General features: G+C 41.8%; 4 protein-coding genes and 1 long non-coding RNA gene across 8 annotated transcripts in view; 2 read left to right on the top strand and 3 right to left on the bottom strand.

Annotated features, from left to right (window-relative positions):
• The first annotated feature begins 12,988 nt into the window (after positions 1–12,988).
• On the top strand, positions 12,989–24,503 carry LOC117814146. Its single transcript, XM_034685288.1, has 3 exons — positions 12,989–13,170; positions 13,283–13,338; positions 21,925–24,503. The coding sequence occupies exons 1-3, from the start codon at positions 13,145–13,147 to the stop codon at positions 23,892–23,894; spliced, it is 2,052 nt and encodes a 683-aa protein (XP_034541179.1). The 5' UTR covers positions 12,989–13,144; the 3' UTR covers positions 23,895–24,503.
• Positions 14,037–16,791, top strand: LOC117814147. The gene is made up of 3 exons (XR_004631523.1): positions 14,037–14,310; positions 14,437–14,499; positions 16,677–16,791. It is a non-coding gene; the product is annotated as an uncharacterized LOC117814147 (long non-coding RNA).
• Positions 24,504–33,175: 8,672 nt separating the features above from the next.
• On the bottom strand, positions 33,176–34,969 carry LOC117814580 (interaptin-like). The gene is made up of 2 exons (XM_034685995.1): positions 34,447–34,969; positions 33,176–34,383 (listed from the first exon to the last, which is right to left on the bottom strand). Exons 1-2 carry the CDS (start codon positions 34,933–34,935, stop codon positions 33,250–33,252), a joined length of 1,623 nt encoding a protein of 540 aa, XP_034541886.1. The 5' UTR covers positions 34,936–34,969; the 3' UTR covers positions 33,176–33,249.
• Positions 34,970–40,283: 5,314 nt separating this feature from the next.
• Positions 40,284–58,620, bottom strand: LOC117813864 (NLR family CARD domain-containing protein 3-like). The gene is made up of 11 exons (XM_034684913.1): positions 57,275–58,620; positions 56,104–56,326; positions 51,432–51,551; positions 51,280–51,358; positions 50,915–51,143; positions 49,033–50,803; positions 48,766–48,939; positions 45,557–45,730; positions 45,200–45,373; positions 41,067–41,113; positions 40,284–40,959 (listed from the first exon to the last, which is right to left on the bottom strand). The coding sequence occupies exons 2-11, from the start codon at positions 56,316–56,318 to the stop codon at positions 40,361–40,363; spliced, it is 3,582 nt and encodes a 1,193-aa protein (XP_034540804.1). The 5' UTR covers positions 56,319–56,326; positions 57,275–58,620; the 3' UTR covers positions 40,284–40,360.
• An 11,696-nt stretch (positions 58,621–70,316) lies between these two features.
• Positions 70,317–71,915, bottom strand: part of LOC117813755 — a 10,964-nt gene continuing 9,365 nt past the window's right edge. For all 4 annotated transcript variants that reach the window (XR_004631444.1, XM_034684776.1, XM_034684777.1 and 1 more), the window contains 3 exons: positions 71,829–71,915; positions 71,550–71,645; positions 70,317–71,357 (listed from right to left, as the gene is read on the bottom strand). The exon at positions 71,829–71,915 is cut by the window's right edge and continues 72 nt beyond it. Coding sequence is in view for 3 of the 4 variants with exons in the window: in XM_034684776.1 (XP_034540667.1) it covers positions 71,055–71,357; positions 71,550–71,645; positions 71,829–71,915 (486 nt within the window). In the remaining variant the exon portion in view is untranslated. The remainder of the gene's footprint in view (positions 71,358–71,549; positions 71,646–71,828) is intronic.

Below are 71,915 nucleotides of genomic sequence, written 5' to 3'. Positions count from 1 at the left end.
GTCCAGCGTGTCCGTATCAGCTGGAGTCCAGATCGTCCACAGCAGGAGGACGTCTACGGCAGCTCAGAGGAATCTACGAGACAATGGAGCTCAGGGACTCCAGAAAGGTCTATGGTTAGTAACTTTAATGGGACAGGCAGAGTTAAAGTAAGTGATGAGGGGGTTGGGGGGAAGAAGGTGAGCTAGGATCCCAGTGTGTCAGTGTGCCAGTTCCCCCGGCAGTCTAGGCCTATAGCAGCATGACAAAAGCTGGTCCAAGCCTGATCCAGCTCTAACTATAAGCTTTATCAAAAAGGAAAGTTTTAAGTCTACTCTTAAAAGTATGTATGACGTTGTCGTATAATATGGAAAAAATCATTTCTATGTTTGAAATTACTTTGGGAAGATTTTGAAGGAAACTCAAAGTTTAATGTGCTAAAAATGTTGTTTTTCTATGTTTTAGTTTGTTTAAAAAAGAAGAAACTGAGTACAAAATGTACACCAAAATGCCTGATGTATCAAATATGAAACAAATTAAAACTCATATATAAAAATTGTTATTTCATGTTTTTTTTTATTTGTCAGAAGGTCCTATAAACACTCCATTTTCAAAGAATTAGAATTTTCTAGCAATTCTTTGATGGTTGTAAGGATGTGTGTAAGGATACTTACAGACCTCTATCATTAGATCTGCTCTATCAGTGTCTTGCTCAGACAGTTGGAGGGATGGGGGATGAAAGAGGCGCCTGCTGTGTGCCACAGGCCAGTGCACAAAAAGTTGGGATTAATGGAAATCTGCCTCTAGCAGCATTTTGAAGACTACAGAGCCCCTAAAGTGACATGGGCAAAAAAAAAAAATGTATTCCTGCGCACCAGAAACTAACTTCCCGCTTATGGAAAAATATCTTGTGATCACAAGACATTATAAGGTGCTCCTGAGAAAGTTTCCCATGCACACAAGATACCAGGTGCCCACCAGAGATCAACCAGTGCATTAATGTCATCCTGTGTAGATCTAAAAATGACATTACAGTAGTTACTTAAGCTTTAGATCAACCTTGGGCTTCATTATAAGGATATCACGGCTCTGCCTGCACATCATCACTGCTTTCTTGTCTCAGAACAGCATCTAAATCTCATTTTGAAGTGTTACGACCAAATTCCACCAAATCCGTGTCCGGTCCGTCTCTCGACCCGTCACAAGCACCAGATCTGATTGGTTTTTATTCTAGTCAATGTGTTAACTTCCACTGGATCCGCTCTGTTGCATTCTCCGAATCAGATACACAAGATGTATGCACCTGAAACTGGCCTGGCTCTGCAATTCGCAAGTCCCCTCCCAAGGGTCTGGGGGCTGCCTTTGCAGAGCCGGGCCTGGCCGATACCAGTATGCTGGCACCTACAGCTCCTCCCTCCACCATGCCCTCTCATCATCCGCAGTGGCACACTACAAGCTTTCTAGAGTCCACTTATAAATACCCTGTAAATACCCATCAAACTACAACATGCACATAAACATCAACACCCATATAACTGCACACACACATTCAGAATCCCTTCTCTAAAACCTCTCTTGTCCTTCTCAAAAGCAAGCATTTTTTCTCTTCTAGTCTTTATTTTCTCTTTCTATTGTGTTTTTTCTCTTTTCTCTTTCTTGACAATCCCCTCCATAACAGTCTACTCTCGTCTTGTTTGTTCTGTTTTGTTTTTGGTTTTTTTGTTGTTGTTTTTTTTTTTTTTTTGTTTGTTTGTTTTTTTTATGTTTGTTTTGTTTTTCTTCTAGTCTCTTTGTTTGTTTGTTTTTTTTTGGTTTGTTTTTTTTGTACTTTGTTCTATACTTGATGGCTTTGTTTGGTTGTTGCTCTCAAGTTCTATGGTTTGTTTTTCTTTTGTGTTCTGTTTGATGTCTAGCACTTTTGTGTCTGTTCCATATATTAAATAAATAAAAAAAAAAAAAAAAAAAAAAAAGATACACAAGATTACTATTTTAGCCGGATGACAGAGCACGATGCATCAATCTCAACAGAGCAGATGGAGCTGGACAGGAAGTCAGGTTTCACCAAAACAAAATGAAAACATCCGGTTAATTTTCAGAATAAATAATAATAATAATAATCAAAATAATAATAATAATAATAATAATAATAATAATAAATTTTATTTATATAGCGCTTTTCAAAAACTCAAAGACACTGTACAATTGTTAGCAAAAAAAACAAATAACAAATAACACAGATCAAACAAAACAACACAACAGTACAATCACAAATGAAAAGCTAACTTAAAAAGGTGAGTTTTTAAAAGAGATTTGAAAGCTAAAGGGTCAGAGCAGTTTTGGATATGGGAGGGGAGTGAGTTCCAGAGGGTGGGGGCGGCTACTGAGAAGGCTCTGTCCCCCCAGGTTCGGTGCTTTGGTTCTGTGAGGTGGGGACAGGAGGTTGGAGTGTGAGGAGTGCAGGTTACGGGAAGGAGTGTGATGGTGGAGGAGGTGAGTGAGGTAGGAAGGGGCCTGGTGGTGGAGGGCTTTGTGGGTGAGGAGGAGGATTTTAAACTGTATGCGGTAGGGGACGGGGAGCCAATGAAGATGTTGGAGGACGAGGGTGATGTGGTCACAGGAGCGGGTGCAGGTGAGGAGGCGTGCAGCAGAGTTTTGAATGAAACACACTATGTGTTATCACCAGATTGTATTTCACTTAACTACAACAACAAACCAAAGTCATGATGAGCGGAGCCAGGCCTGGAGTCAACAGGTCAGAGGTTTTCAGAGGACCAGAAAGACAACATGGATGAGGAGAGGAGGAGGAGGAGAATCCTTGATTCATGAGGAAACAATTAATTTTCATTGTTATGCTGATGACACTCAGTTATATTTAACAGTGAAGCCAGAAGAAACCAATCAGTTCTCTAAACTAGCAGCTTGATATAAGGCCTGGATGACAAGAAATTTCTTACTGCTAAACTCAGAAAAAACTGAAGTGATTGTTATTGGCCCCAAACACCTCAGAGAGACCTTTTCTAATAATATAAGTACCTTAGACGGCATTAGTCTGGCATCCAGCACCTCTGCTAGGAATCTAGGAGTCCTATTTGATCAAGATTTATCCTTCAGCTCCCAAATTCAGCAAATCTCAAGGTCAGCCTATTTTCACTTGTGCAATATTTCTAAAATTAGACACTTCCTATCTCAGAGAAAAACTAGTCCATGCATTTGTTACCTCCAGGTTAGATTAAATGGTAATGGACTTGTACTTATATAGCACTTTTTCTAGTTTGTCTGACCACTCAAAGCGCTTTTACATACTATTCGTCACATTCATCCATTCATACCCATTCACTCACTGATGGTAGAAGCTGCTAATGTAAGGAACCATCGGTACTAGCTGATCTCTCATTCGTTCACATTCACACACCGCTGAACAACAAAGGGAGCAATTCGGGGTTCAGTGTCTTGCTGAAGGACATTTCAACGTGTGACGGCCGGAGCTGGGATCGAACCGGCAACCTTCTGACTGTAAGACGACCGACTCTACCCACTGAGCCACAGCCGCCCACTTATTACTGTAATTCCCTTTTATCAGAGAGCACATCTCTCCAGTGTTAGCTTCTCTACACTTACTCCCCATAAAATCTAGACTAGAATTTAAAATCCTTCTTCTGACCTTCAAAGCTCTTAATGATCAGACACCTTCATATCTTAAAGAACTCATAGTGCCCTATTACCCCTCTAGAACACTACGCTCCGCACATGCAGACCTGCTGGTTGTACCTATGGTTGTACCATCTACCAGTCAGGGTCAGACACCCTCTCTACTTTTAAGAGTGATAAAGCTTATAGTTAGAGCTGGATCAGGCTTGGACCAGCTCTTAGCTATGCTGCTATAGGCTTAGACTGCCGGGGGAACTGGCGCACTGACACACTGGCATCCTATCCCCCCCATCACTTACTTTAACTCTGCCTGTCCCATTAAAGTTACTAAACATACACCTTTCTGGAGTCCCTGAGCTCCCTTGTCTCGTAGGTTCCTCTGAGCTGCCGTAGACGTCCTCCTGCTGTGGACGTTCCAGACTCCAGCTGATACAGACGTGCTGGACTCAAGCGGCAACAGCTACTACTACTCGTCTCATCACTATCACCGCTCCCTCTCTCTCTTATTCTCCTCTATCCCTCTTTCCAGACCCAACTGGGTTGAGGCAGATGGCTGTCTAACATGAGTCTGGTTCTGCTCGAGGTTTCTGCCTGTTAAAGGAAGTTTGTCCTATACAAATAAAGATTGATTGATTGATTGATACTATCATCATTGTTCTAGCGTAACACACACTCAGTCCCGCTCTCAGCTGTGCAGCTACTTGTGACGACTCTGCACATACATGAAGGCCCAAGTACTGGAGTGCCCAGAGGTACATACAAACAGCATTATTAGTAAGACAATAAGGCTGTAACCAGTGGAACAATTATCTGAAAAATCTTTTTCGTAAATATATAACAAATCTCAACAGAAACCACACAGCTAACATCCACACACAGCACGAGGAAAATGAAACACAATGAGGTATTGACTGGTTGGGACAGAGGCAAACAACATCATTCATCCGCAGCAGGATGACATAAAGCACAGAGGAATCAATCAGGAGCAGGTGAGGCGGGGAATACATAAACCAGGGAGAGTAAAGGCCAGACAAATGACTGCTGAGCACCAGTTAGCTGATGGAGATAAAGGGAACATCAAGAGCTTTAGTTGGACCTCCACTGCATCAAGACATAAAAAAGCTGCTTTATTCATCTCTTCATGAATGAACAGCTTGCTGTGAATCATGGTGTCAGTGTATCAGAGCCCCTTACACCTGTTCATCTCATGCATGGAAGTCTATTTCTGCAACAACAACAAACAAAGGAAAAGAAAAGAAAGGGTAGGCATTGTAATATCAGAGGAGTCAATATTCATCTTCACCAGCAGGCGTCACTGTTTAGAACTCTGCCTGTAAAGTTTGGCAGTGAGGAGTGAGTCAGAAAGCAGGAGGAACTTATTCACTTGAGATAATGTTCTGTTTACACACTGTTCTGTCTCTCATGGCTGATACTGGAGCAGGATGAGCAATAGAAAGGTTTCTGAGGAGGTATTGTTTCACACAGAGAGTACAACCAATGCTTTACTTGTTAACAGAGCCAAATGGCTGAGAACAGAAAACACAACCTGTTACCTGGATCCCGCCGTGAATTCATAGTTTTCACGTGACGTCACACACTTATGGAACGCCCCCCTGGAGGACAAAAAGAGGCTTCTTACTGCTACAGACTACTGGGGGGGGTGACCGGACTCTGCTGCCAACTACATGTTGAAACACTAATAAGTGCCAGACAGTTGTTTTTCAGTTATATGACGAGGAGACAAGCCCGGGTTCTGTTCCTTAAAGGGATATTTCATTGTTTTTGAAGTGGGTTTGTATGAGTTTTATGTCACTAATTATACTAGCCACACTGTGATTTGCAGGTATATTTTAATTCCCAAAAGTCTAGAGAAGAGGCCCTCAATATTTGTGGCCCTGAACTGTTATCCCTTCACTCTGTGTTTTGGTCAGGTCACCGCTTGTTTACCGGGACTTGTCTCCATGTCAGCGATATGCTGATAGGCTGTTACTGGGTCACTTACACAGGACTTCCACCAGATCCATGTCCGGTCCGTCTCCGATCCGCTGCGGTCCGGCTCCGTGCTCTCTCGTCCGTCAACACCCACCGGTTGCGTTTTTGGAATGCAGGACGGAGCAGGACCTCCTGACAGCTGGAGTCATGTGACCGAGGTTTTCCCGTGGTAATCACTGAATCAAGGATTCTCCTCCTCCTCTCCTCATCTATGTTGTCTTTCTGGTCCTCTGAAAACCTCTGACCTGTTGACTCCAGGCCTGGCTCCGCTCATCATGACGGTTTGTTGTTGTAGTTAAGTGAAATACGATCTGGTGATAACACAGAGTGTTTTATTCTGAAAATTAACTGGATATTTCATTTTGTTCATTTTTAGTGCCTGACTTCCTGTCCCGCTCCATCTGCTCTGTGCTGAATTAATCGTGCGTCGTGCTCCGGCATCTGGCAAAAAGAGATGTCTTGCGAATCTGATCCGGAGGACTCCAACCTGCCGGATCAGAGACGCAGCCAGAACGCAACGGAGCGGATCCAGTGGGGGTGAACAGATTGACTAAACTGTGTGCACAATTATTAGGCACGTGAGTATTTTTGTGAATATGTTAAAAACTACGTTAACAGCCATTTTCAAATTTGTCAACAAGTCAGATAGTGAATATATTTCTTCAACTGTGTGGTTAAAATGATGCTTTTCGGCTGTAATTTTAAATTAATGCAGAATCTGCAGAAATGAGTGTGCCAAATTATTATGCAAGTTGGTGATAAGAGCATATAACTTGTGAAAATGAAAAACTAGGCACCATTTTAAACGTTCTATTGATTGAAAATAATAATATTTACTACAAATATAGCAATATATAGTAATATAATATATTCAAACTTCAACGAAGACAACAGTTTTCTTCACATTTGTATACAAAATAAAACTGTTAATGTCTTTGAAACATTTCAAATCTAAAGTGTTTCTCTAATGTCCAATATAACCTCCTTTTCATTCAGTGAGGGTCAGAGGTCACTGTAAACTGATTTAATGAGGTTTCTGATGACTTCTCTGCAGACTCTGTGAGCTGTACCTTGTATGTCTTTCCAAAGAGGCTCTTTGAGCTGTATTTCTCACCATTACTGTAAATTATCTCCTTTATTATTGACCACAAGTTCTCAGCCGGGTTGAGATCGGGTGAGCAGGTAGGCCAGTTCATGAGGCGATCCTCTTTAAAGCCCTGAGATGTCATCCTGTCCTGGGAATAACGTGAGGCATGTGACGGTGCAATGTGTTAATGCACGAACACTAGCATCTTCTTCCCTTTAGCTCTTTTCCTCCATGCAGGAAAATACAAAAGAGGATCGCCTCATGAACTGGGCTGCCTGCTCACCCAATCTCAACCCGACTGAGAGCTTGATAATTTACAGTAATGGTGAGAAATACAGCTTAAAGAGCCTCTTTGAGCTATTATGCTCATATCACCAACTTGCATAATAATTTGGCACGCTCATTTCTGTAGATTCTGCATTTATTTAAAAATACAGCCAATGTAATTTCAAAAGCATCATTTTAACCACACAGTTGAAGAAATATATTCACAAAAATACTCACATGCCTAATAATTGTCAGATCCGGTGCTGTGACGGATTGGAGACAGAACGGACCTGGTGCAATTTGGCCTTTAGAGTCCAATGCTGCGAGTGCAATTTTTAACTTTCACTTTTGTAATGGAGCAGTTCGCATATTGGCACTTTGCCAGCTGTAGGACCCTAGAATGCACGAAAGCGGTGTGTTCCAAGTTTGCCACTCAAAGAAAAGTGGACTGTGAAAATCAGTGATTGAAAAAAGAGGGGGGAGATTGTCTACCCCCAAACTAAATTTAGTCCCTGGGTCCACCGGTCGAAACGCACGTATATGGCTGTCTAACATGAGTCTGGTTCTGCTCGAGGTTTCTGCCTGTTAAAGGAAGTTTGTCCTCTCCACTGTAACTAGCTAAATACTGTGAGGTGCAATGCTCATGGTGGATTAAGGTGGGGTCAGACTGAGTCTTATCCTGTCTTGGTGTTGGGTCTCTGTTCATAATTTGACATAGAGTGGTCTAGACCTGCTCTGTTTGTAAAAGAGTCTTGAGATAACGTTTGTTGTGATTTGGAGCTATACAAATAAAGATTGATTGATTGATTGATTGATTGATTGATTGATTGATTGATTGATTGATTGATTGATTGATTGATTGTTTATAAAGTTTTGTTGTTGTTGTTGTTACGTCATAGTAAATGATTTTATGTAGCTCCTCAGCAATTCATTCTGCAAACAGTTATACAGAATAATAATAAATAACAGAATAAAGAGAAGTAGTATTAAAAGAAGATCTGTATTCCATTCATTTGTTTCCACAACAAAAGCATGCTTTGGGAAGAGCAACATCTTTCTGACAGGAAGTTAACAAGCCTGAAGATGTTTGCACAATATGAAAAATCAGAACTCAGGAGGACAAAACTAAAGTCAGACACCTGAGGTGAGCAGTGCAGCTTTAAAAGCTTAGAGACTCAGCTTAACACGGTAAATGTTTGAGAGTGTGACCTGCTGTGTTAATGTATCAGCTCACCCTGACTTCACCAGGACATTTCGGCAGTCTGCCTAACATGAGCTCAGTTTAGCTGTTGCTTTCACACATGCAGCTTTCTAGGACAATGTTGGGATAATTCCATCTGTATGTGTGTGAAAGAGGGGCTCAGGAGACAGAGCTGAACTGTTTTGTCTAAGCCCTCTCTGTTCATCACAGTTTCTCTTCAGGGGGACTGGACTTCAGGCCCAGCCTGGCAGCTGTGAAAACAATTATGTGTTAGTTGAAATCAATCTCTTTAATCAAGCAAGTAGTCACCCCCGCATCATCACCGACCCCTCCGCCTCACACCCTTGGGAGTAAACAAACAAACATTAAATAAATAAATAAATAAAGAAGTGAACACCTTGAGGAGATCAATCTTCATTAGGCCAGAACGGGTAGTGCTCAGCTCACTGGAGTAGAAAAGCCTGACTGCCGGTTCAATCTTTAATGTTCCACTGGTGCGTAATGTTGTGACTAGTTTACCAAGCACAGTGTGTTAGACTAGCCTGCATGCTAATGCTGCTTTATGAGATCTCAAGGTATGAGGCTTTTAAATGCTTAAACGTTATTTCTTTTTAAAATGCAAACAAGTGGAAAACATGCAACCCGTCACTCTGAGAGTGATGTGAGAGAATGGAGCTGACAATATATTGAAGGGTTGAATAATACTTGGATCCTATACAAGCGGCAACCTCCTGTCTAAAAATATGAGTCCAATGCGGAAGTGGTAAAAACTACAGTTCATCGAAGATCCGCTTGAGGCTGGCTCCGGAAGTACCGGAAACCACATACACACCAATTCAAAGAAGATGATCTTTACAGCAGAAAGAAACATGTTTACAGTCTGGTTCAAAAGACCAGTGTAGTCTGGATAGATCATTTCTCCATCGGCACACACTGTGAGGGGGGGGGGTGAATTTTTTTCTAACGCAGAAAAGATATTGAGATTCCAAGTCTTCCAATGAGAGGCACAGCTGACTTGATTGACAGGCGGGAACACTGTAGCTGTTGGCTAGGAGGCTCAAAGCCCGCCTCTTTACGTCACACTGCTCGACAGCAGCAATATGGCTGCCACTGGTCTCAAAACAGAGCTTCAGAAACAGATGACTTTTCGTAAATGAAAAGTCCTCAGTGCAGGCCAGGGTTAGTCAGGGAGTTCCACAAGGATCAGTGCTAGGACCAATTCTTTTCACCTTATATATGCTTCCTCTAGGTAACATCATGAGGAAGCACTCTATTAATTTTCATTGTTATGCTGATGACACTCAGCTCTATCTATCAGTGAATCCAGAAGAAACCAATCAGTTATCTAAATGAGTTGCTTGTCTTAAAGACATTAAGACCTGGATGCCGAGACATTTCTTACTGCTAAACTCAGGAAAAACTGAAGTGATTGTTATCGGCCCCAAAAACCTCAGAGAGACCTTTTCTAATAATATAAGTACCGTAGACGGCATTAGTCTGGCATCCAGCACCTCGGCTAGGAATCTAGGAGTCCTATTTGATCAAGATTAATCCTTCAACTCCCAAATTCAGCAAATCTCAAGGTCAGCCTATTTTCACTTGCGCAATATTTCTAAAATTAGACACTTCCTATCTCAGAGCGACGCAGAAAAACTAGTCCATGCATTTGTTACCTCCAGGTTAGATTACTGTAACTCCCTCTTATCAGGCTGCCCCAATAAGTCTCTAAAGATTCTTCAGCTAGTTCAAAACGCCGCAGCTCGAGTATTGACTTGAACTAGGAAGAGGGAGCACATTTCTCCAGTGTTAGCTTCTCTACACTGACTCCCAATACAATGTAGAATAGAATTTAAAATCCTTCTTTTAACCTACAAAGCCCTTAAAAATCAGGCACCCTCGTATCTTAAAGAGCTCATAGTGCCCTATTACCCCTCTAGAACTCTACGCTCCCAACATGCAGGCTTGCTAGTTGTACCTAAAATCTCTAAAAGTAGTGTGGGAGGTAGAACCTTCAGTTATCAGGCCCCTCTCCTTTGGAATCATCTACCAGTCAGGGTCCGGGAGGCAGACACCCTCTCCACTTTTAAGAGTAGGCTTAAAACTTTCCTTTTTGATAAAGCTTATAGTTAGAGCTAGATCAGGCTTGGACCAGCTTTTGTCATGCTGCTATAGGCCTAGACTGCCGGGGGAACTGGCACACTGACACACTGGGATCCTAGCTCACCCTCTTACCCCCAACCCCCTCATCACTTACTTTAACTCTGCCTGTCCCATTAAAGTTACTAACCATAGACCTTTCTGGAGTCCCTGAGCTCCCTTGTCTCGTAGATTCCTCTGAGCTGCCGTAGACGTCCTCCTGCTGCGGACGATCTGGACTCCAGCTGATACGGACGTGCTGGACTCCAGCGGCAACAGCTTCTACGACTCGTCTCATCACTATCACTTCTCTCTCTTACTCCCCTCTATCTGTCTTTCCAGACCCAACTCAGTCGAGGCATGATGGCTGTCTAACATGAGTCTGGTTCTGCCTGAGGTTTCTGCCTGTTAAAGGAAGTTTGTCCTCTCCACTGTAACTAGCTAAATACTGTAAGGTGCAATGCTCATGGTGGATTAAGGTGGGGTCAGACTGAGTCTTATCCTGTCTTGGTGTTGGGTCTCTGTTCATAATTTGACATAGAGTGGTCTAGACCTGCTCTGTTTGTAAAAGCGTCTTGAGATAACGTTTGTTGTGATTTGGCGCTATACAAATAAAGATTGATTGATTGATTGATTGAGATGGGTGACGTCACAGATACTACGTCCATTATTTATACACTCTAAGGTGCTCTCACAGATAAATTCACCAGGCTTGACACAGAGTCTCCAAATAAAAGAGTCCAGGCTTTAAGTCCTGTTGTGGCATTTTTAAAAATATATTTAAAAACATGAATGAGATTTTTGAAATATATCAAGGTTAAAGCTTTCATTGCTGATGAATACTAAGCTCGTCACAAAGGAGGTAAAGAGCCAGGAAGAGAGGCAGAGCAGTATCTTCTGGCTTTAAAATATGAATGACATTAGAGAGCTGCAGAACTGGAGCCAGAAGTGATAAGTCACTTAAAACCAGTATCAATAAGGATCTGAATCATCCCGAGTGATATCGAGGGAAAGGTTTGTTTTCTGTCAACTGTTTGATCACATACTCAATCAATCAATCAATCAATCAATCAATCAATCAATCAATCAATCAATCAATCACTCACTCACTCACTCACTCACTCACTCACTCACTCACTCACTCACTCACTCACTCACTCACTCACTCACTCACTCACTCAATCACTCACTCACTCACTCACTCACTCACTCACTCACTCACTCACTCAATCAATAATCAATCAATCAATCAATCAATCAATCAATCAATCAATCAATTAATCAATCATTAATCAATCAATCAATCAGAATTTATTTGTAAAGCACTTTTCATACAATGATATTGTAACACAAAGTGCTGTTCATAAAATTAATAAAAATAGAATCAATTAAAAAATGAAATAATTAAATAAATGAAACATTTAAAATAATAATAACAATACAAAATTAACTGAACAAATAATATATGTGTCTATAATAATTTAATATTAAGTCAGTATATTTAACAAGTGACTAAAATTTGCACTAGATAATAAATACAGTAAGATGGAATAAGAATATTTAAGACTCAGTTAAACGCGGGAAACACACAATGACATGCATGAGACTAAATGAGTTTTATGTATCCATGGTGCCAGAAAAGTAACCAAGAGTCAGTCCAAAAAACAAGCGTTTACAGTTAAACAGGTGAAGAAAAAGCAGCTTGAAGATCTTTCAGCTCTATGAAATATGGTTCTTTATGGGGAAGTGACCAACAGTTGAAATGTAATATAGAAGTTTGTCTTACAAGAAGTCTTAGCTTGGTTCCCAAAGAATAAAATACTTAAAACAATAAGTAATTAGAGAGAGAGAGAGAGAGAGAGAGAGAGAGAGAGAGAGAGAGAGAGAGAGAGAGAGAGAGAGAGAGAGAGGGAGAGAGAGAGAGACAGACAGACAGACAGACAGACAGACAGACAGACAGAATGTGGGGAAATAGTGGCATGATGCATCAAATCATGCTGGCACCGTGAGTCATTCTCATTTCCAATGCAATGAAGACTAGCCGCTGTTCCTGTGGTTGGCTACTTCACCATTCTTAACCAACACCCCTTAAAAAGTGGTTATTGTTGAAAAATGTTAACTTCTCCTCAAAACATTCAAACTGATTTATTTTAGCTTGGTGGAAAACGTTTTTTTGTTTTTTAAAGCAGGCAAAGAGTTAAAATGCACAGTATTCAGCATTTAGCATGACTGTGTAAATAAATTTAGGTGCTATCACCACCTGAATGATAGACCTTCCCCAGATAGTGTGTAACAGAAGCCATGGCAAACATGAACTCAAAACAGCTCTTCCTATGGAAAATACAGATTTGGGTCTCTTTTTTTTTTAACTGTAAATAGAATGAAAAGGTACAGAAACATAGGAGAGTCAGCATGAATTGAAGTAGAGTAAACGGATTAGGGTAGTAAATGAAAGTGATTTTATTTGGGCTGCAAGTGTCCCGGTCCCTAGGAGTTTGGTTATAATCTAGAAGCAACAAAAAAAGCAGCATTTAAGTGAAACAGTAATTTCCTGGAATTAAGAAATAAGAATACAGATCACATCCTCTGTCAGGGACACAACTCTCTGCCACGACAATCACACCAAGTGATCTCACCTGTGTGAAGCGAGGTGTTGTCGGTGTCTCTCACCATAAGCGCCTCAGCTCCACACCTTGGCTGGAGCAACAGGTGTTTCAGCTTGCTCAATTAAGGGAGAATCTGCCTCTGAGACAGAGCAGCTCCTCTGGATCCAGATCTCACAGTGCAGGTCCAGCTCAGCCTCAGTGACTGACAGACTGTTGAAGCAGCTTTAGTCATGGTTCCTAAGCTCCTGTTAAGAAGGTAACTCATAATATGGCACCTGCATTTCAGGTGTTTTCAGTGTAAACTTTAGTTTGTATAGATCACTCTCATCTCTTATAAATATTTGATTCAAACTTTTGTGTTTTCACAGAGTTTTACTGGTTATCTTACTGACTGAGATGAACTCCTCTTCAGCTTTTCCAGGAGGTGAGTCTGAATCAGAAATTACTTCTTTTCTTTTCTTTTTGGTGGTTTGAAGATTTTTGAAGGGGTGTGGTGTTACACAGATCATTACTGAAAACTAAACATCCTTTATGATTAGAAAACAAGGATAGAAACCTTTTGAAATGTAAGCTCAGTCCTGAAAACCAGTTGGCTTTGAGTTTAACTTCAAAGCCTGTGGATGGAAAAGTGTGATTTGTCATTCACAAAGTTTTTTTTGTGACTGCTCAGACCTCTCCAGAATTTTAACAGCATGGAAAACTACATTGGAAAAAAATGTTGATTTGATCTAATTACTTTTAGTAGTTAACATGTGGATCTAGATATATTATTTAAGTTGACCAAACTTGATTTGTGTAAGTAATCTCAGATATTAGTATTTAAAGTAAACTATTTTAAGTAGAATATTCTAAAGTCAAGTACAATGGGCCTCATTCACCAACATCATCTTTAGTTTCTCTTAAAGTTACATTTTAGGTTCCTGAGAGACGTCTGCATCTGATTCATGACTTGTTCTTAAATCAATATATGGGCTGAAATTGAATAATAATATTGAATTTGAAAAGCATGATTTGAAATTAATGTTTTGAAACTGAATTTATTTGCTTGGAAATTGTATTTAACCTATTTGAAAATTCAACTCTATTTTCCTTTTTTAAATTCAAAAATTCAATTTCAGTTCAGTGAGGCACAACCATTACGTCACCTACGTCCATGAGGAAGAGTAATCGAGGGATCCGTTGTGGCTGCTACAATTACTAGTGACATGAAACTCAGCAAAACCCCACTTCAAAAACACTGAAATATCCCTTTAATATTCTGAGAAGTAAAACCCTGAGAGGAGGAGATGTGGATTCATTATATTACAGGCTCTGCTGTCCCTGCTGAGGGAACAAAACGTCTGTTTTCACAGCTGGAGTCTTTTATCCTGACAGTGTGGTGAAAAAGTGTTCTTAGGTAAGTTAAGGAGAAGGTTCATATTTATTGTTGAGGCTTGACAGTGACCTTTAGGAGGGAGAGAAGGTTTTACACATCTGAATGAATGGAAGCTGTAATGTTACTATGCTCTTTTTTGCCCTCCAGGCTGCTGCAGTGGTCACGTGACTGAAAACTATGATCTGTGCTTGATTACTCTTCCTCACGGACGTAGGTGACGTAATGGTTGTGCCACACTGAACTGGAATTTAACTTTTTATTTTTTTATTTAAAGGTGACATATCATGCAAAATTGACTTTTTAATGGTTCTCTACCTGAAATATGTTTCCCTGGCATGTCTACAAACCCCCCTGAGAATGAAAAAAATCCATTCTGCCCCTGTTTTGATTTCTCCACCTTTCTGTAAATGTGTGTGAAACCAGCCGTTTCAGACTTCCGTGTTTTTGTTACGTCACAACAATATCCGGTCTGTCACGGAGTCAGAGCTCGGAGCTTGTTCAGCCCATAGACTGTATAAAATACAACTCAACCCCTCCTCTGTTTTTCATTCCCTGCACACGTGTGCTAACAAGGAGCTTAGGAGGAGGCATGCTAGTTGTAGGCTGTCTTAATAAACACAAAGGTCGGTTTGACTCCCCACGTCTGCAGATCTAGTGGATGATTTTTATTTTTCATGGATAAGTGCTAGCGCTAGTTAGCATAGCCCCATAGCTGCGTGTTTGTAGCTGTGTACCAAGACACAAGTCGACATACTGATAAATAAAACAACAAGAAACACTAAATCTGTGATCAATCCTTCAGAAAGGTTGTAATGTTAGCTGGTGTAGGTGGAGAGAGCTAGCGGTCGGTCGTAGCAGGTAGCAGTTGACCCAAGATAGCGAGTAGCATCAGATGAAAGAGGACAGAGCGGGGATTTCCACACGGCAGTTTATTAAACAGAAACTAACAGTCGACCTTACAAAGCCAGGCCTCCATGGCACTATATTCGTCCAGCACACATGGCAAACAGAAAGATAGGCACAGCTTACACCAGCTTGTCACTAGAGGAGCAGACTTAGGCTGTTTCCGAAACGGCCTGCTACATACTACTTACTAATGTAGTAGTCAGTAGGTATTGCCTACTACATACTGCGTTTGAATTTAGTATGTAGTATGACTGTTCTGTCCGATCTGTCATGCAGCATGCTGAGCCAGACTTCGCTGGATTTCCGGTTTCGGAAAGCGGAAGTAAACAACGGCGAAGCCGATAAATAAAATGCTTATTTAGCATCCATTTATGATTTAAAAAGTTAGGAAGTGGTTTATATGTAATTTGATAACTTTCACAGCACCCAAAAACGGATTTCCTCCCGTCAAAAAATGAGGAAAAAGAAAAAGCAGAACGAGCGCTGTGCATTATGGGAAACAGTACGCGAGGCAGACTGGTCCGATGCACACTGAGATATTTTCCCGTATCAGTAGACATCCGGGGAGTTTTAGCATACTGCAGATTTTGCTCTTGTTCACATACTACTTACTACATACTGAATTTTGGACATATCAGTAAGTACTGCTAGTATAGTAGGCGATTTTGGAAACAGCCAGAGAGCACGGCTCTGTCTGACTATCATACAAAAACTCTGCGGGCTCAGGGGGAGAAACTTCTCTGTATGTAACCGGCAGACTCAGAAAGGTGGCGCCACCTTGTGGCGGTACCAGGTATAACAACATTCACACTCCGGCTGTTACAAGGTCGTGCTGCCTCTCTGGCAGAGGTCAGTTTTACTCCCCACGTCTGCAGATTTGAAGATCTAGTGGATGATTTTTATTTTTCATGGATAAGTCCTAGCGCTAGTTAGCATAGCTACATGTTCGTAGCTGTGTACCAAGACACACGTCAACATACTGACAAATAAAACAACAAGAAACACTAAATCTGTGACCAATGGTTCAGAAAGGTCCTGCTGCAGGCGCCTCTCCGTCAGGATCAGATTCTGGATCAGATTCAGAGGGTTGAAGTAACGCGGGTCTGTGAGCAGCCGTGTATATTCAGCCAACATGTAAACATTAGATCAATGTGCCGGAGAGCCGAGGCCACACCCACTTCCTGAGGGGGCGTGGTCAGAGAGAAAACAGCCTGTTCTGAGGAGGGCTGAAGAAGAGGGCTTTTCAGGCAGACCAAAATCTGATTTCAAAGTGTTTTTTTGAGCATAAACTTTAAAGACATGTTTTGGGGACCTCTTAGACCAATATATATTGATGAAAAAGAGCGTAATATGTCACCTTTAAGAAAAATAGAGAGCTGAATTTTCAAGTAGGTTAAATACAATTTAAATCAAATTCTGTTTCAAAACATTAATTTCAATTTCAAATCATGCTTTTCAAATTCAATATTATTAAATTTCAGTTTGCAGTGGCACAAATCTCAGCCCATAGATGAATGCCACGTCCTCGTAAGTTTGAAGCTTGAAGTTCCTAAGCATAGATATATGCCCCTTACATGCCCATATAAGGGCATGACACTGCAGGGCCACACACAAATCCAGAGAGAGGGAGAGAGGGAGAGAGAGGGAGAGAGAGAGAGGGGGAGAGAGAGGGAGAGAGAGGCAGAGAGAGAGGCAGAGAGAGCGAGAGGCAGAGAGAGGCAGAGAGAGAGAGAGAGAGAGAGAGAGAGGCAGAGAGAGGCAGAGAGAGGCAGAGAGAGAGAGAGAGATCGATCGATCAAATTCAATTAAACCGATCACACCAAGTGAAAAGTTGACGAGTTGATCTGAAATTGAGGCAGAGCCGGAATATAAATAAATATATTCTCTATCACTGGTTCAAAGATAATTTTCATCAGAAATGCTGTGACCAGAAAAGGACGCACAGCAGCTAAAGGAAAGTGTCCTGAAACAGACTTTACTTTCTGTCCAATAACTGAAACGATTAGAACATGACTTGTTCTAAAAGCTGTAAAATAATTGACGTGACAGATTAAATACCTGTGTGAAGGTAAGTTATTGTTGGGGAGATTACGTTTACCTTTCATCATATATCATTTAACCTGTATTATTGTCTTATCTCTTCTTGTACAACAACTTAATATGTAAGCTTTCATGTGTGTAAGTCTATACTGAAAATGATCTGGGGCCCCTTTCAGGAAGCATGTTTAACAAACAGTCAAAACCCGAACTCTAGGTTGAGGAACCCTGAGCTGTCAAACTCAGAATGTTCGGTTTCAGAACAGGTGAATTATTTCAATCAACTCTGAGTGAAGGTAACCCCGAGTGAAGCTCGTGCATCCGGATATAAAAAGCCCTCCTCAATGGAACACAGATAACATGATTCACCATGGCAACAAGCGAAAAAAACCCTCATTCCTCCTCCTTCTCCCTGGTGGACTTGGAGATACTAATGACTGCGTATGCAGAAAGTGAGCATGTTGTCTGATAAAAAGCAATACTGTGGCAGCAGCAAAAGAGCGAGAGCTCGGGTGGCAGAAAATGACTGACTGAGTGAATGTGTGAAAAAAGAAATGTTCTGTCCTGAGTGTTTCACTAATCCAGTGGTTCCCAAACATTTTCTGTGCCCCACCCCAACCATACATACACATATTTTCCATTTATACATACTATACTATACTATACTATAACTCTGAGTGAAGGTGACCCTGAGTGAAGCTCATGCATGAGGATATAAATAGCCCTCCTCAGTTTATTGCTCTTCTCTATCAGAAGTTGCAATCCCTTGATCAATATAGCATTGATAAAATCACCAGCACATGGGAGAAGGACCTCAAAGTCCAACCAAGTCCTAAAGAGTGGTCAAAGATATTCTCAATGTCAAATAAAATCTTTACATGTAATCGTCTAAAGGAAAGCCAGTACCGAATCCTCCATAGGATTCAACGCACACCTCAATTTCTAAATAAATGTAGCTCTAATATATCTCCACTCTGTAAGAAATGTCAGAAGTAGGTGGGAACTTACTTTCACTTAATATGGCAGTGCCCTATGATAGCACGGTTCTGGAAAAATGTTAGAAAAGAGGTACATACAATCTTAAACAAAAAAAATCAAACTTGAACCTGCACTGTTTCTGTTGGGATTTCCACAAGATGGTCTAGATCTTAATCCATCACAATACACCCTTCTAATGAAATTATTATTACTAGCAAGAAGGTGTATTTTGTTTCAGTGGATCAAAGACAAACCAGCAACAGTAACACAGAGGTACAGAGAAATATACAAGGTTATACCAATGGAGAGCCTCTCTGCAAAGTTAAAAGAGAACAGATATTTTTTTTTAAATTTGGCAACCAGTCTTAGTTTATGTACCCTATGAAATTACAGATTTGTTACAAAAAGGCAGAGTACCTCTCAATCTGAACCCTATTTTATAAATAAGAATTGGATTTTCCCATCTCCTTTTGCTGTTTTGGCGGGTTGCCGTTTGCCCTCTCCTTCTCTGGGGAGGGCTTGTGCCATGATGCAGTGTATATGTTTACCTCTTTGCCAGTGTGTGTTTTGCTACTTGAGCGGCATGTGCTATGGGGTGTTGCTGTCTGGTTGTGAGTCTTGATCTGGGGGCTTTCGGGTTATTGTCGTCTTGTTTTGTTTTGTTTGTCTTGTGGATTGTTTTGGTGATTTGTCTTTTTTGTCTTTTATCTTCTTTGTCTTGTACTTATGTGTGTTGTTGTTGTTGATGTCCACTTTGAAAATTAATAAAATATATATACACATAAAAAGCCCTCCTCAATGGAACACAGATAACATGATTCACCATGGCAACAAGCGAAAAAAACCCTCGTTCCTCCTCCTCCTCCTCCTCCTCCTCGGTGGAGTTGGAGATATTAATGACCGTGTATTATGCAGAAAACAAGCATATCGTCCGAAAAAAGCAATACTGTGGCAGCAGCAAAAGAGTGAGAGCTCGGGTGGCAGAAAATTACTGACTGAGTCAATGCATGAAAAAAGAAATGTTCCGTCCTGAGTGTTTCACTACCCCCAGTACGACTGCTTTCAGTCTGTGGGATTCAGTCTATGAGCAGGGTAACTCAGGGTTAGGTGAAGCAAACCTGCCAGCGAGCAGGTTAGTTTCACGGAGTATGTTGCCTGGGTAACTGAGTCAGTGTTATCCTCTAGTGATCCTCTTTTGTATTTTCCTCCATGGAGCCTCTTTGGAAAGACCTACAAGGTACAACTCAGTGTCAGCAGAGAAGTCATCAGAAACCTCACTAAATCAGTTTACAGTGACCTCTGACCCTCACTGAAAGAAAAGGTTATATTGGACATTTGAGAAACACTTTAGATTTCAAATGTTTTGAAGACATTAACAGTTTTATTTTGTACACAAATGTAAAGAAACAGTTGTTTTTGTTGAAGTTTGAAAACAGTTGTAGTAAATATTATTATTTTCAATCAACAGAACGTTTAAAATGGTGTTAGTTTTTCATTTTTACAAGTTATATGCTCTTATCACCAACTTGCATAATAATTTGGCACGCTCATTTCTGCAGATTCTGCATTAATTTAAAAATACAGCCGAAAAAGCATCATTTTAACCACACAGTTAAAGAAATATATTCACTATCTGACTTCCTAACAAATTTGAAATCAACTGTTTTTATAAAATATTCACAAAAATGCAATTTAATTGTGCATGCAGTGTAGAGTGGTCTAGACCTCCTATGTTTGTAAAAGCGTCTTGAGATAACGTTTGTTGTGATTTGGCGCTATACAAATAAAGGTTGATTGATTGAATGAAAGTCTGAATATATTGAATGAAAGTCTGAATATATGGAATGAAAGTCTGAATATATGGAATGAAAGTCTGAATATATGGAATGAAAGTCTGAATATATGGAATGAAGTCTGAATATATGGAATGAAAGTCTGAATATATTGAATGTCTGAATATATGGAATGAAAGCCTGAATATATATGGAATGAAAGCCTGAATATATATGGAATGAAAGTCTAAATATATGGAATGAAAGTCTGAATATATGGGATGAAAGTCTGAATATATGGAATGAAAGTCTGAATATATGGAATGAAAGTCTGAATATATGGGATGAAAGTCTGAATATATGGGATGAAAGTCTGAATATATGGAATGAAAGTCTGAATATATGGAATGAAAGTCTGAATATATGGAATGAAAGTCTGAATATATGGGATGAAGTCTAAATATATTGAATGAAGTCTAAATATATTGAATGAAGTCTGAATATATGGAATGAATGTCTGAATATATGGAATGAATGTCTGAATATATGGAATGAAAGTCTGAATATATGGAATGAAGTCTAAATATTTTGAATGAATTCTGAATATATTGAATGAAGTATAAATATTTTGAATGAAAGTCTGAATATATGGAATGAATGTCTGAATATATGGAATGAATGTCTGAATATATTGAATGAAACTAATTATATTGAATGAAGTCTGATTATATTGAATGAATGTCTGAATATATGGAATGAAAGTCTGAATATATGGAATGAATGTCTGAATATATGGAATGAAAGTCTGAATATATGGAATGAAGTCTGAATATATTGAATGAAGTCTGAATATATTGAATGAAGTCTAAATATATTGAATGAAGTCTGAATATATGGAATGAATGTCTGAATATATTGAATGAATGTCTGAATATATGGAATGAAAGTCTGAATATATGGAATGAAGTCTAAATATTTTGAATGAAGTCTGAATATATTGAATGAATGTCTGAATATATGGAATGAAAGTCTGAATATATGGAATGAAGTCTAAATATTTTGAATGAAGTCTGAATATATCGAATGAATGTCTGAATATATGGAATGAATGTCTGAATATATGGAATGAATGTCTGAATATATTGAATGAAACTAATTATATTGAATGAAGTCTGATTATATTGAATGAATGTCTGAATATATTGAATGAAGTCTGATTATATTGAATGAAGTCTGATTATATTGAATGAAAGTCTGAATACATGGAATGAAGTCTGATTATATTGAATGAATGTCTGAATATATTGAATGAATGTCTGAATATATTGAATGAATGTCTGAATATATTGAATGTCTGAATATATTGAATGAATGTCTGAATATATTGAATGAATGTCTGAATATATTGAATGAATGTCTGAATATATTGAATGAAGTCTGATTATATTGAATGAAAGTCTGAATACATGGAATGAAGTCTGATTATATTGAATGAAAGTCTGTTTATACTGAATGAAAGTCTGAATATATTGAATGAAAAATGACGTCATGTGTGGCCTGCACCATCTTGTGTTTTTCTGGTATTTGATACTTTTACCCAGTTAGACGAAGATTTTAGTAACGCAACCACAAGGGAAGCACAAGATGTTTTTGCTGCAATTTTAAGTAAAGAAGGTGTTATCAACCCCTTGGGCAATGCATGTGCTGTTTAGTCACTCTGTATAGGAAGAAGGAACCCCCCCCTCCTCTCTATTAAGTAGGTTTCATCCAAAAGTGATGATCGGACCGTATAAACAGACACACAAGTTTGGATGCAATTGTTTTGCTCAGGCCTAGAGTAGTATGTTCGCTTTGTAACTCCCTGTTTTTTTTTCGCAATAATAACATGGAGAAGGAGAAGAAACAGTTATTTCATCTTCAATTTCACCTTGTTTTTTCATAGGAAGAAGTTCCCTGCATCCAGAACCATTGCAGGGTGAAAGGGAGAACCAACAACAGGGATATGGTTATGGGAATCGTCGCCCCCTTCATTACATCAGGGCTCTGAGGCAGGCCAACAAAACATCCAAAATCAGTGATCAGATTCAGGGCGCTCCACAGAATGAGCCTGAGTTAAGCCCTTTGATGGTTCGTAGCTTTGCTCAGACACAAAATCAGCCACATCTATCTCATCAAACCCAGAACCTGTATCTACCATGGTCTGAGGCTGGCACCAAAAAGAAGATGGAAATGTCTCCTTCCCTGTCTGCACTACAGAAAAAACATCCATTAAAAGTTCCCTATGCCAACTTCCCATTTCAAAATAAAGAGGAAGATTCAAGCACCAAAGGCCTTGGTTTGAGCAGTGGTGTGAAAGACAACCAGAAATTATACAGGCCTACAGGTCTTCAGATCTTCACCAGTTCCTCTGGGTCAGATGATTCTTTAGAGACTGGTTCCACACAAAAAACACATGTAGGAAAAAAACAACATGAAGTTATAAAGCCAAGCTTTCAGCTGAGCTTATCTGTTCCTTTTCAATCTCCAAAACCCTCCAGTGATGAAGTTCACCATCCAGGAAATCCACAAGCTCCAGGAGCTAATGGTTTTTTTCAGGACACTGACATGGAGCAAAATCCACAATCAAATTCAGTCTGGGGTGAATCAGAATGGGTTCTCATAAACGTTGCTGATTCTGTCCAGCAACCAGCAAAACACCATGAGACACACACTCAACCTACTGATAGCAAACTGGTTACCTTTCCACCTGGGCCAGGTAGCCAGCTTGTATTTGCAAGTGAACAAACTAGCCAGTCCACTCCACCCACCCTGCATTATCCTCTACAACCAGACAATATGTACAGTGGTTACTACAATCCCCAAAGGAAACCTACAGGAACTGACTATGGAAACAGACAGATTGGGCAAACATCATCTCCTGACGCAACTAATGTCCCTGGTCAAGTACCCAGTGCTAACAACTATGCCCAACCTCAAACCCTGCAGTCAGTCGATCCTCTGCTTACTTTCCCTTCTGAGCAGTACAACCATGGCCAGTTTGAAACATCCTATGGTCACGGACAGAATTTAGAGGCTTCATCACATCCAAGTCTAGAATACCCTGAGCCTCCTATCGTTGATCAATCCCATTACAATATTCCATTATCTGGTTATTATGATGGGGATGCTGCAGCCAATAATTATTATGGAAAAGACAACGTAGAGCAAATGGGGCAGAGCGATTTCTCATATCAGCACAGCAGAGATCACATTGGACACGATGTGCTGCCCAATCATCCCACTACTTTTGACCCTACTTCAAATTACCAGAGTCTATCGACTGGTTATCAAACCCAAGCAGAACTTCCTGATGAGTACAATGGCAGACAGCAGCTTGATGGAAAACCCAAATACACAAAACTCTTGATTCACATGGACGATGTGACTGACCAAGATGGCGGACAGTATAACAATTTTGAAGCTCAAACAACTAACTACTATTCAGAGGAGACCACTGCAGGGACACTGCTGAGCAATCCAACGTCCTACATGCCTATCAACAGCCAAGCTTCTGGCATGGACAGTGGAGTAGGCCAGTATGCATATCATCCTACAGAACAAGTAGAAACAGAGCAAGTACAGACTTCTTATCCTTTACCTGGACACACTAACCATGCTCCAACCGTGGGAGTAAATGCTGGAGCTGTTCAAACAAACTTTGGCCAACAAGAACCATCCTTCCACGCTGGGCAGGATGACCATTATTCCAGTCATGGACAATACGCTACTGAGCCATGGCAACCACAGTATACATCCAAACAGGGCATTGACAGCAGCTATCCTGTCTCTGATGAAGGGATACAACAGTACAGTACATATGGCCTCAGTCATTACTCTAACCCTTTACCATCTGACAATCCTTATCAGTACTGAGTCCTGTTCTTTTGAATACCCATCTCTTGTCCCCCTACCTGTCATCCATCATCACCTAGCTCTAAATCCAGGCTGTTTCCAGTTGTATGAGGAGTACTCCAGATCTTTAAAGGTACTTCTTATCTTCAGACTTATTTGACAGCCGACCACTCATGTTTCTGCACAATGTATCTGCCGCACACCAAGGTCATACATTCTCCTTATTTATCACATTTCTTTACCCCATACGTGTGACACACATGTGTCATCTAGATAACCCATGACCACTCCCACTAAACCAATGTTCCATTTTAATCCGTGGGTCTTTTGAGAGCAAAGTGTGCTAAATCATGTTGTCTCAAAATAAAAATAAAGACCTGGTTCAGGCCCTGGATGTGCTGTAACGTGGTGAATCAATATCTCGTAGGGTCTTTTGTGGTTTACATGGAGAGTGGAATTCAAATGATTCCCACATGCACGGCAGTGCAGCAAAGACAAAGGAAACATTGATGTGTTATTATTCCCCTGTTTAGCTTTTCTGATTATTAGTAATCAGAAAAGACTGAGAGTCTAATCTATCCAGGTCTCAGTCACCTGAGTTCAATAAAAAAGAAACAGAGTGGAACAATACCAATGTTTATGTTTTCTTCTGCCAGTCTTTACTAAAGTGGTGAATGGAATATTTCTCTGAAGGCCCAAGATCTATCCTGTATATAGATTCTTTAAAGCTAGGGTTGGTAGCCACGGAAAACTAGCATGAATTTGAATGTAGCATTTCCTCAGGACTCCGTCTAACCCCCCCCCCCCCCCCCTCCGCTCAGAGCTCCTCCACAATGACGACCCGCTCACATGCACGAGCATGAGCAAAACCTTATAGTAAAACTAATGGCATTATGGTCATGCTACAGTGCACGGTCTAAATTGGCATCCCTTCACAAATATAGTGCTTGTTCAAAAGAAGCTGTGATCAAAGACGATCCTGATGGAAGAGGCTGCAGTCTCATGAGTGAGGTGTTATCACTTCAAAGGGTTCAATCCATGCCAGCTGGATTGTTGCTTTGCTGATGGTGCCTTCAAGTTCACCTTTGTGTACAACTGTAAATAATCTGACAAAAATCATCTCTTTAATGAAATTTAGAATTCATTTTTCTGAACATTTAAATGAAGACAATCTGATGGTCTGAGCTCCTATAGTATCTCACTATCGTATGTACGAGGGTATGAATGTGAGTGCATTTCTTGTGGTGGGCTCCAAAAATTACAAATAAAAGTAAAAGATGTACAGGATTTAAGGGAAAGAATGACTTTATTGTGGATTCTTATCTTTTGGGCCTCATTATTATCAATGTAACTGTGTGACCTTACATTTTGCATTATCTATCAATCAATCAATCAATCAATCAATCAATCTGTATTTGTATAGCGCCAAATCACAACAAATGTCATCTCAAGACTCTTTTACAAACAGAGCAGGTCTAGACCACTCTATGTCAAATTATGAACAGAGACCCAACACCAAGACAGGATAAGACTCAGTCTGACCCCACCTTAATCCACCATGAGCATTGCACCTCACAGTATTTAGCTAGTTACAGTGGTGAGGACAAACTTCCTTTAACAGGCAGAAACCTCGAGCAGAACCAGACTCATGTTAGACAGACATCTGCTGAGACCGTGTTGGGTCTGGAAAGAGGGATGTTACAATGTTACAATGTTGCAATGTCATTTAGCAGACACTTTTATCCAAAGTGACGTACATACGAGAACAAGAACAACACAAGCATAGATCTAGACAACAGGAAACAAGATCAGTACGAGTAACAAAGTGCTTCAAGTCTATTTGGGTGCAGGTACTGCCAAGCAGTGTAAAGGCAATGCACAATAGTAAGTAAAGAATTTTTTTTATTTTTTTAGATTATATATAGAGGATAGAGGAGAGTAAGAGAGAGAGGGAGGGAGCGGTGATAGTGATGAGACGAGTAGTAGAAGCTGTTGCCGCTGGAGTCCAGCACGTCCGTATCAGCTGGAGTCTGGAACGTCCACAGCAGGAGGACGTCTACGGCAGCTCAGAGGAACCTACGAGACAAGGGAGCTCAGGGACTCCAGAAAGGTCTATGGTTAGTAACTTTAATGGGACAGGGAGAGTTAAAGTAAGTGATGGGGGGAGGGGGGAAGGGGATTACACACAGTTGATGCTAAAACATTTCAATAAATACCAAAAATATTAATAGTATTCTCACAACTACTACAATAATAATACTTTAACAATGATGATTAATAGTGGTGCAATGAAAGTAGAAGATGGATATGATTTGAAATGAAACAGGCAAACTTTCCATGTTAAGGAAGTCCCCCATGTTCCCTGTGGCCCTGTGGAAGCAGAACTCCAGCCTCAGTCTGGCCTTAATGTTCAGCTTCCACAGGTCCACCATGTCCAGCTCCGGCCCCGCCTGCAGCCTGTCTCTTCTGGTCAGATAGATGGCCATTTTAGCTTCTCCAATTAAAAAGTTTAAATTTGGCACTTGGCTTTAGATGTTCTGCGATACCTGAAACCACAGATAAAACCAGGGACAGTTAAAACAACACAGAAGAGGTTAAAAACACCAGTCAAAAAGTTAAAAAGATCAGTGAGTCTATTGCACTCTGTAAAAACATGAAAGACGCTCTCAGACAGACCACAGAAGGGACACACATTTAAAACAGCGGGATCAATTACAGATAAAAACGCTCTGGTGGCAATGGCTCCATGTAAGGTCCTCCACTGAAGGTCACCAGTCCTGTTTTTCAGGGGAGATTTGTAAAGCATCCTCCACTTGGGGGCTTGTCCTAACAGCCTGTCTGACCAGACAGATGTAGCTCCTTCACACAGGGTTTTTCTGTGGATGGTGACATGAGGTGGTCTAGACCTCCGATGTTTGTAAACATGTCTTGAGCTAACGTTTGTTGTGATTTGGCGCTATACAAATAAAGATTGATTGATGAGATTGACTGATTGATGGTTTTGATAAAGTCCATGTACAGAGTCTTTGGGTTCACAGTCTGCAGGGTGATTTTCACAGTCTGTTTCAACAGGGGGCCACTCAGCTCTGCATATCCTGGAGTGAGGCAGAGTTTGGGGAAAGGGTCTGTGGGGTCAGGGTGGAGGCTTCCCTGGTTGGACGTCAAGAGGAGGCTCCGCTCCTCTGGGGACAGCCTATGCCTCCATAGATCAAGGCTCCTCTGGATTAGCCTCACCGATCAGACCCCCCGCATCTGACCCATAGGAAGCAGAACTCCAGCCTCAGTCTGGCCTTTATGTTGCACCTCCACAAAGCCACAGCATGAAGTTCAGGCACAGCATGAAGTTCAGGCCCAGCCTGCAGTTTGTCTCTATGGGGCAGGTAGATGGCCATTTTTGCCTCTCCAATTAAAAAGTTTAAAATTTGGCACATGGATCTGGTTTGCTGTACCGGAATCCACAGATAAAAAACAGGGACAGTTAAAACAACACCAAAACGGCTAAAAACACTGGTTAAAAAGCTAAAAAACTCAGTGAGTCTCCTGCACTCAGTAAAAACATGAAACATGTTCTCAGACAGACCACAGAAAGGACACTCATTTAAAACAACAGGATTAATGATATATGTTCCATGTTGTTGAGTTGTGCCATTTATTCTGACGTGTGCTGCTGACCTCTTGGCCAGGTCGCCCTTGAAAATGAGGTCATGATCTCAATGGGACTCATCTGGTTAAACAAAGGTTAAATAAAATAAAAAATAAAAAATGATACATAAAAGCACGTTGGAGGCAATAGCACCGTGTAAAATCCTGGAGGTCACCAGTCCATTTTTTAAGGAGTTTTGTACAGAGTCCTCCACTGGGGGGTCTGGCCCACCGAGTCTGTCCGTCCACACAGAGGGAGCTCTGTCACACAGGCTCTTCTTGTGGATAGCTTTGACACAGTTCATGATGACTGCTGATTACGATCCTGAGCCAAGCACCTCAGGTCGGAGAGGACGAGACCGGGGTAGAGTGCAAGGCAGAGCCAGACGAGCGAGAGGGAGAGCAACGACCGGGGACGAGCTCCAGATCCTGGGGACAGCAACAGACAGTTCCGCCATGCTGCACAGACAGGTTGTTGTCTGGCAGCATGGAGCACTTGGTGCAGGTCATAGAGGAGTAATACCTTGTTGCTGTATCTGGAAAATCTGTGACACTTACCCAGATCCACATGGACAGTATAAAGGTTTCAGTTGGAAGTGAATTAAACTATGACATGATTACATACAATACTTGTATGGTGACCCTTTAGTTCCTTTGTATATATTTTATATTTATCTTCATGTAAAAAAATACTTGAGTGTGCTGTGTATACATTTGTTAAATAAATCTTTAAATGTACACTGGCCTTCTCTCTTCAAATTGCAAAATAATTAAATCCATATCAAATAACATACTACATTATAAACAAATAATTGCAATATCAAAGAGTTGTTTTACATTTACTTTTATTAGAAAATGTATTTATTACAGAAATAAAAATAATGGCTGTTGAAGGTAAACATGTTGGCGTGGATCATCCGGCCTCCTGGTTCTCTTCTTTGGCATCCCCCCAGTTGCTGTCAGCTTTCTGTGCAGGATTTAGCTCTGGAGGTCTGTGATGTACTTGTAGTCCTTAGCCACCTTCATTGTGTACAGGCTCCACTTTTTCGACTTCTTGTTAAATATTTTGCAATACCTGACATAGAAGAAAGAATCAGAAGTTTAGTCAAAGGTTCTCATTATCTTACAGCACTGTGCATTTGATTTCGATCATAATAACCCTTTCTTCAGCCCCATATGTGAACAGTTATTTCTTCTAGCCATGCAAGGAGTTGACACCACTATCACTAGTGTGTGCTTAGTGCCTACTGCAGTGTGTATTGTGCACATATAGTACATGCTTTATTTCTTATTGATATCTTGAATATTATCTAATATTTTCTGAGTAAGTGATGTCAAGATGTGCTCTCTCCCTCTTTGGAGGGGAAGACTGTGCCCACAGATTATTAATACAATTATTCTGTGTATTTGATTCCTTGTTGAACACTTTTATTCATGCTTTCCTTCACCAAACCAAGCTTTTAGAGAAGCAGCTAACATTCACAGGATTTTTTATCAGCCAAACTTTTTGTCTCTCATCTCTTTAGTCTGTATGGTGTCTGCCTGTCCTGCTGTGGTCTCAGATTGCGAATTAGCATGCAGATCACGTGAAGTGAAAGAGAATGGTTTGGATTTGGACACTAAAAAAAACCTTCTGCGTACGTAAATAAAAAAAAAGCTCCTAATAAAAAGCAGAGCAGTATTTGTACCTCCACGCAAGCAGTGGTCAAAGCAACGTTCATGTTCATGGAGTTCTTATCGGGCCTGAAACTCACCGGTCAGAGGGGGACCCACCGATCAGAGGGGGACCCACCGGTCAGAGGGGGACCCACCGGTCAGAGGGGGACTCCGAACACATGAAACTGTGGGGAGTGCAAGCCTCTGCGTCCCGTGTTTTAACGGTGTGGACGTCCATGTGTTCTTCTCGTAGCTATGACAACACAGACAAGACAGCATGTACACTTTACACAACATCCCATTCATGCTGATAAAGAGCAACAGAAGAGCTACCAGCTAACAGACTGTATACAGGTCTCTATAAAGAGCTACCAGCTAACAGACTGTATACAGGTCTCTATAAAGAGCTAGCAGCTAACAGACTGTGTACAGGTCTCTATAAAGAGCTACCAGCTAACAGACTGTGTACAGGTCTCTATAAAGAGCTACCAGCTAACAGACTGTATACAGGTCTCTAAAAAGAGCTACCAGCTAACAGACTGTATACAGGTCTCTATAAAGAGCTAGCAGCTAACAGACTGTGTACAGGTCTCTATAAAGAGCTACCAGCTAACAGACTGTATACAGGTCTCTATAAAGAGCTACCAGCTAACAGACTGTGTACAGGTCTCTATAAAGAGCTACCAGCTAACAGACTGTATACAGGTCTCTATAAAGAGCTAGCAGCTAACAGACTGTGTACAGGTCTCTATAAAGAGCTACCAGCTAACAGACTGTATACAGGTCTCTATAAAGAGCTAGCAGCTAACAGACTGTGTACAGGTCTCTATAAACGGAGCTACCAGCTAACAGACTGTATACAGGTCTCTATAAAGAGCTACCAGCTAACAGACTGTATACAGGTCTCTATAAAGAGCTACCAGCTAACAGACTGTGTACAGGTCTCTATAAAGAGCTACCAGCTAACAGACTGTATACAGGTCTCTATAAAGAGCTAGCAGCTAACAGACTGTGTACAGGTCTCTATAAAGAGCTACCAGCTAACAGACTGTGTACAGGTCTCTATAAAGAGCTACCAGCTAACAGACTGTATACAGGTCTCTATAAAGAGCTACCAGCTAACAGACTGTATACAGGTCTCTATAAAGAGCTAGCAGCTAACAGACTGTGTACAGGTCTCTATAAACAGAGCTACCAGCTAACAGACTGTATACAGGTCTCTATAAAGAGCTACCAGCTAACAGACTGTATACAGGTCTCTATAAAGAGCTACCAGCTAACAGACTGTGTACAGGTCTCTATAAAGAGCTACCAGCTAACAGACTGTATACAGGTCTCTATAAAGAGCTAGCAGCTAACAGACTGTGTACAGGTCTCTATAAAGAGCTAGCAGCTAACAGACTGTGTACAGGTCTCTATAAAGAGCTACCAGCTAACAGACTGTGTACAGGTCTCTATAAACAGAGCTACCAGCTAACATACTGTATACTGGTCTCTATAAAGAGCTACCAGCTAACAGACTGTATACAAATCTGATAAAGAGCGAGAAGCTAACAGACTGTTTACAGGTCTCTATAAACATAGCTACTAGCCGTTAGCCGGCCGCTAGCATTAGCCGAAGTTATCGCTAGCTGTCTCATAGATGAACTAAACCACGAACACAAATATAAATGAAATGACATGATTACCTGTCCAGTAGAAAATCAGCAACCATGGCGTCGCTTTAGAGACCCTTCAAATCCTTCAGCCGTCGCAGAAATGCATCCTGAATATTGACTCGTGTTTGTATCTTCATCCAGCGTTTTTAAAGGTGACATATCATGCAAAATTGACTTTTTAATGGTTCTTTACCTGAAATATGTGTCCCTGGCATGTCTACAAACCCCCCGAGAATGAAAAAAATCCATTCGGCCCCTGTTCTGATTTCTCCACCTTTCTGTAAATGTGTGTGAAACGAGCCGTTTCAGACTTCCGTGTTTTTGTTACGTAACAACAATATCCGGTCTGTCACGGAGTCAGAGCTCGGAGCTTGTTCAGCCCATAGACTGTATAAAATAATACTGAATCCCTCCCCCGTTTTTCATTACCTGCACAAATGTGTGCTAACAAGGAGCTTAGGAGGAGGCATGCTAGTTGTAGGCTGTCTTAATAAACACAAAGGTTTGAAGATTTGAAGATCTAGTGGATGATTTTTATTTGTCATGGATAAGTGCTAGCGCTAATTAGCATAGCCACATAGCTATATGTTCGTAGCTGTAGCTGTAGCTGTAGACATGCTGACAAATAAAACAACAAGAAACACTAAATCTGTGACCAATCCTTCAGAAAAGGTCCTGCTGCCTTTCTGGCAGAGGTCGGTTTTACTCCCCACATCTGCAGATTTGAAGATCTAGTGGATGATTTTTATTTATCATGGATAAGTGCTAGCGCTAGTTAGCATAGCCACATAGCTACATGTTCGTAGCTGTGTACCAAGACACACGTCTACATACTGATAAATAAAACAACAAGAAACACTAAATCTATGACCAATCCTTCAGAAAGGTCCTGCTACAGGCGCCTCTCCGTCAGGATCAGATTCAGAGGGTTGAAGTAACGTGATCTCTGAGCAGTCGTGTATATTCAGCTAACATGTAAACATTAGATCAACGTGCTGGAGAGCCGAGGCACATCCACTTGCGGAGGGGGCGTGGTCAGAGGGAAAACAGAGTGTTCTGATGAGGAATGAAGAAGAGGACTTTTCAGGCATGTCAAAATCTGATTTCAAAGTGTTTTTTTGAGCATAAACTTTAAAGACATGTTTTGGGGACCTCTTGGCGAATGAATGATTGGACGAACTTATTGCAGTCTAGCTGCTGACACAGACAACTGAGATTTCTCATCTCAGTGTTAGATCACTTTGTGTATTACTCCCTATCGATGTATACATTGCTTTTTGCTAGTGATTGATAAAAGTGTATCAAAATAACATATCCTACTCCAGCTTTAAAGTTTGTGTATCTGGAACCTTATTGGTGAAAAATTGTAAATGTTTAATTCTGCCGTCAGCAGCTTGTGAGGGGTCAAACTAGGGGTTATTTGGGATTCTGAATTCATTGCAAACATTTATTTTGCACAAAAACACTCTTTGGTGTCAAAACGGCCACGCCCACTTTTACACATATTTCAAAAGTACAGTGCAGCCTGTGCTTAGTTCGAACAAGAATAAAGACTCACCAACATGTGATGTAAGTAACTGATCAAAGAGTAACTAAGTTACTGGCTAAGTTCTTGCATTAGAAATTAAATGTTTACCTTAGAAAGTAACTTTAGTGTTCTGTTTTTCTACTTTAATACTCTTACTCTTATTAATCTTCTATTAAGCGGCAACCTCTGGTCTCAAACGATGAAGCCCATGAGGAAGTGTTATAAACTGCAATATATCGAGAATCCGCTTGAGGCTGGCTGCAGAAACACCGGAAACCACATGAATGGGAAAAAGACGATCTTGGCAGCATTAATAAACATGTTTACAGCCTGGTTCAAAAAACGTCTTGGCCCTAGGAAGCTAATCTCTCTATCGGCACACACTGTAAGGGGGGGTGAATTTTTTTCTAACGTGACGGTTCAGAAGATATTAAGATTACCAGCTTTGCCCAAATAAGGACATGACTGATGAAGTATAAATCAGCCTTAAGTTGTTTAGTTTGGTACTTGGTAAGATTAGATACTAGTCTCAATGGTGGATAAATGAATTGCTATTTAAGTGTTGTCTAGATTATAACATTTGTTTGGAAATCAAGCAAATTTATTTTTAACTTTGATCTGTGGGTTCATAACTCTGCCTGACTCATCTGAGTTGCAATGAACACCAAAAGCACCTGAAACCTACAAAACCAGGACATACCACAAATAAATACATAATTACTACTGACTTCAGCTCTAGTGTAGTTTTTGTAAATGTTGTGACACAGATTTATATTTGACATCAGGTATGAATTTTCACGACAGAGGATAACTTTATATGCAGTTTATATTTTTATTGTTGTGATTTTTGGGAGGAAACCGGAGTTGCCCGGAGTAAACCCATGGCTCAGTTTTAAGTTGGAGCTTCAGAGAGCTGAGAGCTCAACTCATTCAGCTTCCTCAGGTAGAAGCTCTCCCTCTGTTTGCAGTGCTGGCGTAGGGCGTCCTGTTGGGCCCTCAGGTGGGAGATGTGCCGTTGGCTTTGTGTCAGCTTGTCAGAGTAAGACTTGACCTCTGTTTCAAACTTCTGCTTCTGGTTCTCAGCCTGCTGTCGTAAACTAAGTACTTCAGATGTGTACTTGTTATTCAGCTCCTGGTGTGTTGCTTTGTACTCCTCCAGGTATTCTAGGAGTTTGCTGACTTTGTTCCTCTCCTCCAGAATCGCTGCTCTGAAAACCCCCACGCCCGTGGTCTTCAGCTCTTTGAGCTCCTTGTAGTCTTTCTGGGCATCGAGCTGAGTGTTGACTCTCTCCAGCTCTTTCACCATCATCTGCTCTTTTTGGAGGGCACTCTTCTGCAGGTCAGCCATCTCCTGTGCCATCTTCTGACATGTGGCATGGTGTTCAGCCTTTAAGGTCATGATGACGGACTGGTCTTGGGACACTTTGTCAGCTTGAGCCTGCCTTTGTTTTTGAAGCTCAAGCTGAAGGGCTTCCACCATTTGCCTGGCACTGATCATGTCGTTTTCGTAGCTCTGTTTCACCTCTGCCATTTCCTCACAGAGTGCTTTGTGTTCCACTGTTAAAGCTGTGAGGGCGTCAGAGTGAGTCTGTCTTTGTTCTTGAAGCTCAAGCTGAAGGGCTTCCACCATTTGCCTGGCACTGATCATGTCGTTTTCGTAGCTCTGTTTCACCTCTGCCATTTCCTCACAGAGTGCTTTGTGCTCCACCGTTAAAGCTGTGAGGGCATCCTTGTCATGAGACACATTGTCAGAGTGAGTCTGGATCTTCTGAAGCTCACACTGAAGGGTCTCTATCTGCTGCCTGGTACTTTGGATCTCAGCGTGAAGCCCCTTGTTCTCCTCTAACATCTCTTGACAGAGAGTATTATCCAATGTCAGACATGTTAAGTCAGCATGGTCTTGCACCAGGTCAGCGTGAACCTCCGTCTGTAACTGGATTTCACATTTGAGGGTCTTCATCATCTGCATGGCACTGAGCATGTCATTTTGGTACCTGACACCCATCTCATGGTGAGCAGCTTTGACCTTGTCTAGTTCTTCTTGCAGTGGTTTGTTCTTGCTCACCTCTGCCTGGAGATCTGCTAAGACCTTGTCCAGTTCTTCTTGCAGTAGTTTGTTCTTGTTCACCTCTGCCTGGAGATCTGCTAAGACCTTATTGCTGGTCAAGGGGTCTTCTTGCATTGCTTCAAAGCCATTAGAGGTCTTCTTTATTTTGTCGGTGCTCCCTAAGTGCATGAGAGAATTCTCTCCTGTGTTGTCACCCAGGAGTCCCTCCAGATATTTGCACCTGTTGAAGAATGTTATTTTGAGTTGTCTCTCTTTCTTCAGTTGTTTCTTGGTGATATCCAAGTCTTTACTCTGGAGCATCCTCTCCATCTTCTCTCTATAGCATTGGTCCTTCTCTCTACTCAGCATCTGATTGAGCTGGTGCACATCTTGTTGGAGTTTGGAGGTGGACAAACTCCAACAACACCTTCTCTGCAATTTGGTGGCTTTTATCATGTTGCTCTGCGCAGCTCCTCCTCTAAAGGACCTCTTGTTCCCGTTGAGGTTTCTTGCGTGCGTTTTCACATACATGTTGTACGGCTCTGTCAGTTTTCTCTCTCAGTCTCTCTTGGGAAAGGTTTGAAATGATCCAGTTGTCTGGACGGTTGCCCTCATATATAGAGAAGACCTGTTCTATGAAGTCACAATGACACATTCTCAGCTGAAGGTTCCGTCCATGTGACACTGTGACACTCTGCTTGTTTACATTCAAATCTTATTGTATGATTAAAATGGAGGATAGAGCAATCTGAACATGACCAGAACCAGGATTAAAATGGAGGCCCCAATAACTATTTGTTTTTGTTTTTTTTTTTTGATTTTTGAAATTTCACTAGACTTGTTTTTAATATTTTACATAGGTATTAAGTAGTGATGGGCAAATGAAGCTTCATGAACCATTAGTTGTGTTTTTTTAATCCTCTAGATGGCGCTCTTGGTTTAAAAATAAAGGCTCACTGAATGGCAATTCAGTGTGCTTTTAACCCTTTGTTGAACAGAGAGCGCCATCTAGAGGAGTCAAAAAATACAAGAAAACGTTCATGAAGCTTCATTTGCCCATCACTAGTATTTACAGTTTAAGCTGGGGTTGGCAGTCTCGGAAAACTAGCATGAATTTGAATGTAGCATTTCCTCATGACTCCGTCTAACCCCTCCCCTCCTCCCCTCGGAGCTCCTCCGAAATGACACCCCCCCGCTCACATGCACGAGCGCCGCTGACATGCGACCATATGATGGTGACTGATTCAAAACCGGTCCTCACAAAAACATTCTCATAGTGAAAGTTAAAAACACAAACAAACATGGCTGCTGTTAGCATTCACAACTGTCATGCTAGCATTATCCAGTTGTACTGGTGACACGATATCAGGAGAAAAGTTATAACACATATATAATACTGTAACAACTCTACTGTTTGTTAAACGTGTTCAGTGTAGATGTTCTTAATTCCTACAGTGTTGACAGTCAGTGAAGGCATCAGGAGAGGTGTAGAGTGTGCGAGAAGTTCTTCATTCATTCAAACATTGATTGTTGCTTTGTTGGTTGGCGTGATCACAGCCGACTGGTAAGTAAAGGTCAAAGTGTTCACGAACCGGCTCGTCATCCCTACAGCGTCTGGACGGACGCTACAATACATCTACATTTCTGTAGGACTTACTAAGGAAGAGGGAGCACATTTCTCCAGTGTTAGCTTCTCTACACTGGCTCCCAATAAAATGTAGAATAGAATTTAAAATCCTTCTTTTAACCTACAAAGCCCTTAAAAATCAGGCACCCTCGTATCTTAAAGAGCTCATAGTGCCCTATTACCCCTCTAGAACTCTACGCTCCCAACATGCAGGCTTGCTAGTTGTACCTAAAATCTCTAAAAGTAGTGTGGGAGGTAGAACCTTCAGTTATCAGGCCCCTCTCCTTTGGAATCATCTACCAGTCAGGGTCCGGGAGGCAGACACCCTCTCCACTTTTAAGAGTAGACTTAAAACTTTCCTTTTTGATAAAGCTTATAGTTAGAGCTGGATCAGGCTTGGACCAGCTTTTGTCATGCTGCTATAGGCCTAGACTGCCGGGGGAACTGGCACACTGACACACTGGGATCCTAGCTCACCCCCTTCCCCCCAACCCCTTCATCACTTACTTTAACTCTGCCTGTCCCATTAAAGTTACTAACCATAGACCTTTCTGGAGTCCCTGAGCTCCATTGTCTCGTAGATTCCTCTGAGCTGCCGTAGACGTCCTCCTGCTGTGGACCATCTGGACTCCAGCTGATACGGACGTGCTGGACTCCAGCGGCAACAGCTTCTACGACTCGTCTCATCACTATCACTTCTCTCTCTTACTCCCCTCTATCTGTCTTTCCAGACCCAACTCAGTCGAGGCATGATGGCTGTCTAACATGAGTCTGGTTCTGCCTGAGGTTTCTGCCTGTTAAAAGGAAGTTTTTCCTCACCACTGTAACTAGCTAAATACTGCGATGTGCAATGCTCATGATGGATTAAGGTGGGGTCAGACTGAGTCTTACCCTGTCCTGGTGTTGGGTCTCTGTTCATAATTTGACATAGAGTGGTCTAGACCTCCTATGTTTGTAAAAGCGTCTTGAGATAACGTTTGTTGTGATTTGGCGCTATACAAATAAAGATTGATTGATTGATTGACTAAATGTCATTCATTCTTCTGCTTGTCAGAGCCCCCGTGGTGAGAGCTTTTTAGACTCTGGTCCGGACTACAGTCCTGAGCAAAGCACCTCATTGGGTCAGAGGGAACAGGCCCGAGGATGAGCGAAAGGGGCAGTCAGTAGAGTCAGGGGAAGCAGCGGCAGGGGACGGGGACTCGGAGTGCATGCCAGGGAATTGTACGCGCAGGAGGCGGACAGAACGGCAGGACGGGATTTGATTGGTTCAAAATTTGGGGACCCAAAAAAGGCTGATTGGTTGGTGTTTTCCCAGATTTACTCCAGCTGTAGATAGCAGTTTTTTTCTCACTCTTTTTTAAGAACACATTATGTATTGATTGCCATCAGGACATAAAGATCATTTTAACCAGTATAACAAAAAGTGTATCTAAATCTGATTACCAACCCCAGCTTTAAAGCTCTACTAAAAACAGCCAACAAAGGGCAGAACATGCTGAAAAGAAGCCATATCAAATTGATTAAAATGAGGACCGTCCATTTCTAACTTTAATCATGATTTTCCTCTCAGTCAGTGAAGCCACACTCCCTTCATACATTTGGTTTCTTGCAGGAAAGACTTAAACCGTGCGGCAGGATACATTTTGGCCTGATAATTGTATAAGAATTGCATAATACACTTCAATTGTAGGATTTATGTATGTATGTATGTAGGTATGCATGTGTCTATGTGCATGCGTATGTATATGCACATATATGTATGTGTGTATGTATGTATACATATGTGTTCTTATGTATGTGTATGTGTATGTACATATGGATATGTTTTATATTTTTTGGAATTCTGCTGGCAATCACCAGGAACGAATCCCAAGCGCTCTTTCTGTTCTTGTCTAAAAATGTTGTATTGTCTGCCGAAGGCAATTTTCCACATTGTGGACAAATAGAAGTTCTAATCTTATCTAATCTAAACAAATCTGTCTGTGTCTGTGGCTGAGAGCGAGACAGGTCACTGCGGTTGCTGTCACTGCTGTCTGTCTGTCTCTCTCTTCTCAGCCGCCTGCCTGCCTGTCTGTCTGCCTGACTAGGCTGCAGCCACCACATGGACCACTTACTGTGGCGCTTCAGTGCGACTGGTTTGAATGGAGTCTCCTGCTCCATCACCTCTCCAGCTTTACCTGTCTTTCCTATCTTTCCTATCTCACCTGCCACATTGGACTCACCTGCCTGCTCACTACCTCCTACATTATTTACCTTGTTAACTTTAACCGCCTGCCTGCATGTTCCACCTGACTCGCCTGTTCGACCTGTTCTCTCTCCACCTCCTCAACCCCTCTTATTCTCACAAATCTCTCACTTCATTCACCTTGCCTGTCTCTGCCTCGCCTTTCCTCTCTCCCTCTCCACACACATCAGAATCAGAATCAGCTTTATTCGCCAAGTATGCTTGAACACACAAGGAATTTGACTTTAGTAAACTGTGCTCTCTTTGTACAAGGCATAGGAATAAGAATAAGAATAAGAACTACAATAAAAAAAAAATAGAAAAATGTAATAACAATAACCTTAGCTATAAATACAAAGAAACAACAAATAGGCTTGACTAATATGTACAGGCTAAAATAATATGATAAAGTGCAGTGGTGAGTAGCAGAGGTAGTTTTACATTATAAAATAGAAGTTAAATAATACAAAAATTAGAAATATGGAATTCTGCTTGGAGTTTGTTGCATTGTGTATCTACATGTATATTTACAGAGAGTATTTATCTGACAGGTATGACACTGTTATGGTTTAGTGTTCATCAGAGTGACAGCCTGGGGGAAGAAACTGTTCTTATGGCGGGTTGTTTTGGCGCACAGTGATTTGTAGCGCCTGCCGGAGGGGAGGAGTTTGAAGAATTTGTGTCCAGGGTGTGAGGGGTCAGCGGTGATGCTACCTGCCCGTTTCCTGGCCCGGGACCGGTACAAGTCCTGGATGGGGGGCAGGTCGACACCGATGATTTTCTCTGCAGTCCTTATAGTCCGTTGCAGTCTGTGTTTGTCTAGTTTGGTTGCAGAGCCAAACCAGACAGTGATGGAGGTGCACAGAACAGACTGGATGATGGAGGTGTAGAACATGATCAGCAGCTCCTGGGGCAGGTTGAACTTCCTGAGCTGACGCAGGAAGTACATCCTCTGCTGGGCCTCTTTTCTGATAGTGTCTATGTGGGAGGTCCACCTCAGGTCCCGGGAAATAGTGGATCCAAGGAACCTGAAAGAGTCCACAGTAGACACAGTGCTGTTCAGGATGGTGAGGGGGGGGCTTCTCCTGAAGTCCACTGTCATCTCTACTGTCTTGAGCGGGTTCAGCTCCAGATGGTTCTGACTACACCAGAGAGCCAGCTGTTCCACCTCCTGTCTGTAAGCAGACTCGTCTCCGTCCTGGATGAGACCGATGACGGTGGTGTCGTCTGCGAACTTCAGGAGTTTCACCGAGGCGTCCCCTGAGGTGCAGTCATTGGTGTAGAGGGAGAAGAGCAGTGGGGAGAGAACACATCCCTGTGGGGCGCCAGTGCTGATGGTCCGGGTGCTGGATTTGATGCTCCCCAGCCTCACCTCCATCAACTTTAACATTATTATTATTATTATTATTATCTAATATCGCTTTTACACACTACTCGTCGCATTCACCCATTCACACCCATTCAATCACTGATGGTAGAGGCTGCTATAGTAAGGGACCTGCACAAGGACACTACGGCATGTGACTGTAGGAGCTGGGATAGAACCGCCAACCTTTCGATTGATAGGCAACTGACTCTACCCAAACAGAGAACACAAGAATAGACTAAGAAACAAAACAAGAGACGTGGATCACTAAACACTCAAGAGAGACAAAGGAGAACTAATACAGAATAAACACGGGGAGGAACCAAGACATGAAACACAAGAACTAAACTGAACTAAACATAGACTCATAAGAGTATTATCACAAGATAAAGTAGAGAAATGCTGTCTGGTGTGCTTTGGTCCTCAGCTCCAACATAGTTTGTGTGTGTGTGTGTGTGTGTGTGTGTGTGTGTGTGTGTGTGTGTGTGTGTGTGTGTGTGTGTGTGTGTGAGAGTGAGGGTGGAGACCTGAGAGGAGATAAGTCCTGTCCATGTATGGAAGAAGAGTTCAGGGCTCTAAACACCGCCTGTAGTTTGCATGTTCTCTGAAAGACTGAAAGTGAAAAACTTCACTATGTAAATTACTTTACTTAGAGTCTCTGCTGCCAGGTAAATATTTATTTTATAACACATAAAGCAACTTTGATACAGACAGCTGATGGGCAGGGAGCATGTTTCTCCTACAGAGAGCAGAGTGACACTGAGGAACTAGACCTGAACCAGAAGCCAAACCCAAACCCAGGATACAGAGGTTCAGTGAAGGTGGTGCTGAAGGTGTGGAGGTGGATCAGAGAGTCAGAAGAGACTCTGTAGAAGGACAGAGTGCCAGCAGGATAGTCCACATACACTGCTACTCTGTGAGAGGAGGAGGAGGAGGAGGAAGAGGAGGAGGAGGAGGAGGAGGAGGAGGAGGAGGAGGAGGAGGAGGAGGAGGAGGAGAGGGAGGTCACTGTGTCATTGTGATAGACTGTGTAAGTACCATCAGAGATACTCAGTCTCCAGGACTGATCGTTCCTTCCGAACACACATTCCACGCTGCCTCCTCTTCTCCTGATTCCTCTGTAGCTCACTGATACATCCACGTGACCTCTCCACTCCACCTCCCAGTAACAGCGGCCGCTCAGAGCATCTCTGCACAGCAGCTGAGGCCACTCGTCAAACCTGTCCGGATGGTCAGGATACGACTGGCTCTCCTCCACAAAGGTCAGGGTCCTGTTGCTGTCAGACAGTTTGATCTTCCTGTTCACAGTGTCAGTGTCCAGCACGAGTTCACAGTAGTCTGATGAAGAAGAGACAACATGGATGATCTGCTTGTGATGGACAGTTTGATGATGACTCAGATTCAAGATGGCTGAATATAAACAGAACAAACTGAATAACACTTACACTTCCTCAGACCTGGTTTCAACCACTGGACTCCAGCAGGCTCCACCCTGAAAGGGGAACAGGCGTCAGACCAAACACAGACAGTCTTAAAGGGGGGCACCATGAGCCCTGTCACAAGAGACAGGCTCCCCCTGTACCTTTGTGATGGGAACTACAGGGGACTGACCGACTGTTGAACCAGCTGATAACAGGGAGACCAGCGAGAACCTGCACACCTATGAACAAACCTGCCACTCATCTGGAGGATACGTCAAGTCTTTACCTGCTATATCAGAATCAACACTGATCCAGTCTCCAAGAACATACCTGGACATAGTCGCTCACAGACGGGCCATGAGCAAAGCAAAATGGGGCAGCAGTGAGGGGAGTGGACGCCAAAAGACTGAATAAACTGATCCGTAAGGCCAGTGATGTCGTCAGGATGGAGCCAGACTCTTTGACGGTGGTGACAGAGAGGAGGGCTCTGTCAAAGCTCCACGCCATCATGGACAACATCCACCACCCTCTCTACAATGTGCTGGTTAAACCATAGACTGTGTATAAAATGGATGTCATCTCACTCTGCTCAAAGTGAGGCCGCCACAAAAACTGCTCCCCCTGGTGGCTGACTGCAGTATAGGTCAAAAACTCTGTCTCCCCTATTCATTTGAAGCGGGCTGCAGTCGAAGTTTAAAAAATAAAAACACGTGGTACGAATGTTTCTGTCATCCGTATGCTGTGGTGATATGTAGTTATTATTTGACTGTTTTGTGTTCAAGGACTCTTTTTTCTGAAAAGTGTCTTTTTCTTTAGTTATTAGAGGTTAAAAAACGGGGTTTTACACCCGGGTTTACTTTGATTGACAGCTGCCGTAGAGAGAATCTCCGTACGACCTTGGGATGCTACGCTGTAGGGCGGAGCTTGTTACCGTGGAAACACACAAATTACCTACAGTCATGGCCAAAAGTTTTGAGAATGACACAACTATTAATGTTCACAAAGTCTGCTGTTTCAGTTTTTATAATGGCAATTTGCATATACTCCAGAATGTTATGAGGAGTGATCAGCTCAACTGCAATTAATTGCAAAGTCCCTCTTTGCCTTGAAAATGAACTTTATCACCAAAAACACATTTCCACTGCATTTCAGCCCTGCCACAAAAGGACCAGCTAACATCATTTCAATGACACACAGGTGTCACACACATTAACACAGGTGTGGGTGTGGATGAGGACAAGGCTGGTGATCAATCTGTCATGATTAAGTGACTGGACACTTTAAAAGGAAGATGGTGCATGACACCATTGTTCCTCATCTGTTAGCCATGGTTACCTGCAAGGAAACACGTGCAGCCATCATTGCATTGCACAAAAAGGGCCTAACAGGGAAGTTTATAGCAGCGAGTAAGATTGCACCTCAGTCAACCGTCTATCGAATTATCAAGAACTTCAAGGAGAGAGGTTCAATTGTTGCCAAACAGGCTCAAGGGCGCACAAGAAAGTCCAGCAAGCGCCAGGACCGTCTCCTGAAGGTGTTACAGCTGCGGGATCGGGCCACCACCAGTGCAGAGCTTGCTCAGGAATGGCAGCAGGCAGGTGTGAGTGCATCTGCACGCACAGTGAGGCGAAGACTTTTGGAGGAAGGCCTGGTGTCAAGGAGGGCAGCAAAGAAGCCACTTCTCTCCAGTAAAAACATCAGGGACAGACTGATATTCTGCAGAAGGTACAGGGACTGGACTGCTGAGGACTGGGGTAAAGTCATTTTCTCTGATGAATCCCCTTTCCGATTGTTTGGGGCATCTGGAGGAAGGCTTGTTCGGAGAAGACGAGGTGAGCGCTACCATCAGTCCTGTCTCTTGCCAACAGTGAAGCATCCTGAGACCATTCATGTGTGGGGTTGCTTTTCGGTCAAGGGAGTGGGCTCTCTCACAATCTTGCCTAAAAACACAGCCATGAATAAAGAATGGTACCAGAACGTCCTCCGAGAGCAACTTCTCCCAACCATCCAAGGGCAGTTTGGTGATGAAGAATGCCTTTTCCAGCATGATGGAGCACCTTGCCATAAAGCAAAAGTCATAACAAAATGGCTCGGGGAACAAAACATTAAGATTTTGGGCCCTTGGCCAGGAAACTCCCCAGATCTTAATCCCATTGAGAACTTGTGGTCAATCCTCAAGAGGCGGGTGGACAATCAAAAACCCACAAATTCTGACAAACTCCAAGCATTGATTATGCAAGAATGGACTGCCATCAGTCAGGATTTGGTTCAGAAGTTGATTGACAGCATGCCAGGGAGAATTGCAGAGGTCTTGAAAAAGAAGGGTCAACACTGCAAATATTGACTTATTGCATGAATTCTGTGTAATTCTCAATAAAAGCTTTTGATACTTATGAAATGCTTCTAATTGTATTTCATTATACCATAGAAACATCTGACAAAAACACCTAAAAACCCTGAAGCAGCAGACTTTGTGAAAATGTAATATTTGTGTCATTCTCAAAACTTTTGGCCGTGACTGTACTGCTCAGACTCTGGCTGCAGAAAATATACAAGATGGCAGCGTTCTGGAAAGGGATATTTTGGCTTCAAAACCGTTCTATGGGAAGAGGCGGAGCGATGCTGTCCATTATATATACAGTCTACGCTGAATCACAGGAGCACATTCAGTGAGAGACTCATTCCCCCTAAATGCACCACAGAACACCACAGGAAGTCATTCCTACCTGTGACAATCAGACTCTGCAACTCCTCCCTCTGATCCCTGAACTACAACCTGTACTCTGTACAATAACCGTACAATTCACTGTGCATCTTATTTTATTCCTTCTTGCTATTTTTATTCTCTTCTTAAAATTTTGACTTTTTTTCATACTGTTTAAAAGAGCATGCTGTAACAACTGAATTTCCCCCTGGGATAAATAAAATTTTTCTGATTCTGATTCTGATTCTGAAAGCACACCTCTTCATGATGATTCAGAACCATCTGATGTCATTAAAACGGAGTGTTTCTCTATTCGTGTCCACACATCTGTGGGAATGCTGCCTGAGGCCGAGTGATTTTGCTTCAAAGACGACTAGGACATGTTGAAACATCTAGACCTTTAAATCCAGCCTGTCTGTCCTCACTGGTGACACAGAGAGGTTTAAATCCACCTTGGGAAGACCTTCACATCTTTGAACCCTCATTATCGTTAGCACCAATGTTAATTTTGGCAGCTATTTTAGATTTAGTCTTAGTCTTTAGGTGAAAATGCCTGTTAGTTTCAGTCACATTTTAGTCTTTTCAGCCCTTTATAGTATTAACATTTTCTCTCTTTAAAATAATAAAAATCCTCAATGAAGATGAGACAGATGCATGGAGGAGGGAGAGCTGGTTCATAAAGCACAACTGCTGCAGGTAGTGAACAAGCTAATACTGCTAACCCTCAAATAATAACTCAGCCTATCACAGGAAGTCATCACTTTTATTTCTGAAGATTAGACGCACAGTGGGGGAAAATATGAATTCTTAATGTCTCGTCATCGTCTCGTCAACAAAAACTAAACATACGTTCGTCAGAGTTTTTATTATCAGTGATGCTGTTTATCTCGTCATAGTCTTGTTTCCGTCATGAAAAAATTGGTTCGTTGTCAAATATTTATCGTCAGAATTTTCGTTTACAAAATTAACACTGCTTAGCACTAAATTCCTCAGTGGAGACATTGCTGATGACCTGAGCGTTAAATAAGCACCTCAAACCCATAACATTTAACTTCATTAATTTTTGTATTCATTTCAATTTATTTATTGTATTTTATATTATTTATTTTATTATTGTAATTTTATTCATTTGTTTTTATTTCATTCTATTGTAATGTTTTGATATTATGTTGTATTCCCTCTTTATGTTACCATGGATGGGGGTGGTGGGGGATTCTATTAATCAGTATATGTCATCACTGTGAATTATTACTGTTGTATTGAAAAATCTATCAATGAACTTTGTTTAAAAAAAAAAAAAAGCACATCAACAGCCTTAACTATGTGAGGAGAACCAGCCTCTGTAATCCACGCCTTCAACAGAGACACCATCCAGAGCACACTGACCAGCAGCAGCGTGAACTACGCATACAAAGGAAATGTCTCTGGCTCTGTCAGACTGGCCTCTGCCTACCTAAGCGTGTCTAGACTGCATCGTGGATCCTCCAGTCCTGCAGAAACCAGCATGATCCCCGAGTCTCCTGGATGGTTGTAGCTCAGGTCCAGCTCTCTGAGGCAGGAGGGGTTGGAGCTCAGAGCTGAGGCCAGAGAAGCACAGCCTTCCTCTGTGATCAGACATCCTGACAGCCTGCAGACACAGAAAACAGCTCATCTGAAGGTACTGAGGACACAACTGATAACATTCAGCAAGGGGACAGTCTGTTAAAGACCGTGACACTTCAAAGCCTAAAACAGGGCTGCCTTTCACAACCCAGACATGATTAAGACACAGAGGGAAATCATCAAGAGTATTTTAAATCAAACATCTGACCTCAGAGTTTCCAGAGAACAAGGCAGACTTTTGAGTCCAGCAGACAGATTCTTCACTCCTGAGTCCTGCAGGGTGTTGTTGCTCAGGTCCAGCTCTCTCAGACTGGAGGACTGAGAGCTGAGGACTGAGGACAGAGCCTCACAGCTTCTCCCTGACAGGTTACAGCCGCTCAGTCTGGAGAGAAGCAACGTCATTAAAAACAGATGGGTCTGATTAGAAATCATCATCACATCATCACATGGATGTTCAATCTAGAGTATATGCTTGCTGCTCACAGCAGAAGATACAAGAGTGAGAGTAGCATACTTGCCAACATTGGACTGTGAAAAATAGGGAGACTTTCTGGAGTATTATAAAATCAGCCTATACCCAACAGCCCCGTCCATATATAACCCAGTCAAATAACTTTTAATGTCTCTTCATTTCAAGGTTTGCAGTAAAATATACAGCAATGAAAACATACAACATTTAAAAAATCCATGTCTTACAAATATGACAAAATTCATCAACATGTTGAAGAGCGAGAGTAGAGTAACGCACACATATTCCAGGTAGTGGCTTCGATGGCACCATATTTTGATGTTAATACCATTATAGTATTATTTCATTAAGTAACAAGTACAGGAGTCTCTGTAACATGAATCTACATCTCTGAGCTTTTTAAAGTCCTTTATCTGGGTCCTTTAAATCCTATTTATTACCTACAGCTAAATGTGATCTGACCTACAGTAACCTCTGCATCCTCAGCCTCTGCTGCTTTCTGCTCTTTATTTAAGGAAGGAAGGAAGATATTTCCTCTGCATCTCCACCTGAGGTTATCAGGTAGAGTTTAGTGATGTCATAACTTCACCTGTGATATTGTGATAATGACACTGTCATCACTCTGTCATCAGATTCACACAGCTCTAAACTCTCCTGATGAACTTTAAAGAGGATGCTGCGTTTTTGCACATCCTAACTTAAGTTAGCAACAAGAACAGGGCTAACCCACATTAATGAGGGATGGATCAAATCTTTAAAAAGTGCAGAAGTTTGTTGAACTCAGAACAATTCATGTAATAAACACTTCAGGAACTGGTGTCACAGATCTACCTGTCGCCCAGTGTCTGTGTGTCTGTGTTTACCTGCTGTCAGAAACCATGTCATGCAGCAACTTATGGATCAAACCATCTACAGGGAGAGGAGGGGTCGACGTTTTTTTTGGTTTCAAGTAGAGGACTTCTTGAAAAACGGTTAGAGATTAGAGGATCCTATTAAAAAATATAGTATCAAAATTAAATAAAGGTTTGAAAAAAAATTAAGGTATTAAAATATCTGATGGGGCACATGCCCCAACAGATATTTACCCCCCCCCCCCATAGAAGTTGAGGGACACTCATTTGATTGACATCAACGTGAAATAGGGAGATTATTGGGAGAAAACAACTCGGGAGTACAGCTGGAGAATAAGTTAAAGGTGACATATCATGCAAAATTGACTTTTTAATGGTTCTCTACCTGAAATATGTTTCCCTGGCATGTCTACAAACCCCACGAGAATGAAAAAAATCCATTCTGCCCCTGTTCTGATTTCTACACCTTTCTGTAAATGTGTGTGAAACGAGCCGTTTCAGACTTCAGTGTTTTTGTTACGTAACAACAATATCCGGTCTGTCACGGAGTCAGAGCTCGGAGCTTGTTCAGCCCATAGACTGTATAAAATAATACTGAATCCCTCCTCTGTTTTTCATTACCTGCACAAATGTGTGCTAACAAGGAGCTTAGGAGGGAGGCATGCTAGTTGTAGGCTGTCTTAATAAACACAAAGGTCGGTTTTACTCCCCACGTCTGCAGATTTGAAGATATAGTGGATGATTTTTATTTGTCATTGATAAGTGCTAGCGCTAATTAGCATAGCCACATAGCTATATGCTCATAGCTATAGCTGTAGCTGTAGCTGTAGCTGTAGCTGTGTACCAAGACACACGTCGACATACTGACAAATAAAACAACAAGAAACACTAAATCTGTGACCAATCCTTCAGAAAAGGTCCTGCTGCCTTTCTGGTAGAGGTCGGTTTTACTCCCCACGTCTGCAGATTTGAAGATCTAGTGGATGATTTTTATTTATCATGGATAAGTGCTAGCGCTAGTTAGCATAGCCACATAGCTACATGTTCGTAGCTGTGTACCAAGACACACGTCTACATACTGACAAATAAAACAACAAGAAACACTAAATCTATGACCAATCCTTCAGAAAGGTCCTGCTACAGGCGCCTCTCCGTCAGGATCAGAATCAGAGGGTTGAAGTAACGCGATCTCTGAGCAGCCGTGTGTATTCAGCCAACATGTAAACATTAGATCAACGTGCCGGAGAGCCGAGGCACATCCACTTCCTGAGGGGGCGTGGTCAGAGGGAAAACAGTGTTTTGATGAGGAATGAAGAAGAGGACTTTTCAGGCAGACCAAAATCTGATTTCAAAGTGTTTTTTTGAGCATAAACTTTAAAGACATGTTTTGGGGACCTCTTAGACCAATATATGTTGATGAAAAAAGCGTGATATGTCCCCTTTAAAAAGTGGTAGACTCCCGCCTAAATCAGGAGTGTTGGCAGGTCTGAGAGTAGACACCCATGAGTTTGTGGACTTGGTTCTATGTTGGAGAACTTTGAGTTGCTCTCTTTGGATTTTAAATAATTACCTACAAGTCATGTTCATAAATGACTCACATACAAGGCGACATAGCATGACAATTCCTGGTGCTGAACCTGAACCTATCTTCATCTGTCTTGGACAAATCTGTATCTACAGTCTTGAGCTTTGTCTTATAACACCAAAGTAGATTGAGTCAGCAGGATGTCTGGGCAAAACTTTTATCACGGTCGACAAAGCTTCAAATACTAAAAAGAATAGGAGTTAAGAATAAAACTCGTCCTGCTTGTGGAGAACGTCAGCAACAATGCCTTGAGGATTCAGACCTCCCTGTGGAGGTCCTGCAAGCATGTCACCTGACCCTGAAACCGAACGGAGTAACACATCGCATCGTGGACCTGATCAAAACCTTTCTGAAAAGTTGGAGGACTCATGGCCAGAAATTAGGAGGTATATAATACCTTTCACATCCTGTTGCCCTGGGACCAGAGGATGGATAGGAATGAAGCCCATACCAGAGGACGGCTGTTGAATCTGCAAAGAAGTTACTGAAATGTCACTCCAGATATATCTTACCTCAGAGTTTGCAGCTTACAGTTTGGACTCTCCAGTCCTGCAGACAGATTCTTCACTCCTGAGTCCTGCAGGGTGTTGTTGCTCAGGTCCAGCTCTCTCAGACTGGAGGACTGAGAGCTGAGGACTGAGGACAGAGCCTCACAGCTTCTCCCTGACAGGTTACAGCCTCTCAGTCTGCAGAGACATGATCAAAGGTTAAACAGAAACAGTTGATCTCTCATTACCCTTTGAAAAAGAAGAAGTAAATGCAAACATGCAGCAGCTTACACAGCTTTCTTTGAGGCCTTGATCACCGGCACAAGAAACAAGAGAGCCTCCTCTGAAGCAGAGTATTTCTTCAGGTCAAACACGTCCAGATCTTTCTCAGAGGACAGTAAGATGAAGACCAGAGCTGACCACTGAGCAGGAGACAGTTTCTCTCTGGGAAGTCTTCCTGAACCAAGGTACTGCTGGATCTTCTCTATTAGAGAACGATCATTCAGCTCATTCAGACAGTGGAACAGGTTGATGCTTCTCTCTGGACTGGGGTTCTCTTCAATCTTGTCCTTAATATGCTGGACTACATCCTGGATGCTCTGTGAGATTCCCCCCGTCACTGCCAGCAGACCTCTCAGGAGGGTCTGATTGGTCTGCAGTGAAAGACCCAGGAGGAAGCGCAGGAACAAGTCCAGGTGTCCGTTTGGACTCTGTAAGGCCTGGTCCACAGCACTCTGGTAGAACTGTGTAAGTGCAGATCCATGGTAGATTGTTGGTTCTTCTTCCATCAGGTTGAGTCCAGAGTTGGTGAAGGTCAGATGGACATGAAGAGCAGCCAGAAACTCCTGAACGCTCAGGTGGATGAAGCAGAACACCTGGTCCTGGTACAGTCCTCTCTCCTCTCTGAAGATCTGTGTGAACACTCCTGAGTACCAAGAGGCTTCCTTGATATTGATGCCACACTCTGTCAGGTCGGACTCATAGAAGATCAGGTTTCCTTTCTGCAGCTGATCAAAAGCCAGTTTTCCCAGAGACTGGATCATCTTCCTGCTCTCTGGACTCCAGAGTGGATCAGTCTCTGCTCCCCCATCGTACTTGCTCTTTAGTTTGGACTGGACAACCAGGAAGTGGATGTACACCTGAGTCAGGGACCTGGGCAGCATTCCTCTCTTAATGGTCTTCAGCACATCCTCCAGAACTGTAGCAGTGATCCAGCAGAAGACCGGGATGTGGCACATGATGTGGAGGCTTCGGGATGTCTTGATGTGGGAGATGACTCTGTTGGCCTGCTCCTGGTCTCTGAACCTCTTCCTGAAGTACTCCTCCTTCTGAGGGTCAGTGAACCCTCTGACCTCTGTCACCATGTCAACACACTCAGGAGGGATCTGATTGGCTGCTGCAGGTCGTGTGGTGATCCAGAGGCGAGCAGAGGGGAGCAGGTTCCCCCTGATGAGGTTTGTCAGCAGCACATCAACTGAGGTGGACTCTGTAGCATCAGTCAGGATCTGATTGTTGTGGAAGTCCAGAGGAAGTCGACACTCATCCAGACCATCAAAGATGAAGAGAACCTGGAACTCTTCAAACCTGCAGAGTCCTGCTTCTCTGGTCTGAGTAAAGAAGTAATGAACAAGTTCCACCAAGCTGAACTTTCTCTCTCTCAGCACATTCAGCTCTCTGAAAGTGAAGGGTAATGTGAACTGGATGTCCTGGTGGTCTTTGTCTTCAGCCCAGTCCAGAGTGAACTTCTGTGTTAAGACTGTTTTCCCGATGCCAGCCACTCCCTTTGTCAGCACTGCTCTGATTGGTCCAGCTCTCTCAGGTAAGGGTTTAAAGACGTCTTCACATCTGATTTTTGTTACTGCTTTCCTGGATGCTGCTTCAATCTGTCTGACCTCATGTTCATCATTGACCTCTCCAGTCCCTCCCTCTGTGATGTAGAGCTCTGTGTAGATCTGGTTCAGGAGGGTTGGGGTTTCTGTTTTAGCGGTCCCCTCAAACACACACTGGAACTTCTCCTTCAAGTGAGACTTCAGTTTGTGCTGACAAACCAACCCAGGAGGTCCTGATTAAACAGGTAAGACATAAAACAGTAAGTCCTTCCATAGATATCCTGTATGTTTACTGACTGGATTAGAGAATGGTTGGTCAGTATTTAATGATTAAACCCTCTTACTGCTCTGCAGATAGTCAGCCAGCTCCTCCTGCTTCATCCTCCTCAGGAAGTGCAGAGTGATCTCCAGAAAGGCCTCTCTGCTCCTCCTCTGCTCTTCATCATCATCACTGTCCATCGCCTCCTCACCCTCCTCCTGACTCTCTGAACACGTTGTAGAATCTGAACTCAGACCTTTGCGGATCTTCTTCAGCTCCTGCTTTACAAAGATGACGATATTCTTCTCCAACACCTGAAACGAGATGTTAAATCATTAAAACTGAAAACATTGATCCACTCACAGCTCCAGTCTGTCAGGCTGAATGGTGCAGCATGGAGATTATTGAGAGCAGAACAAGTGTAAAGGTAGCACTTCTACATGTACAGACCTTCAATATGGAGTCCAGGTGAGTTTGCGGCTGCTGGGCAGACGGACCAATAGGAACCTCTGAGCTCTGCAGGTCGGCTCTGTGGAGAGATCATGAAACTAAGCTTTGTCTGCTCACTTCCATAATAACAATCTGGTGAGAGCATCACTTACTCTGGTTCAGCATGATCTTTAAAATAAATGAAGAAATCCTTTGAACAGTCACTCTTGTAGGACACACAGCTGGGTCCAGGTTCAGACTCAGGATCACCAGAGGATGGTTCCCTTTTAAACCTGTTGGATAAAGAGGAAGACAACAAGACTCTAAGACTGCTGCAGGAAGTTAAGAAAAGATCCAACACACACAAGTGCAGTGAGACCACAAGCTCCAGACTCTGAGCCACTGAAGACCTGACCAGAGTCACAAACAGAAGACTGGTCCTAACTAGATCCTGTGCTAGACCAGAGTCACAAACTGAATACTTAACCTAACCAGGTCCTTTACTGGATCAGAGTCACAAACAGAATACTGGTCCTAACCAGATCCTGTGCTAGGCCAGAGTCACAATTGTTCCGTTGCTTAGCGCCGCTCGAGTGGCTGCTTGTTGCAGCAGCTCTCTCTTCGTTGTTCTTTTTTCATATCTGTTTAGTTCTCTTTGTATTTGGAGCCTGTCAGGACTTTTAATGACTCATTTGTTGGCCATAGACACCAAATTGGCTACGTTTGTAGTGTTTTTTTTACAGTTTTTTTTCCTGTGTGTGTCAGGAGATCCTGCGTGTATCCATGGTAACATTGTTTACATTGTTATGCTGATGGTACTCAGCTCTACTTATCAGTGAAGCCAGAAGAAACCAATCAGTTATCTAAATTAGTTGCTTGTCTAAAAGACATAAAGACCTGGATGACCAGAAATTTCTTACTGCTAAACTCAGGAAAAACTGAAGTGATTGTTATCGGCCCCAAACACCTCAGAGAGACTTTTTCTAATAATATAAGTACCTTAGACGGCATTAGTCTGGCATCCAGCACCTCGGCTAGGAATCTAGGAGTCCTATTTGATCAAGATTTATCCTTCAAGTCCCAAATTCAGCAAATCTCAAGGTCAGCCTATTTTCACTTGCGCAATATTTCTAAAATTAGAAACTTCCTATCTCAGAGCGACGCAGAAAAACTAGTCCATGCATTTGTTACCTCCAGGTTAGATTACTGTAACTCCCTCTTATCAGGCTGCCCCAATAAGTCTCTAAAGATTCTTCAGCTAGTTCAAAACGCTGCAGCTCGAGTATTGACTAGAACTAGGAAGAGGGAGCACATTTCTCCAGTGTTAGCTTCTCTACACTGACTCCCAATAAAATGTAGAATAGAATTTAAAATCCTTCTTTTAACCTACAAAGCCCTTAAAAATCAGGCACCCTCGTATCTTAAAGAGCTCATAGTGCCCTATAACCCCTCTAGAACTCTACGCTCCCAACATGCAGGCTTGCTAGTTGTACCTAAAATCTCTAAAAGTAGTATGGGAGGTAGAATCTTCAGTTATCAGGCCCCTCTCCTTTGGAATCATCTACCAGTCAGGGTCCGGGAGGCAGACACCCTCTCCACTTTTAAGAGTAGACTTAAAACTTTCCTTTTTGATAAAGCTTATAGTTAGAGCTGGATCAGGCTTGGACCAGCTTTTGTCATGCTGCTATAGGCCAAGACTGCCGGGGGAACTGGCACACTGACACACTGGGATCCTAGCTCACCTTCTTCCCCCCAACCCCTTCATCACTTACTTTAACTCTGCCTGTCCCATTAAAGTTACTAACCATAGACCTTTCTGGAGTCCCTGAGCTCCCTTGTCTCGTAGATTCCTCTGAGCTGCCGTTGACGTCCTCCTGCTGTGGACGATCTGGACTCCAGCTGATACGGACGTGCTGGACTCCAGCGGCAACAGCTTCTACGACTCGTCTCATCACTATCACCTCTCTCTCTTACTCCCCTCTATCTGTCTTTCCAGACCCAACTCAGTCGAGGCATGATGGCTGTCTAACATGAGTCTGGTTCTGCCTGAGGTTTCTGCCTGTTAAAAGGAAGTTTTTCCTCACCACTGTAACTAGCTAAATACTGCGATGTGCAATGCTCATGGTGGATTAAGGTGGGGTCAGACTGAGTCTTACCCTGTCTTGGTGTTGGGTCTCTGTTCATAATTTGACATAGTGTGGTCTAGACCTCCTATGTTTGTAAAAGCGTCTTGAGATAACGTTTGTTGTGATTTGGCGCTATACAAATAAAGATTGATTGATTGATTGATTGATACGAGATCAGCTATTAGCAGCCCGTAGCATGTTGATGCTAAACAATGCTAGGCCCGATGTTCCCGGCGAGCTGAGGAGAAGGAGGCAAGGACGACGTGCTGGTACTGAGGTGCAAGCTAAAAAAGACGACACCGACCTGTCCTTCCACCCACCGTTATGGGGAATGTAAGATCTATCTATGATAAGGTGGACGAGCTAACCCAGCATCAGATTAGCATCATGCTAATAGAGCTAACACCAGACACGAACACCACATTAGAAGGATTTCACCTGCTGTGGGCTGAGACTGAACTAACTGGTGAAGAAGGCCAGCTCAGTCCTGGACCCTGTGGAGGTGGTGCCTGACAGGAGAATTATGGCCAAGCTGTCGTCTTTGATGAACATTTCTTTTCTATATATATTCTTGTTGAAATTCTTGTTCTGTACACCTTTTTGTTTGCTGCTGTAACTCCATGAATTTCCCCGTTGTGGGACAGATAAAGGAGTATCTTATCTTATCTTATCTTATCTTATCAAACTGAATACGTGTCCTAACCAGGTCCTTTACTGGACCAGAGTCACAAACTGAATACTGGTCTTAACCAGATCCTGTGCTAGACCAGAGTCACAAACTGAATATGTGTCCTAACCAGGTCCTTTACTGGACCAGAGTCACAAACAGAGTACTGGTCCTAACCAAGGGTCTCATTTATAAATAATGCTTATGCACAAAACGGGGCCTGAAACTGGCGTACACCAGTTTTCACGCTGACGGATACATGAATGCTGCAGTGACGTGCAGTCACTCCATATTTTAATTAAAATTTGTATTGTGGTCCTCCTGCAGTAAGAAACAAACAACAAGTCACAAACTGAAGACCTGTCCTCCAGTACAGGTCCTGTACTGGGGTCATCATCCATCCATTAGAGCATATGTGTCAAACTCAAGGCATTATCTTTGGCCCGCGAGATAATATCAAATTATTTATAGAGCTGGCCCGACGGTATTTTGCACTCACCACTAAAACTACAAGTCCCACAATGCACTGCATGTCAATCGAGGGCCCGCATGCGAGAGCCGTTACCTGACTCCGCTCATCATCAGCCTTATGAAGCTAGTCACCTGCAGTCAACTTTCAGATATCCCTCTCACCAAAAAATGGCTAAATGAAATGTGGACTTTGAAAACAGGGGGGTTCAAGACAGGTGGGAGGCAGAGTATATGCATGTGCGTAACAGAGGAACTTTTGGGATTAAGATCAATGCATGGCACAACTACGGGGAAAGATCTCTTTGAAGAGGTATCCAGATGTGTAAATGAAATGAGGCTGCCTTTGGATAAACGTGTGGGACTGACGACGGATGGAGCGCGCGCGAAGTGCAGGAAAAAGAGTGGATTAGTGGGCAGGATCCGGGAGAAGATGCGGGGGGAAAACAGCGCAGGTGAGCTGACAGGTTATCACTGCATCATACATCAGGAATCACTGTGTGGCAAAGCCTTGAAAATGGACCATGTGATGAGCATCATAACACGAGCAGTTAACTTCATAAGAGCCATAGGTTTAAATCAGCGCCAGTTCAAGTCTTTTCTGGAGGAGTTGGGTTCAGAACATGGTGACTTGCCCCATCACACAGAGGTGGAACATGGTGACTTGCCCCATCACACAGAGGTGGAATATGGTGACTTGCCCCATCACACAGAGGTGCGATGGCTAAGCCAGGGAAAAGTGCTGTAAAGGTGTCTCGAGTTGCGTGAGGAGATCTGTCAGTTCATGGAGAGCAAAGGGAAAGACACAACAGAGCCCCGCGATAGAAAGTTGCTGTGTGAAGAGGCGTTTCTGTGTGACATCACGAGCCATCTCAACGTGCTCAACCTGCAGCTTCAGGGGCGGGGCAATGAGATCACAGACATGTACGCTGCAGTGAGGGCTTTTAAAACCACGCAGATGCTGCAAGAAAACTTGAGCCATTTTCCGTGCTGCCAGACTACCTGTGTGAACAACTGTTCTCTTTGATGAAGTTCAACAAAACATCTCACAGGAGTCGTCTTACTGATGAACACCTTCACTCTATCCTGAGGATTTCCTCAGCTCAGAGCCTGACCCCAAACATTGATGAACTTGCATCCAAGATGAGATGCTGAGTATCTTAGACTAGTGTGCATCACAGAGCAGCAGACTGAGCTTTAATGTTTCCTTTTTGCACTTTTTCTTGCTACCACAGGACATTTTTGGTTTTCTTTGCAGAACTTTTTTTGCTAATGTTGGCCTGTGGAAAAATATTTTCAAAAGAAATTAGTAAAGCTCGTTCATTAGATAAGCTGCAGATTGAGCAATAAGAAATGAATGCAACATATTTTTAATTTATTTAATGTTTATAGGCAATAACTAAAGCTTTGCTAGTTCAATGTTTAATATGTGCAATAAGTTAATTTCAATAAGTTTTGCAATAAACATTAAACCAGTCCGGCCCCTGACTTGCACCGATTTTTTTATTTTGGCCCTCAGTGTATTTGAGTTTGACACCCCTGCATTAGAGTGTAAACATGAACAGTGATCGATTTTAACTCCACCTCTTTGCCTCACAGCCACCTTTGCCTTTAAAGTCAACCAAGCGATCCATTGAACAGTCACTCTTTAAGGACACACAGCTGGGTCCAGGTCCAGGTACAGGTCCAGGTTCAGGTTCAGGTTCAGGTCCAGGTCCAGGTCCAGATCCAGATCCAGGTGAACAATGAGGGGCTTTGGAGGGAGGGGCTCCCCTCTCTGTGTCTTCACACTGGTTCATGGCAGAGCCTTCAAACAACACAAACACATCTGTTCTTATTCGCTCCATCAGATGACTCAAATATTCAGAGACAGAGATAATCTGAAAACACCCTGAAGAGTCCGGTTCAACCAAACATCCTGTGTATATCGTTTAATCATCTACATTTTCACACCTGTGAATGCAGAGTGTACAGCTTTCTGTTATCAGACCCAAAACTCATGAATAAAGGATTTTATTCTACTGAAACTCTGAAGTGAGGCCCCCCTTTGTTCTGCTTTAAAACATCTGTAAATGAAGAAAGTGGTTCTCCCAGTGCTCAGTAGAGCCAGCTGGTAAAATAAGCCACCATGTCTGTTTCTGAGTGACTGCAAATAAAAGTCATCATGTGACCTCAATTTAAGGAAGTGTAGTAATTTACCCACATGTAGAGAAAAAGGAATCAGAAGGTTTTATTTTTGTCATTAAATGTGTCTTTAAGGTCAGGGACATAATGGAAAACAGTTTGTATGGAGAGCAACAGCAGGATGAACACAGTCCAGCGTAATGACGGCTCCCATGGTTGTTAATGTGAGGAAGATTTGTTTCTCTCTATAAACAGATATCTGCATGAAGAGCAGCTAACAATCTGTTCTAGTTCAAACATTTACACTGAGACACAAATCGGCTTGATGCTGTGTCACTGAAGACAATCAGTGTTTAGATTTCCTGACTTCCTGAATGCAGCATCAGAAATGATGGATCCCACCTCCATTCAACAAACAAACATTGTAGACGTAGTTTTCTGTCAAACCGAGTCATGCCTCATGTTCTCCAGTTTTCATACTTTCAACAGTAAAGGCTGTGAAGTGTTATTTCAGGGTACACTTAGGAACCTTAGCTTCACTCTGACTCTACACCCAAAGTATTTTAGAGTATTATTTCCTGACCTTCAGAGAAAGGTGGCGTTAAAGATGTACACCAACTAAACAAGTTACCTGAACAGGTGGAGCTGAAGATGGGCAGATTTCAGAGGATGGGGTTTTTACAGCTGCTGTGAGAAACTCTCTGATCAGTTTGAATACCTTAAAACAAAGAGAAGTTTCATTTAGTTTCATTTTCATTCCAGACACTCAGAGGCCTCATCCTGGAAGAGAGCACCTTTGACAATTAGTCATCAGTGATGGAGGGATAAGATTCAGAGAGTACAAACAGGAATGTCTGAGTCGCTTCATAAGGAATGTGTTCATGTTAAAGATCAGATTCATGATAACCTTGGGCTCTTTTCTGCTGCTCAGAGATTAACTTGGATTACAAACTCCTGATGGGTTATTTTTCTAAATCCAGAATAACCTTCTGATCTTCTTACACCAGGGCTCTGTTTTACAGATCTAACACCCTCTCTACCACGTCTCATCATCTCAGAACTAAAGGAAGGAAATTATGTAATCCTTCCTTTTTAAAACAGAGTCAGCTGTTTCCTGTTCCAGTCCTGAGTGAAGTGCGACTGAAGCACACATTTCAAATGTAGACGTGAATAAGAACACTCAGCCTGAGGACCTGTTGACAAAGAGGCTGGTGTTTGTTACCTGTTTGAATGGAATGAAGTTGAGCAGCAGGGCAAGGACAGACTCTTACCACACATTAATGAGGACCTGAGTAATTCTCCCCTCAAGGTTTTCTCACGTAAAGAACACCTCAGCTCATAAGGCGTGAGCTCACATAAAGGTTCCACCTTAAGGTGTCCAGTGACAGTGATGCCAAAACCAGGCAGCCCAGAGGGGGAGAACCAGTCAGAGTCAGAGTCAGAGACATGGTCAGAGTCACAGAACCATTCTGATGTCAGAATCAGATTAAGCACTTCACAATAGAATGAAGATTTAACATGATATAAACATTTGAGATCTTTACAGAAGTTATTTTTGGTTTGATCAATAATACTCCAACATGTCGGACTGATCAGGTCAATAATACTCCAACATGTCAGACTGATCAGATCAATAATACTCCAACATGTCGGACTGATCAGATCAATAATACTCCAACATGTCAGACTGATCAGATCAATAATACTCCAACATGTCAGACTGATCAGATCGATAATACTCCAACATGTCGGACTGATCAGATCAATAATACTCCAACATGTCAGACTGATCAGATCAATAATACTCCAACATGTCAGACTGATCAGATCAATAATACTCCAACATGTCAGACTGATCAGATCAATAATACTCCAACATGTCGGACTGATCAGATCAATAATACTCCGACATGTCGGACTGATCAGATCAATAATACTCCAACATGTCGGACTGATCAGATCAATAATACTCCAACATGTCGGACTGATCAGATCAATAATACTCCAACATGTCGGACTGATCAGATCAATAATACTCCAACATGTCGGACTGATCAGATCAATAATACTCCAACATATCAGACTGATCAGATCAATAATACTCCAACATGTCAGGCTGATCAGATCAATAATACTACAACATGTCGGACTGATCAGATCAATAATACTCCAACATGTCAGACTGATCAGATCAATAATAATCCAACATGTCGGACTGATCAGATCAATAATACTCCGACATGTCGGACTGATCAGATCAATAATACTCCAACATGTCGGACTGATCAGATCAATAATACTCCAACATGTCGGACTGAGCAGATCAATAATACTCCAACATGTCGGACTGATCAGATCAATAATACTCCAACATGTCTGACTGAGACTCCTCTCATAGTTTTCGTCCTTTATTATTATATTATTACATTCCCACATTAACATGGTGCCTTCAGGGTCAGTCTGTTTGAACCGTTACTCTCAGTTTTTATTGTTTTTATTTGAAATGAAAGAATCATTTGAATCTGGAGTTTCCCCTGAACACTACATATACTCTGTAAAACTTGAAGTATACTGAGAATGTTAATCACATAAGGACTGTGAAACAGACATACCCTTACAAATTAAAAGCCTTTCAAAAAACGTTCAAAGATGAATTTAAAGCAGACTTCTGTGATGTTGATCATAAACAAACTGTCTTGATGAGCGACCGGTACGCTGAGTGTTTAGTGGTTCCTCCATTCCCTCCGTTTCCACATCTTCAAACAGAACACAGGAATATATCATTTAAACTTCTTGCTTTACCTTCAGCTGGAGCTGCAGACGTAGAAATAATATGCATGAATGAAAACGAAACCAAAGATAAGACGGAATGTTAAACAGGAAGCGTGTGACTGTTAACACCGCCTCCAGTCATCTGTATATTTATGTGTAATTATAAACTTGTCCAAACGTGCCAGATCTGCTCCACAGTCTCCTCTCAGTCTGCATACAGCACTAAAAAGCTCCAGAGGAGTCTGAAGCCTGAGAGACACAGCTGAGGGCAGAATATCCATCTGTCCTTATACATGTACCCAAACGTTCATGGGGCTTCTCCGAAATGATGCTGGTTTACTGAGAACAGGATGTGTCCACTGATAGTGACATGCTGCCCTCTGGTGGTGGGACAGGAAAACTGTCTGAGGCTCAATGGTAAGTGGCACTGAAGAAACACTCTAAAAGCCTCACACGGAACGTCACACTCACCCGTTCACTCTCAACATTCAGTGCAGGACTTTTGGACATTTAGACATTTAGACATTTATACATGTGGACTGTGGGAGTAGGGGATCAAACCACCAATCCACTGATGGTTTAGGTGGCCACGCGTCCATTTTGGATACAGTTTTTCTTTTGACAAGTTTGAATTCATTTTTGTCATTTAATGTGTCTTTAAGGTCAGGGACATAATGAAAAACAGTCTGTATGGAGAGCAACAGCAGGATGAACACAGTCCAGCGTAATGACGGCTCCCATGGTTGTTAATGTGAGGAAGATTTCTTTCTCTCTATAAACAGATATCTGCATGAAGAGCAGCTAACAATCTGTTCTAGTTCAAACATTTACACTGAGACACAAATCGGCTTGATGCTGTGTCACTAAAGACAATCAGTGTTTAGATTTCCTGACTTCCTGAATGCAGCATCAGAAATGATGGATCCCACCTCCATTCAACAAACAAACATTGTAGACGTAGTTTTCTTCTCCTCTTGAGGAAAGACCTGACAAAGCTTTTTACTTTCAGCTACAACTAACCTGTAATTACAGATTCTGATTCAGAGACATGTTGAATCTGGATCTCAGGGTCTGGGTTTTAGTCTAAGAAGGGTTCTAGTCTCTGTCTGTAGTCAGCAGAGAGCAACAGCAGGTGTGCGAGACACAAATGGGGGGTCGTGAGATGTCTTCAAGAATGTTTTTTTTTTAAAAGTTATCTCAAAATAGTAGATGTTACCCATTACAGTAAATAATACTGTAACTTTGACTTCCGCTGAAGGAAGTCAAAGTGAAGCCTCTGTGGAGCGCACTGTTCACAGTGAAACTGAGACTCACTGTAAACAGAGGAACAAAGCCTCTGTGGAGCGCACTGTTCACAGTGAAACTGAGACTCACTGTAAGTAGAGACACCAAGTCTCTGTGGAGCGCACTGCTCACAGTGAAACTGAGACTCACTGTAAGTAGAGACACCAAGTCTCTGTGGAGCGCACTGTTCACAGTGAAACTGAGACTCACTGTAAACAGAGAAACGCAGCCTCTGTGGAGCGCGCTGTTCACAGTGAAAGTGAGACTCACTGTAAATAGAGACACCAAGTCTCTGTGGAGCGCACTGCTCACAGTGAAACTGAGACTCACTGTAAACAGAGGAACGAAGCCTCTGTGGAGCGCACTGTTCACAGTGAAACTGAGACTCACTGTAAGTAGAGACACCATGTCTCTGTGGAGCGCACTGCTCACAGTGAAACTGAGACTCACTGTAAACAGAGGAACGAAGCATCTGTGGAGCGCACTGTTCAGTGAAACTGAGACTCACTGTAAACAGAGGAACGCAGCTTCTGTGGAGCGCACTGTTCACAGTGAAACTGAGACTCACTTTAAATAGAGGAACAAAGTCTCTGTGGAGCACACTGTTCACAGTGAAACTGAGACTCACTTTAAATAGAGGAACAAAGCCTCTGTGGAGCGCACAGTTCACAGTGAAACTGAGACTCACTTTAAATAGAGGAACAAAGCCTTTGTGGAGCGCACTGTAAACTGAGACTCACTGTAAATAGAGGAACTAAGTCTCTGTGGAGCGCACTGTTCACAGTGAAACTGAGACTCACTGTAAACAGAGGAACGAAGCCTTTGTGGAGCGCACTGTAAACTGAGACTCACTGTAAATAGAGGAACTAAGTCTCTGTGGAGCACACTGCTCACAGTGAAACTGAGACTCACTGTAAACAGAGGAACGAAGCATCTGTGGAGTGCACTGTTCAGTGAAACTGAGACTCACTGTAAACAGAGGAACGCAGCTTCTGTGGAGCGCACTGTTCACAGTGAAACTGAGACTCACTTTAAATAGAGGAACAAAGTCTCTGTGGAGCACACTGTTCACAGTGAACCTGAGACTCACTGTAAACAGAAGCGCGAAGCTTCTGTGGAGCGCACTAATCTAAAAGGTCTACCATGAAATAAAAACTAAGTTACTACAAGCACAGACATGGCTTCAAATGTTCCTCTGGAATAAAGCAAAAATCAGATACATAAATGTCTTGTTTCATCTCACTGCAGAGACTTTTCTTTGCAGGATGAATTCTCACACAGCACAGTTACATGAATAGAACAGGGTAAAGGCATATTATTGGACTAACATTTTTCACCTTTCACTGATGTTTAAACATCAAAATCACACTGTCATGCTGCACCATCAAACACCAGAAGGAGAATAAACTCATTTCTAATATGAATGTTAATCAGCATCCAAACAAAGGTCTAAGTTATAGAACACCACAGTGCCATAACTAACACATAGAGGTCTAGCTAATGCTAAGCTAATGTAACAGAGACACGTCATAGATGTGGTCCAAACTGTAGATGATAGAGTTTGGTCCATGTTCCATGTTCCATGTTCCATGTTCCAGAGGAAAGTGTCTCTACTTTAGAAAATTACATGTGAAGATGTCGATCTGTGAAGATTAGCCAAGCAGCTCGTCAATAGCAGCGTCTCATGTCCATGTGCATGACACGGACCATAGACCTTTCTGGAGTCCCTGAGCTCCATTGTCTCGTAGGTTCCTCTGAGCTGCTGTAGACGTCCTCCTGCTGCAGACGATCTTGACTCCAGCTGATACAGACGTGCTGGACTCCAGCGGCAACAGCTTCTACTACTCGTCTCATCACTATCACCTCTCTCTCTTACTCCCCTCTATCCCTCTTTCCAGACCCAACTCGGTCGAGGCATGATGGCTGTCTAACATGAGTCTGGTTCTGCTCGAGGTTTCTGCCTGTTAAAGGAAGTTTGTCCTCTCCACTGTAACTAGCTAAATACTGCGATGTGCAATGCTCATGGTGGATTAAGGTGGGGTCAGACTGAGTCTTATCCTGTCTTGGTGTTGGGTCTCTGTTCATAATTTGACATAGAGTGGTCTAGACCTGCTCTGTTTGTAAAAGCGTCTTGAGAAAACGTTTGTTGTGATTTGGCGCTATACAAATAAAGATTGATTGATTGATTGTCCTTCAAGCTCATTCTGAAGAAAAAGATCTTGTTCAGTTACAGCTGAAATAATGCAACAGCGTAGGGACAAGCAGAATACCTTAAGCCACCACTTTGGGTAGTCGTAATGCCGGTTCAGCTTGAAGAACTTATTAGTGGAGCTGCCGGCATCAAGGAGGTGGTCAGATGGTTGACAGAGGACATCAACAATGTTCCTCATCTAAAACAGATCATAAATAACCATGATACATCACGTCTGTGGTTGGGTTTCTACTTATCTGGGACAATATTTCACCATCTGTGCAATCAAATGACAGTGTAATGAGTCACTTACCTGCACTCACAGAGTACCCCAAACAGAGTGCCTCAGTTCTTTTGGGTACCTGAGGTTTAGAGCGTAGATCAGCCCAAAGAGGTAAGCCAAAGCTGTTGGCAGGTCAGGGAGATCTTTAAGGACAATGGCTTCTTCTACAACCACAGCAACACTCAAGACACTTGCAGGAGCTGCAGTTTCATCATCCTCCAACACAGTGAGGACACCCACAATGAGGCCCTTTGTCTGCTCCTCCTCTGGGTCAGTGGCCTTGTGATGACCAGAGGTGGGTAGAGTAAACCGAAACAGTACTCAAGTAAAAGTACTGTTACTTTCTAATGATGTTACTCAAGTAGAAGTAAGAGTACTCATAGAAATAAGTGCTTGAGTAAGTAAATAAGTACCTAAAAAAAAAAACTACTCAAGTAATGAGTAACTTGTGAGTAGTATCATATATAAAATTGTACTGTATTGGAAATGCTAATAACAATGTGAAGTGCACACTGCCTTTAATAAAGTGACATAAATAGGAAAATGCCAAAATGAATGCTGTTAGGCATGGTTTACTTTCAAACATTAAAGAAAGAGAAGCTGCAATGTGCTCAAACTAATGTACCCACTTTCATTTTTTAAAACAAGCTAGAACTTCAAACTGTGTCTAAGATGTCATCAGAACTCCAGAACATCAATACTCCAACATTACAATAAAAATATATCTATGCCTTCCAAACTTTCTTTTTTAACCTTTAACTTATTTTCAGTACATCTTACTTAAATACCTAACTTGAAAATACTAAAACAACTTGGAAGTGTTTAAAAAGGCCATGAACTCAGTCCTGAAGAATCTCTCTGAGGTGACTGTTGAGCTTCAGAAGCAGCTGTTTTTATTAGCATGCTACCTTACTGCTCTTATAAGTTACTTTAGATTACTTTACAACATTTCTAACATGCTTTTAAGATTTTATGTTAACCAGTATGATCCTAAGCTTACCTACCTGTACCTCACCATGACATGCTTTTAAGATTTAATATTAACTACTATGATCATTAGCTTACCTAACTGATAACTAACTATAACATGCTTTTAAGATTTAATATTAACTAGTATGACCCTTAGCTTACCTAACTGATAACTCACCATGACATGCTTTTAAGATTTAATATTAACTAGTATGATCATTAGCTTACCTAACTGATAACTAACTATAACATGCTTTTAAGATTTAATATTAACTAGTATGATCATTAGCTTACCTAACTGATAACTAACTATAACATGCTTTTAAGATTTAATATTAACCAGTTTGACCCTTAGCTTACCTAACTGATAACTCACCATGACATGCTTTTAAGATTTAATATTAACTAGTATGATCATTAGCTTACCTAACTGATAACTAACTATAACATGCTTTTAAGATTTAATATTACCCTGTATGATCCTTAGCTTACCTAACTGATAACTCACCATGACATGCTTTTAAGATTTAATATTAACTAGTATGATCCTTAGCTTACCTAACTGATAACTCACCATGACATGTTTTTTAAGATTTAATATTACCCAGTATGATCCTTAGCTTACCTAACTGATAACTCACCATGACATGCTTTTAAGATTTAATATTAACCAGTATGATCCTTAGCTTACCTAACTGATAACTCACCATGACATGTTTTTAAGATTTAATTGTTCTATAAGCTCAAGATTTCCACCGTATAGACAAAGTAAGCAGCTCATAATGTGACTGTTTCTCCTCGTCATTTAGAAGTTATGAGAGAGTCTGGATGTTGGGTACAGGGTAAACATGTTCCTCCAAAGGGGACGCAGGTATTACGCAGCCTCTCTCCCCAGCTGTAGGTGGAGGCGGGGGCGGAGCTACTTCTCCGTTCATTCAGTGTTGAGGCTATTTATAGCTCTGGATCAGAAGGAGCTGCGTGAGAGATGGCTGAGTATAAAACATATAAAATGTAGAAAAAAAGGAACGGTAAAAGTAGCGACTGGACAGCCCAATGTAACGAAGTAAAAGTACATATTTTTTAACACAAATGTACTTGAGTAGGAGTAAAAAGTACTCTGCAAAACAAATACTCTCAGAAGTACAATTTTTTTGAAAAAACTACTCAAGTACATGTAACGGAGTAAATGTAACTCGTTACTACCCACCTCTGGTGATGACAGACAGAAAATGACCAACAAATTAATGTAAATATACTGCAAACCATTCATTATTAAAATACTGTAACTCAGAAGAAGCTGCTAGTCTAAAATAATTTAATCAAATAGTTTTTCCAACTAGAATGCAATATTACCATATTAAACATTTCCATCCTATAGCCCACAGCCAAAAATGTAACCACCAAATGTAATAGACCAATTGGAAACGATTTGATCAAGTCATATCCAGCACAGTACATGAAACTATGAACCTTTGTGCATTAAGACAGATGAAGAGAACAAGGAGGAAAGTGAAATTAACAGCCTGGAAAGAGTCTAGAAAGAGACAAGGGGGCAGTGAGGTAATGGTTGGACTCAAACTAAAGTACAGCATCATTAATAAAGAATAATAACATATCTACAGTTTCTACTTTTAACAACTCACAAGACAGTTTCTGAAGAGCTTCTCATGACTGTCACGAAGAAACAAGGGAAGGCCCTTCATGGCTGCAGTTTGGCGATGTGCTGTGATGTCAGATGTCTGAAACAGAAACAGTTAAATGAAAGATTACAAGATGTCACTGACATACAGTAAACTGAGAGGAAACAGCAGTCCTCTTCCTTATCCAGAAAATACCGGTTGAATAGAAGTCAAAGATTTACTCCTTTTAAAGGTTAACCAGCATTTTTCCACTTTGGGCCTATGGCAACTCACTGTCAGAGTATTTCCACTGGAGGTGCTTTTTTGTTACACTGACAGGCTAAGACTATTATCGTAAGTGTGTGACAACATTACGGAAAGAGTCCCTACAGAGCTAGACCTTTTTTAGAGGAGAAAGATACCTTTTGTTCACCTAGAAGAGCAGAGCCAGTCTTTCATCCTCTAGTGATTCATCACTGTAGTTCACTGGATGATATGGGACATGGTTCATCTCGCCTCACTTCGCTCTCTTCAAAGAAGGACCTGCACCATCATCTTCATGGTTCTGTTTCTTCCGGTTAATGCTAACCTTGTTACAGCCTGCCTGACGTAGTTTAGACCTGTTATTGTTGAGTTTGTATTCTATACTCATTTTTATCAAAACCTGTTCCACTTCTTTTTCTAATAATATAAGTACCTTAGACGGCATTAGTCTGGCATCCAGCACCTCGGCTAGGAATCTAGGAGTCCTATTTGATCAAGATTTATCCTTCAAGTCCCAAATTCAGCAAATCTCAAGGTCAGCCTATTTTCACTTGCGCAATATTTCTAAAATTAGACACTTCCTATCTCAGAGCGACGCAGAAAAACTAGTCCATGCATTTGTTACCTCCAGGTTAGATTACTGTAACTCCCTCTTATCAGGCTGCCCCAATAAGTCTCTAAAGATTCTTCAGCTAGTTCAAAACACTGCAGCTCGAGTATTGACTAAAACTAGGAAGAGGGAGCACATTTCTCCAGTGTTAGCTTCTCTACACTGGCTCCCAATAAAATGTAGAATAGAATTTAAAATCCTTCTTTTAACCTACAAAGCTCTTAAAAATCAGACACCCTCGTATCTTAAAGAGCTCATAGTGCCCTATTACCCCTCTAGAACTCTACGCTCCCAACATGCAGGCTTGCTAGTTGTACCTAAAATCTCTAAAAGTAGTATGGGAGGTAGAACCTTCAGTTATCAGGCCCCTCTCCTTTGGAATCATCTACCAGTCAGGGTCCGGGAGGCAGACACCCTCTCCACTTTTAAGAGTAGACTTAAAACTTTCCTTTTGGATAAAGCTTATAGTTAGAGCTGGATCAGGCTTGGACCAGCTTTTGTCATGCTGCTATAGGCCTAGACTGCCGAGGGAACTGGCACACTGACACACTGGGATCCTAGCTCACCTTCTTCCCCCCAACCCCTTCATCACTTACTTTAACTCTGCCTGTCCCATTAAAGTTACTAACCATAGACCTTTCTGGAGTCCCTGAGCTCCATTGTCTCGTAGATTCCTCTGAGCTGCCGTAGACGTCCTCCTGCTGCGGACGATCTGGACTCCAGCTGATACGGACGTGCTGGACTCCAGCGGCAACCGCTTCTACGACTCGTCTCATCACTATCACCTCTCTCTCTCTTTTACTCCCCTCTATCTGCCTTTCCAGACCCAACTCAGTCGAGGCATGATGTCTGTCTAACATGAGTCTGGTTCTGCCTGAGGTTTCTGCCTGTTAAAAGGAAGTTTTTCCTCACCACTGTAACTAGCTAAATACTGCGATGTGCAATGCTCATGATGGATTAAGGTGGGGTCAGACTGAGTCTTACCCTGTCTTGGTGTTGGGTCTCTGTTCATAATTTGACATAGTGTGGTCTAGACCTCCTATGTTTGTAAAAGCGTCTTGAGATAACGTTTGTTGTGATTTGGCGCTATACAAATAAAGATTGATTGATTGATTGACTTCCTGGTTCTCGAAGGCGGGGGTGTGTACTGATGAGAGCAGAAGCAACTGACTCAATCTGGTCCTGATCAGGATAGGCTTTCACATCAAAAACTGCCTGAGCAATCTTGTCCAAAGTGTCCATCTTCATGTCTCTTGTAATGTGGATACCTTTCTTACTTTTTTCATATTCTTCATTGCCTTTGCATAACTTTAACTCCACATCATAAGCGAAGGATGGAATGAGAAAGGGTAAGGGCCACTCTGATACACTTTGCAGACCCAGAAGAAAATTTTACTGCTCAAGGCTTTCTCTTCTAAGTCTCCTGAGACAAAATTGAGATTCTCACTTCAGCCTCATTCAAGTTTCAAATTGTTCTCATTTGTTTCTCATTAGTTTCTCCTAAAATTCACTAGGAGAAATAGTTGAGACCATGACATGAGTCTTATTTGAGACTTAAATGAAAGATCTCATTAACGGCTCATTTTCTTCTCTTTTTTTTAAATACATTTTAGGCCTTTTTGTCTTTATTTGACAGGACAGCTGAAGAGAGGCAGGAAATGTGGGGAGTAGAGAGCAGGGGAAGACATGCAGGAAATGGTCGACCGGCCGGGAATCGAACCGACAACCCCTGCGACAAGTAGTAGCCTCTGTATGAATCAGAATCAGAATCAGATAGAACTTTAATCACAATGTATCTCAAGAATACAAAGAATTTGACTCCGGTATTTTTGCGTACTTCGTCTGTCATACCTGGTATGAAATCTCTATCTTTTGCAATTACTGAATTTCCCCCCCGGGGATCAATAAAGTAATATCTTTCTCTCAAATAAACTAAATCTTTGTGAAGTTCTTTTGTTCCAAACAGACCTGTAAAGGAATGACCATATTGTGAAGCCAAAGAAGAGATCATTTCACATCTAAATAGCTGATCTTGCAAGTGGTTCAAATGTTTTAATGAGAATTGTAAGTTTGTGGACAATTACATTGAAATCTTAATTTTGCAGGGCACTATAAATGTTCATGAAAAGATGAGCTCAGGTTCTTTCTTTGCTCCATCTGAGCTCAACTTGAGACACAAAAACTGAGTCTGACAAAAACAAATGGATGAGGTTAGATTGAGACAATTGAGAGAGCTCCCTGATTTCTCCACCTGAGATCTAAAGGAGTCACAACACTTGAGAAATACCTGAGAATCATTTCAGATTCTGACCAGATCTCCTTTTGAACTGAAAGGGAGACTAAGCTGAAACTTTTTGCAACTTTTTTCTGGAGGCAAGAATGAGAAACAGGAGACATAAGCTATAGTCTCATTTTGCTTTCAGACAGATCTCATTGTTGTCTAGGAGACATAAATGAAACACTTTTGAGATCTCCTCTTTAAATGTATTTTCCTATGGGGATAGTTCCTGATAAAAAAGAGGGATTCTGAGGTGACTCTCTGGTGGATAAACTGGCTGTGTCCAGGGAAGAGCCAGAATCAACAGAGTCTGACTCTTGTTGACCAAGTGTGGGTAATTCCCAGAGAATGTGTCAGTTGGCACGTTCAGGTGGCAACTCATGGATATCAATCAAATTACAGAGAGAATTTTTAAAGTCTGGGTCTTCATATTGGAGTGTGAAGTCGCTTTGAAGTTGAAGATTTTCCCGAGGAATGTTTTGCAACTGTTCAACTGATTCGGGTACTTCAGGAAGCACAGCTTTTTGAGACATCCTTGGACAGATTTTCACCAGCAGCAATAATCCAGCCTATCAAAAGAGAGAAGAATAAAAGAGAACAGAAAAGTTAGGCTGCAGAAGGAAAAAAAACAAGACAATCTTCCTGAAAGTTAAATTGATTTATAGTTAAAATCTTATATTTTTTAAGTTCTGCCCATAAAACATACAGTTGTGTTCAAAATTATTCAACCCCCACAGTAGATAAGTGTTTTTGCAAGTTTGACATTTATTTTTCATCTTGTTTATAATCACATTAAACAATGACATGTCAAATAGACAAATACAACTGAAATTACAACAAAAATGTTTGTAATATTCCAATTAATGGCCTTTCTGTGATTACTTCGTTGACAAAATTATTCAACCCCCCTAGTCCACACTGTTAAAAAGAAAAGGCCAGGAAAACTCAAAATATCAAGGCAACATGATGCAATCAATTTTTGAGTTTTCTCAACTTACTATGCAAGTTGTTCACATAACTCAAATTATCAAGTTAGGACACAAGTTCTGTCAACTTGGATTTTCTTGTTCACCCATTTATGATATTCTAGTCCAGACAACAATAAAATTCTTGCTCCAATGCCACTTATTTTTATGTTCAATCGATGCAGATATTCTAATTGAATAAACCTACAATTCCTCATTCAGTGGGATAAAACTTTGTATTGGTACTACTCAATATTTTTGTGAGCCCAACAATGAAAAGCTAGCTTCATTGCCATGAATTTCCACCTTCAACAAAAATGGATATTCTTGTTCAATAAACTTAAAATTCTTAATCATTTCAGACAAAATTTTGACTTAAATGAAGTATGCGATTTAAGCAATGCTTTCTATAAATAAATCCAAATAGCACATCTGAAATAAAGCAGAACAATTTTTATTCCACGTGACATTCAAATGTCAATATAAACACTGAGGTCTGGCCTCAAGTACAATCAAACGTGCCGTCATATTATAAAACTCTTGACATTGAAAAAAAAGATCCTAACTGCCTTTGTGATCATACATTTTTGTGATCCATGAAAGACCTGCTGGGCCTCAAACACTTTAGAACATTAAATGATAAAACAAAAATTAAAGACAAAAGCCTATTCAACTAGCATCTCACCTATCCACAAATGTTCACAGGATTTCACAAAAGGGACTTACATGCTTGAAATGACTGCATGTTCATATACTGAAGTTTTAACTGAACAATGATCCTGGTTTGGCCTAAACCACACAACTTCCACAGGCAAAACTGGCTGATGTGCTTAAAATGACAATGTGCAAGCATTTACTAAACATTTTACACAAGCACTGACAATGAACTTGGTTGGGCCTAAACCACACAACTTCCACAGGCAAAACTGGCTGATGTGCTTAAAATGACCATGGTGCAAGCATTTACTAAACATTTTACACAAGCACTGACAATGAACCTGGTTGGGCCTAAACCACACAACTTCCACAGGCAAAACTGGCTTATGTGCATAAGATGACAATGTGCAAGCATTTACTAAACATTTTACACAAGCACTGACAATGAACTTGAAACATGAATTAACTCGCAGACATGAACTAAGTTGTCCTTCTCACTGGAGGCATCTTGATGAACGTTTACAGTGATAGCTTTGTTTTCAGAGACCGTGTGCGCTGGGAGCGAACAGATCCAAGCTCGAAGAAGATGGTCTGAATTGCTTCAAAGGTGTAGGCCATCTGCTTTGGATAGTCAATGTTCATGGCATACAAAAGGCCAAAGAGATATGCAAAGGCTGTGCAGAGGTCTGGCATGTCATGCAGCACAATGGCTCCTTCCAACACAACAGCTACATCCAATACATTCGGCGCATCATCATCTTCAATGATGGTGAGGATGGCAACAGACACTCCGCTGAGAGCCCTGTCTTCAGGTTCAGTGGCCTGTGGAAACAAAGCACATGCCTTACTGATGGGTTATGGAAGAAAAAAGACAAAACTTTTCTGATTTAAACTAACTTTAGTAACATGCTTGTCTTCAGTTGTAGGTGATTCAATCAAAAACAAAATTTTAAAAAGTTAAGATAGAATTGTGAGTCATATGTTACAGCAGAAACAACAGGTGCCAATACTTACTGAACGTTGGAGGAAAAATGTTGTGGCATCATCCCGGACAAAGATGGGGAGACCTTTCATTGCTGCTGTCTTTCGATGAGACAGTATGTCCGATGTCTTAAGAGGATCGAGGGAAAAAAAAAAAGACTAATTAGTATAGTGCAATACTGTATTTCTACAAAGTTATTGAAAGTATTGAGAAGGATAAAGCACTGAATCTAAAATGTTTGACGGGATTACATGCAAATACATTGTTTTCCTTGCAATTGTCAATTCTGTGCTATGGGACATGTTCCTCACCTGTTCATCAAGTGTATCAAGGAGGTCTTCCATTTTCCGACCACAAGCTTCCCTCTTAGCCCGGTACAGTCTCAGTAGGTGCGGCAC

Source organism: Notolabrus celidotus, chromosome 6 (genome assembly GCF_009762535.1).
Source record: "Notolabrus celidotus isolate fNotCel1 chromosome 6, fNotCel1.pri, whole genome shotgun sequence".
NCBI lineage: Eukaryota > Metazoa > Chordata > Actinopteri > Labriformes > Labridae > Notolabrus > Notolabrus celidotus.
This window is presented reverse-complemented; position numbering and strand designations above follow the sequence as displayed.

Coding starts and splice junctions, on each gene's coding strand:
- LOC117814146 (XM_034685288.1), top strand. CDS start 13,145: ATGGTTCCTAAGCTCCTGTTAAGAAG. Junction 13,171..13,282: donor CCTAAGCTCCTGTTAAGAAG/GTAACTCATAAT, acceptor GTGTTTTCACAG/AGTTTTACTGGTTATCTTAC. Junction 13,339..21,924: donor CTCTTCAGCTTTTCCAGGAG/GTGAGTCTGAAT, acceptor GTTTTTTCATAG/GAAGAAGTTCCCTGCATCCA.
- LOC117814580 (XM_034685995.1), bottom strand. CDS start 34,935: ATGTATGTGAAAACGCACGCAAGAAACCTCAACGGGAACAAGAGGTCC. Junction 34,384..34,446: donor TGCAAGAAGAACTGGACAAG/GTCTTAGCAGAT, acceptor GAACTAGACAAG/GTCAAAGCTGCTCACCATGA.
- LOC117813864 (XM_034684913.1), bottom strand. CDS start 56,318: ATGAACCAGTGTGAAGACACAGAGAGGGGAGCCCCTCCCTCCAAAGCC. Junction 51,144..51,279: donor ACCTGGACTCCATATTGAAG/GTCTGTACATGT, acceptor ATCTCGTTTCAG/GTGTTGGAGAAGAATATCGT. Junction 45,731..48,765: donor TGTAAGCTGCAAACTCTGAG/GTAAGATATATC, acceptor GCTTCTCTCCAG/ACTGAGCGGCTGTAACCTGT.